General features: G+C 40.8%; 4 protein-coding genes and 1 non-coding gene across 5 annotated transcripts; all 5 read right to left on the reverse strand.

Annotated features, from left to right (window-relative positions):
• Positions 1 to 7,438: 7,438 nt before the first annotated feature.
• Positions 7,439 to 12,360, reverse strand: LOC142451328 (olfactory receptor 7G2-like). The gene is made up of 3 exons (XM_075553387.1): positions 12,350 to 12,360; positions 10,723 to 10,812; positions 7,439 to 8,261 (listed from the first exon to the last, which is right to left on the reverse strand). The coding sequence occupies exons 1-3, from the start codon at positions 12,358 to 12,360 to the stop codon at positions 7,439 to 7,441; spliced, it is 924 nt and encodes a 307-aa protein (XP_075409502.1).
• Positions 12,361 to 18,450: 6,090 nt separating this feature from the next.
• LOC142452453 (olfactory receptor 7G2-like) lies at positions 18,451 to 29,164 on the reverse strand. The gene is made up of 2 exons (XM_075554003.1): positions 29,084 to 29,164; positions 18,451 to 19,482 (listed from the first exon to the last, which is right to left on the reverse strand). The coding sequence occupies exons 1-2, from the start codon at positions 29,162 to 29,164 to the stop codon at positions 18,451 to 18,453; spliced, it is 1,113 nt and encodes a 370-aa protein (XP_075410118.1).
• Positions 25,707 to 25,868, reverse strand: LOC142437996 (U1 spliceosomal RNA). Its single transcript, XR_012782488.1, has one exon. It is a non-coding gene; the product is annotated as a U1 spliceosomal RNA (small nuclear RNA).
• A 6,729-nt stretch (positions 29,165 to 35,893) lies between the features above and the next one.
• On the reverse strand, positions 35,894 to 37,737 carry LOC142453353 (olfactory receptor 7G2-like). The gene is made up of 2 exons (XM_075555024.1): positions 37,727 to 37,737; positions 35,894 to 36,842 (listed from the first exon to the last, which is right to left on the reverse strand). Exons 1-2 carry the CDS (start codon positions 37,735 to 37,737, stop codon positions 35,894 to 35,896), a joined length of 960 nt encoding a protein of 319 aa, XP_075411139.1.
• A 16,527-nt stretch (positions 37,738 to 54,264) lies between these two features.
• LOC142454226 (olfactory receptor 7G2-like) lies at positions 54,265 to 57,743 on the reverse strand. The gene is made up of 2 exons (XM_075555829.1): positions 57,651 to 57,743; positions 54,265 to 55,254 (listed from the first exon to the last, which is right to left on the reverse strand). The coding sequence occupies exons 1-2, from the start codon at positions 57,741 to 57,743 to the stop codon at positions 54,265 to 54,267; spliced, it is 1,083 nt and encodes a 360-aa protein (XP_075411944.1).
• Positions 57,744 to 72,089: the final 14,346 nt, after the last annotated feature.

Consider the following 72,089-nt stretch of genomic DNA (forward strand, 5'->3'; position numbering starts at 1 on the left):
GGCTCTATTTTGGGATCCTGGGTCTAGCCTGGTAAAACGGACCAGGGCTTCCTGCAACCTGTTCAGGAAGAGAGCAGGGTTTTCATCTGCCTGTTGGGTAACTTCCCTGAGTTTATCATAGTTAACCACCTTATTAGAAACTGCTTGCAATCCTCGGAGCAGATACCTGAGCATGAGGTTCCTGCGGGGAATATTGGGGCCCTGCCCTATTTGATAGTTCCAGTTGGGGTCCTCCCTGGGGATAGCATGCTCTCCCAAGAGGACGGTATTGTCTATAACATGGTCCCGGTTGGCCTGTTGCCTGCCTGCGTCCGTTACTCTGGCACGTCCATCCAGGGTTAGTGTGGAAGCTAAAATGTTCTGTATGTCATGCCAGGTTAAATAAGGGTTAAGTATTAAAATTCTTTTATAAAGTGGGAGGATATAGGCGAGGGCTCTGGAAGAGGAGTCGGGGGAGCCTGCACGGGAGCTGGGGAATGCGGGGGTGGCTCTACAGCAGGAGATGTAGCTGGAGGAGAATGAGAGGGGGGTGGAGGAAGCACACTGAGTAGTTTGGGTGGCTTTTCGAGAGCGGGGGTGGGGGAGTGGTACTGGTTTTGGGGGTCTGTGCTAAGAGGATTTGACGGGTGGAACAGTGGCTACAGAGCTGGGGTGCCAGGGGGGAACGCAAGTCCCTAAAAGCCTGCACATAGGGGACTTCAGAAGCCTTACCAGTCCTCCTACAGAAATTGTCCAGGTCCTGTAGAACTGTGAAATCAAAAGTGCCAGTCGGAGGCCAATGTGACTAGTTGTTAAGCTGGTATTTGGGGCCAGGTGACTTGAGAGAGGAAAACAAGTTTTTTTCTTTCGCAAGGTCTGAGTATACCCCAGGCTAGAGAAGCTTTTTAAAGAGTCCAGTGGAGTCAATGGGTCAATTTTGGACTGCCCAGCGCCCATGGTGAGAGTAAGAGGGAGGAGAAGACAAAGAGATTCAGCTTACAGACACCGCAGAGGTGTGAATAGGAAACACACAGCCAAGTTAAATATTCCCAGGCTAACTCTCTGAGAGTTCGTCCAGTGTGAGGGGGCAGCTGCCGCGAGGCCTATTGCCAACAGTCCCGTCAGCGGTGGGACCATCAGAAAGTGAATGCCAGCTCATTAGGCAAAAGGCCACATGGAAAGAGGGAGAGGGAGTGAACAGAGACAAGGTTTCGGCTTTCTTGATGAGCTGGACCAGGCAGGAGGCACCCAGGCATCCCCAAGTGAATCCTGGCTGGGATGGCAGTGAAGGACGGAGGGAGGGATTGGCAAGATGTCTCAAGAACAATCACTCCCCAAGGCCCCTGGAGAAGGAGAATTCCCAGCACAGCTGCGTCTCAGGGGGGGGAAGACTCCAGCGGAGCTCAAAAGCCAAAACCAGGCCTGGAGGGAGTACGAGGGAGATAGAGAGAGGGAGTGAAGGAGTGCAAGAGAAAGAGAGAGAGATTGCCTCACCAGGGCAACCGTAGACTGGTTTTGAACACGTCCAATCGCGGAAGGCAAGGAGATAGGGGAGCTCTCAGGGGACCCCAAAAAGAGGGGGGAGCCACATACCTATTGTGGGTTTCAGCACCATGAATGTAAGGTTTATCGGGGCGTGAGACAGAACCAAAGATCCAATTGGCAAAGTTTTAGAAGCAGGCTTTATTGAGAAGCTTGTGGGCGGGTTCAGTAACTCAGGGTATTTAGCTATTGAAACTGTGCTGGGAAAAATCCTGGCAGCGTTTTTTATGCCCACTGCTGGCAGGCACAGCTGGGAAGGATCAAAGCTGGGGAGGATCTGCACACACAGGGGCTTCAGAAGGGAGAAGGTCTTTAATCTTATCTATATGTCAAGGATGGGTGGAGTGACCATATCTTCAAAGACAGTCCTGGCTCTGTGGATGTTTGGTTCTCAGAACTTGCGGTTTTCAGCGAGGGGAGGGGAGGCCAGCGAGGGGTGAGCTCTGAGAGCTAAGGTGGAGGCGCCGAACTCAAAATGGAGTCCCTTGTGCCAAGACCAGACATTTACTTGATCAGAGGATTTGTTTTTTGTTTTTTACTTCCCTGGCCTGCTAGAGTATAATAAAATGAAATTGTCTCTCTCAGTCACTGGGCTGCATGCAGTTCCTAGCTGTTTGAAGTTGATGCTTGCTACAGAGGGTCTTTATTATGCTAAAAGTTGCCAGGCCCTGTAGCTGAGTTCTGGCATTCCTTAACTAGGTTGCTTCTTATGCTGATTTATGTTAATGGACTCCTCCTTTGTGCTCCTTGGAGCTGAGGGACTTGGGTTTGAGTTTTAAACAAATATATATTTCACCCTTCTTCTTCTTCTTTTGCTTGTGATGTGCTCTGATTTGGGGGCTACCAGGCTGACCCCCAGAGGAGGATATCCAGTTTCTTATGGGGGTTATTTCCTTCTCTGCCAATTGGAACTAGATTTGCTCCCTGGACTCCCAACTTTCTGCCTATTTTCTTCCACACCACGATCTTCCAAAGGTAGTACTATATTTTTTTCTTTTACTCTAAATTATGGCTACTGGCCACCACTCCTCTGGCTGTGGGCTTCAAGGCAGCCTACCACGCGGAGAGCTCCTAAGTGAGGTTCCCCTCTTGTCTAGAATTCTGTCCCCTCTCCGCCATCTGCCTGCAGGAATCGCTGCTCCTGTCAAGGTGCAGCCGGCACCTGCAGGCTGGTCAAAATTTGAGTGCTTTAAAGCGTTCTTGGTTTGCTTTGTGAGTGGAAATGCCACACAAAAAGGGGTTCAGGAGAAACCCTGGTACCCTATTTTTACTTTCAGGACTCTACCTCCTGGTTTCCTTCGCCATACCTCCCAATTTTCTGGTCTGGCAGCAGGAGCTCCAGACATCTGGTAGCCATTTTCTCGCAAATCAGCCATCATAATTTTCTAAGTATTCTCTTTCCACTTGAGCCTCTGATATCAGATCCCCATTTACTATCCCTCCCTCTCCTGCCTTCCCTCGGTCATGAACCCTTGATAAGTTGTAGATTATTGCTTTCATATTTTACATCATCTTCCATTGACCCTCACCCACTTTTCCATTGTCCTCAACTTGGGAGGGGGGTTTAGGTTGATCTTTGTGATGGATTCCCCCTTTCTCCACCCACCCTTCCCTAATGCTTCTGGCATATCTACTCTCATTGTTGGCCCTGAGGAGTTTATCTATCCTGGATTCCCTGTGTTGTGGGCTCTTATCTGTAGCAGTGCACATGTTCTTGTCTAATCTAATTTGTAAGGTAGAATTGAAGTCATGAAAGTGGGGGAAAGGAAGCACAAAACTGGAATGCTTTAAATAAACAGAGCAGCACAGGGAACAGTAAATTAAACAGCCACATAAACACTTTCCAGAATTAATGCTGACACTTGACCATGTTAACATAAACCACCCTTACAAAATAATATCATATTACACATACACATGGAATATTCTTCATTATCCTTCCCCCATGCCCCTTGCCCTGAGTATCCTACCCAATGGCCACTAGAGTTCAGAATTTGGTAGCTATTCACCATCGCTAATGTAACATGTATTTCAAGTGAATATGTCTATAAAATACTTCTCATAGATATTCAAGTGTGTGTTTATGTAACAAATCCAAATGTGACAACTGATGTAAGGATTAAAGGATTGAGCTGAGTTTCTTCAGAAATAAAAGTCAGGACTGAGATTGCTCAAGAGTACCTGAGGACTTCAAAGAGAGATGCACCTTTTTCTTTATTTATCTGAAACCAGTAAAGAAACTCCAAAAGGGAGAGAGTATGAGGCATGCTTGAATTTGATCAGACTGACTAGTGGGTTCGAGTCCTTCATTGTCATTTCTTATACTTCTCAGGATGCTTGAAATAGAGGAATAAAATAAAAAATACTTAATCATTTTGGTGTATGTTTATGTTCCCATCAATTTAACTATGCAATTGGCATATTACTTTTCTCTTAATATTAAAAAAATAACAGTAGTTAATTTGTTAAGACTATAGAAAACTAATGTAAACATTCATGCACATCATAACAAAGTTTCAAAATGCATGAAATAAAATAGGTATAACTGTAAGGAGAAACTGAAAAAGCACAACACAAATTCCAGTAAGCTATTTTGTCTGAAATTTTATGCATGGCTTAATTTTATACATCCAGAATTAATTGAAGTGTTTTGATTTTGAATACTTTTCACAAATTAATTAAAATAGGATGGATGGAGTAATATTGAAGCAACATTTTAATACTATTCCATCAGTTGAATATGCCTTATTTGGAGTATCTATCTCCACTCTGGCGTTTTTTGTTGTTGTTGTTGTTGTTTTTTGAGTTGTTCATCCCTGTGCTTCAATACCATCAGAGGACTTCTTGTGGGTTGTTGAACATATGTCCCCTTTGCTGACTAAGGGCATTATTCGTGGGGTAACTTCCTCTTCTTTCATCTCTCTTACCTTCCTTATTGGCCATCAGGACTTGTCCACAGAAAAAAACAAGAACGATTGTAAAATTTATGGCAAGATAGTGCCGAGCAAATGAGGTGCTTTCCTCTTATTTTTTCCTTGTTTTTCATCATCCTTGTAAAGCTGTTATCCTATGCAGTTGCCTTTTTTTTTTTAAGACATTGCTGAGTAGACTTGACCTTGAACTTTTTAGTTAGCATGAGTGTATGTTAACCTTTTGCACCATCCAGAGACTGCACTGTCTATCACCCCCACTCATTCACTGCTGTCTATATTGATAAGGACTCACAGTGGCCCTTACAGGAGAGGGTAGAACTGCCCCTGTGAGTTGGTGAGACTGTAACTCTTTATTGGAGTAACAAGCCCTGTCATTCCTCCACAGAGCAGATGATGGTTTCAAACTGCTGAATGTATGGGTAGCACTCTAATGAGAGCAATTTATGGGTAACAATCTAATGTAACCACAGCACCAGCATGGCTACTTTCACTAGTTAAAGAGGGCTTAATTATTTTCACATGATACAAAAGGAAAAATGATTGAGGAATAGACACTGATAGGAGCACATGAAGGAAGTGAAGGAAAGGGAAAATCAATTCTCCTAGACTACAGAGAAAAATTGTACTGACTGCCATGACATATGAATATTTTCTCATATTTTTACCTCCATTGAATTGGTGAATGCTAGTTCAAAAAAAATCAAGTGCTACTATCTCAGAAATTGTAAAAGTAAGCAGTAAAGAATTTAAATACGTCTCTTATTCTCTCCTAAACATGAAGATAATACCAGTAACACGATTCAGTTTTACTATGAGCATATACTACACAAAATACTTTGCACTTACCATTTTAAATGTCAGCATTTAGAATGAATATGAATCAGAATCAATTAAAGAGCAGATTGTTTATTTTCCTTTCTGGAGTTTAAAAAAAATAAGTTATTTCAGTGCTTGTGCGATATTTCAGTATAATATGTGGAGAAGGTATAGGAATTTACTAATACTTCATAAAGTCTCAGGCACTAATATGATGTGGTAGTTGCATACATTTATGTCAACTTGACAAGTAAAGTGTAGGTGGGGAATTTAGCCTTTACAGATTTCAAAATCCTATATAAGGTCATTTGAGGAGCCATGCTGGTTCAGGGGTTTCTCATTGAGCTGCAATCCACATAGTTGACAGTTCCAAACTACCATCTGCTCTGCAGGAGAAAGATGTACCTTTCTACTCCCATTAACAGTTAAATTCTCAGAAACCAACAGGGAAGATGTTATGAGACAGCCTTGACTAGATGACAGTGAAAATGCTCTTATCTTTTTGGTTATGTAAATTCATTAAGATTTGGAATAAAACCCATGGCAGGGGGATATGCATATTCTAAGACAGGGATACTCACACATTTTCAGCATGTCAGCTACTTATTAAAATTATTTATAAATGCATTGAGAATTCTTTATATGTACAATATATATTTATGTACCTTGCATACCCACATGAATCCATACCACACAACACAACACAATTAATTATGTACATTTTTTTTGTCATGACCTGAGTTTACTCTGATGACTTGCACTGAATGGAATGAGCCAGGGAGGCATAATCCAAACAGTACCTGCTGACAGCCAGCCTCATGCACACTTCCAAATGAACATCAGTCATGGTGGAACAGTACTTGGACTTAATGATCTTTATGTGGGAAAAGGCTGACTCACAGAAATAAGTAGCCTTCCAGAACTTTCATTCGCTCTGGACTTCAGCTGAATATCGGCTTGTAGGGTCAAAAATCTCCCATTCTCTATGAAAGTGATACGTTTTTGTTTTCTTACATAGTCCAGCTCCCCCACTCATTTTAATACCCTTTCTTATGTTTAAGAGAAAAAAAGAAATATCTGAAAATTGACTATAAGTTAACTCATCAGTTTTCCTACACCTAGACCAGTTTGGCCATGCATTTGAAACCTAAGTTTGTATTTGATTGTCTGCACTGTATATCAATTAAGTGACAAGATTGATGATAGGCTTATTTCTATTTTTATAATGCCATGAAATGTACCCACACTAATTTTGCGATCGACTGACCACCCCTGTTCTAAGAGATCCTAATGCATTTGTTCTTGGGGAAAGTAAAAGAAATTGAAATATATAAGCCCTATTTCTTGAATATATCTAAGATACCTGTCCTCTAGATAGATGCTCAATTTAACTCCTCTATTAAACCTCAAATGATCCCTGATTTAAAACAAGTTTTGATAGTAAATTAACTATTAGCGGAAAGTTCAAAAAAATTATCCATTTTTCTAGCAACAATTCATAGATATCCTGTTTTATATCATGACTACAAACTCCAGATTATAATATCACTAATCCCACGTCTTCCCCATCAACTGAGCAACTCAGCAAAGATGCTTTACTCAATCAACATAATAGCTGCATTTTAGCGTGTTAATGATATTCAATGGTTCCAAAACAAAGGAGGTAGAAAGAGTATATTAGGATCAAACACTTATCCTACAAGACACATGTCTTCTGATACCTCTTTTGAAGACTTTATCTAAAAAACAGACTGAGAAAGACAGTATGTTTTCTTTCTTTATTAGATTCTCTCAGTCGTATCATAGCTGCATGTGAGATGATTATCTGGAATCATGAGGAAAATTATTTCTCGAAGGAAGTCACCATGTTTAGGATTTCCATTCTATTTTGGGATATTCTCTAAATTTCCTCTAAGGAAAGATAGCTCTTTTATTTTTTGAACAAAGAACTCTCTGAACATCTCTTAAATACTAATCTCCAAATCTTCGTCATTAAGGATGTTCAAATAACCTACTATTTCCTAGCACAACTGTAAACATATTATTATGCCATTTGATGAAATGAAATTTAGTGTGAAGGGTGCTGATGGTCAAATGGTATTATCACAGGCATTTCTGAGTAATCAACAAATTATCAGAGATGATACAATCATTACAAGGAAGATTTTCTAACAAAAAAGGTTTCTCAAGCTTGCCTTTATGTCTTTGTTCCTCAGACTGTAAATGAAAGGCTTCATCATTTGGGGCACCACAATGTACATCACCGAGGCTACTGCCATTTTTCTGGAAGACTGTGTGAATAAAGAACTTATATACACACCAACACTGGTCCCATAGAACAGTGAAACAACTGACAGATGAGACCCACAGGTGGAAAACACTTTATACATCCCACTAGATGATGGTATCCTCAAAACAGAGGAGACAATTTGGGTGTAAGAGAATATGATTCCAGACACAGGAGCACCTCCCAAAATAGAAGCAACAATGTATATGAGGATATTATTAATGAGGGTGCTGGAGCAGGCAATCTCAAGGAGCTGAGCAAGTTCACAGAAAAACTGAGGGATTTCCAGGTCTGTGCAGAAAGACAGATGCAAAATCATCAGACTGTGCAGCAGGGCAACCAATAAACTAGCTAGCAAGGAAAGCAGCATGAGCAGGCAACAGAAGCAGGGATTCATGATGACTGTGTACCTCAGTGGGGAACAAATGGCCACATAGCGGTCATAGGCCATTGCTGCTAGGAGAAAATTTTCAAAAGCACAAAAAAACAGGACAAAGAAAATCTGGCTGAGGCAGCCTGTAAAAGTGATGGTCTGGTTCTGTGTGAGGATGCTCACCAACATCTTTGGGATGGTAGTTGTGCTTACACAGATGTCAGTAAAGGAGAGATGGGAGAGAAAGAAGTACATGGGTGTGTGCAGGTGGGAGTCAGAGATGACAGCCCAGACCATGAGCAGGTTTCCAAGGACAGTGACCAGGTACAGGCTAAAATGATCAGGAACAGGCTAAAATCAGGAACAGGCTAAAAATGATGGGCTGGAGTTCTGGATCATCAGTGAGTCCCAGGAGAATGAACTCTGCAATGACTGTTTGGTTTCTGGGTGCTGTGCTGTTGATGCCTCTGATGGAATGATCAAGGAAAAACACAATTAGATGTGTGTTCCTGGAAACATCAACAGCAGCAGAAACAATGGACCTAGTCTCTCTCTTATGCAAAGGAATAGAATAAAGGGGATCTCAAAAGATGAATTTCTGTGTTCATTTTTGATTCTTCTAATAAAGCAAAAAATACCTTTACTTATAAAGGATAAGAATGTATAGTTTTATTATTTTTCCAATAACTATATTTACATGTTCATTTAAATATTTATCTATTAAAAATCAAAATGATAAATGTTGGTGGGATCATGATTAGTAAACCAGGGACACTGTCATTCCCTAGATATCAGAAACATACATTACACTGTGATAATATTAAGATACCTTAAGAATGAAGACGATAAGATGTTGTTAGGAGCCATCAAATCAGTTTCAACTTATAATGACCCCTGCACTACTGAAGGCAACACTGTACCGTCCTCAGCCATCTTCCTAAATGCTTGAATCTTGAGCCTGTTGTTTCTGCCTCTGTTTCAATCTATATTTGTAACTCTAGAATTATTGCAAATGTCATAAAATTAAGTTCACAAAAAACGGGTATTTCTAGGTCTGTACAGAATGACAGATTCACCATGGTTTGAAAAGTTTGGGCTGTTAATCAACTGTAAAATCATCCTGAATTTAGGGGCAGAGCAAGAGATGAAGAAAACTTGTGACTTCTTTGACACTCATGTAAAGATACAAAGAAAGGACCAGAACATGGTAAGCAAAAAGTTTCCCATGAGAGTCCTAACTCAAATTTTTCCCTGCACTTACTTTATTCACATGCATGTGTGCTTGGATTTTCCTCTAGTTAAAAACGTGCCTTCCTTTCAAAACATAAACTAATGGACTTCAGGTTACCTGGCTGGCATCCTGGAGGATGAGTGGCTGACATCTACTCTGGCCGTAGACAAGACGAGGTCTGTCCTCAGGAAAGACAGAGAGTCTGTGTGAAGCACTATGATGTTCCTGGGCACAAAAGATCATCTCTGGCTGATGGTCATGTATGACCCCTCCTTACAGGGAAAAACGTCTTTAAGAGTAACATCATACACATGCTATTTGCAGGTTTTGTGTCCCTCGAGGATCAATATCCAAAGGTCCTCATTAAGCCAACACCTGTATTCTCTCTTTTATCCCTGGACAGTAAATATTGTTAATTCTCTAACATTGTGAGGTCAATTCGATGGTATTTGACACCCTCTCTTTATTCCTGCACTGCACTGCATCACATCTGTTATAAACATGGACCCACACTTATTTTCCTGGTAGAAGTCAATTTTTATTTTTAGATAACCAAAGAATTCTCCCTCTATCAATGAATTCAGAAAATGCAAATTAAATATTAGGTGTGGAAGTACATTTGAAATGTTTGAGTTTTTAGAAAATAGGGTTGTAAATATTCCTATCTCTCTCTCACTGCCACTGAGTATTGATGCTGACTCATGGTAACCCTATAGGTCAGCGTGTGACTTCCTCTGTGAGTTTCTGATACTAAAACAGGACATTTAATAACCATAGGATTCAGCAACACCACTATTAGGCATCTACCCTAAAGAAATAAAAAACATAACATCAGTGGAGGTGTGTGCTCCCATGTTTATACAGCACAGTTCACAATAGCTGGATATGAGAATTAAACCAAATATGCAACTGTGGAAGGATGGATAGAGAAATGATGGCACTTACACACAATGGAACAGTATGCATCCCTACAAAACAACGATGAAAACACGAAACACCATGTAACATCAAAGAACCTGAAACCATTATTCTGAGTGAAGTAAGTCAACCACAAAAGTACAAGTATTATATGAGTCCACTACTGAAGAAGAAACACCAATAAACAAATCTTAGGAATCAGTTTCTGAACAAAAGGAGAGAAGGCTGCCTACAGGGCCTGAGGGAAACCTCATTGCCCTTCTGTGCAGTTCACAGGAGTCAATGTAGAGGAGGCCCCACCCTGACAGGGGTCCCTCCATTAAGTGGGGGAATTAGTGGACGCCCATCCACTTGAGGCCATACAATGTAGAAACAATCCTGGAGCAAAAGAATGTGCCCCCACAGTAAAGGAAGGAGATGCTTTTCAGAAATTCAAGCCAACACCAAGTAAGGGAACAATCTACATCATGGAGGAGACGCTAATAATTGTTTTGGAGTATGCTGCGTGATTGGCGGGAAATTCACAAGAGCTCGAAGGGATGCTAATCAATAAGTGTAGGGAACCTAGAGGGACAATTATCCAGATTTTAATTTCCGGGGCGCACACTGTGCATATGTATTTCCTAATGCAGTTAGCAGATACATGGTCACGAACATGGTAAAGAGGAGAGGCAGCAGTTCTGGATCTTCTGTTAGTCCAAGAAGCAAGAACTTTGAAACATGTGTTTGGTTTCTGCAGTCTGTATTAATGGATCTGATTGAAAACATTGAATGACAAGACAATCAAATGTATGGTCGACCAACTTCTAGCTGTAGCATCATCATGGGAGGCAGATGTTACCTTGAGGATGGATGAAGAGGAATCAAGGAAAATCCTCAAAAGATAAAGATCTGTTGTCATTTCATGAAAGATGATCACATATTACACACCTTGATAGGGGATGAAGGAGCCCAGTTTCCAGTGTGATACGTGTTGGGCAGCCAACTGGAAAGTCAGCAGTTCAAATCCACTCTCCACTCAGTGGGGGAAAGAAAAAGATTTCTAGTCTTGCAAAGGTTTACGGTCTTCTTAGACATCCACTGTTGTAGTTCTCCCCTGGGCAGTGGGGTATACAGGAGCTAATGTAGGCTCAATGACAGTGATTGGGTTTGACAAAGGATGAAAGTCTAAGTGAGATGTCACAGAATGTCTGCTGGCTTTGTATCCATGTAGTCAAAATTGTCAAATTTTTTCTTCTTTGTTGGTGTCACCAAATAGTGTCCTCCCCAGAGTAACCATATGAACAAAAGAATAAAAAACTTCAAGGTCCGGCACAACCCTCACAATTGTTCCCGTGACTGAGCCGGTCGATGCCACCACTGCATGAATTCATCTGCTCCAGGGCCTTCCCCTTCTGTGCCTCCTCTGCTCTTCACAAGACATAACGTCCTACTCCAGAGACTGCTCGTTCCTGAAAATATCACTGACGGTGGTCAGAGGAAGTTTTGCCATCCTTGCCTCTAAGGAACTTTCTTGGCCTAGCTATTTCCAAGACAGATCTCTTTGTCTGGTTAGCTGTCCATGGTACTTTCTATATCCTCCTCCAGGGCCACAATTCCAATGCATACATTCTTCTTGGGTCTTCCTTATTCAACCTCCAAGCGATTTCCTTCTGTCATTGTGCCCTTACCACTAACTGATGGCACTCAGCTTCCCAACTCTAGTGTGCACTAAATTTTCCTGATTCCAGAGCTGACTAGGGACGCCAACTGACTGAGCTCCAAGGGCATATCTCTACATAACTAGCCAGGGGCAGATATAAGCACAAATATACTTGGTTTTGAACCCAAACCAGGAAACCCCCAGTCCAACTCTTGCAGTAATATCACACAGATAGAAGTTATTCCACGGTGTACCAAACTGCCTCAGGGTGACTGCACAGGGAAACCTGGAGGTGGTGTCAGTACTGAATGAGCCAACTCTCCATGAAAGCTGGGGGCGCTCAAGCCCCACTGGGCATATCTAACCCCTCTTCCCTGAAGTCAGAGCTGCATGGCCCTATCTTAAGACACCTGAAAGCATGGCCATTCCCAGGCATTTTTGCCCCTCTCTATGTTGGCAGAAATCACACAACTGACCCACTAGCAAGGTATTAACATAACCATACAAGCAGGAACTTCCCCACAGGTTTCACACAGGGAATGTATGCATATCTCAAAGCCCCAAATGAGACCCAGAGTTCAGAGGCAGCTACTGGCTCAGACATTGGACAGGCTGAGCACACAATCACTCAGCTGTCATGTGACATGCACCCCTGGTGAGCACCCCAAGCCACTCACATCATAAACCTTCCCTCTGAGTAGGGCTATTCCCTAATCCACCCTCCTAAACCACCTATGTAGGTGATATACATGTATTCCAAGCCCCCACACCCAAGTAACCACTTACAGTATCCAAAGAAATCAAACACTTCTCCTCTGACGTAAGTCCCCAGAAGTATTTTCCTTAAAGATAAATAACCTAAATCTTACGGATACAGGAATTAAGTTCGACCAGACCAAATCATTCCCTTGGCCTTAATCTCAACCCTAGACTGCCTTCAAAAAAGAACATAGGAAAGTAGAACAACACAGTCCCAGACACTGTCCCCAAATGCTCAAAAACCCAGTGTCTCATAGTCCTGATTTTTCCCCAAGACAAGGATTAGGCCCCAGATGTTCCTGTGTTGGAATTGGAGTTGCTGTGTATTGTCTCATTCCTATTCCCTACCCCTCTTTAACAAAACAGCACCAGGAGGGCTCTTTTATAATTCACAGCTAGACAGTCTCCTCCAACTCAAAGCAGTCTTAGAGGACAGAGTAAAACTGTCCCTTTGAGTTTCCAAGGCTTTAAATCTTCCTGTAGCATACACCATCTTTCTTTTCTGATGGAGCAATTAGTGGGCTCACACCACTGAAGTTATGTTAGCAGCTCATTTTGTAGCCCCCTTTACCAACAGAGCTCCTTAAAATTCATAGAGCAATCATTTTACCCATATCAGGAATTTTATTTCAGGAGGGACATGAATATTTTCATTAGTAATGAGAAAGCATATTAATGTTTTCTATCTCAACAACGTTCAAATACTTTGACATCTAGACTTTATAATTCACTGCAATCATCCTCAGAGACAAAATTCACAACTAAAGTGTATGTTAAGGAAGTGAACAGTTTGCCATGCAAGTCAAAAATGAAACAGTTGTTTGGTAAGCATGAGTTACAAAGACCTTTCTTGGTTGATAATTAATGTCCCTCACCAATTGTCTGTCAGTTTGTCGACTGGTGGTGGCTTCTGCATAGCTGTCATGGTGGAAGCTAGGACACTGTCATTTCAAAGGCCAGCCAGCCTCCCAAAGTGAACAGGTGTCAGGCAGAGCATCCAGGCTAAGAACAGACAGCAAAGAAGGACTGCGCTCCCAGCTTTGAATGAACAAGCCACTGAAACACTTATACATCGCTTCGAAGCATTGCCAGGTACTGAGAGCTTAAACAAAGGAAAGTACAGCCACAATGCTCCTTGGAATTGAGGATGGCAAGACTACCTTTGAGGTTAGGACACGTTCTAGGAGGGATCAGTCCCTGGTGAAGGACATCAAGATTGACAACATTCGGGGTTAGTAAGGAGAGGACAACTCTCAACAAGATGAATTGACACAGTGGCTTCAACCATGAGCCTAATTAGCTTATAGCATCATGGTGTGTTTAGTGCAGGACCTAATCTTGTTCGGTCTAGTGCAACAGTGTAGTCATGATCAAAGCTGACTCAAGGGCACCTAACAATGAAAAACACAGCACTGTTATATGGAACCGAATTGACAGGCCTTTTTTATATTGCATCACAGGGTGAAGTGAACCAAGTGATTTTGGCAAGCAGTAGTGCAAAAATTGTGTACATGACCTATGGGCTTTGGAAAGTAATAATAATACGTCCAAACAGTATGGTTTGTTAGATTGAAAGGAATTTTGGAAACTTATCCGATGCTTGTGAGGATATTAAAAAGATGCAGCCACATTAGAAAATAATTTAGCTGCTTATCAAATGGATAAACAAAGGGTTACTTGTGGACGTAGTGATTTCATGCCTAGATGAACTTACTGCTTGTAGTTATGAGAATATATGTCTAGACAGGGTATTATAGAGAAATACTTGTTAAAACATTAAAAACTCTTAATGCCAATCAACAGACGTTGGCTTAACTATGTGTGGTAGTGCCATGTGATGATATATGATTCCACTAGAGAAAGGAGTGCAGCGCTGATACATATTTCTATCAGTGTTGTTTGTTCTGGGGCACACAAGATAGTTCACTCTCCTTCACTAGCTCTGTGTCTATCTAACATCTATGACAGAGCTAGGCCTTGAAAACATTGTGCTAAATTAAAGAAGCCAAACACAAAAGATCACGTATTATAAAATTTTATTAACACAGAAACTCATATTGGGCAAATCTATACAGAGAGTGGGGCAGTGGTGACTGGGTGTGTGTCCAGAGGAGACAGGGGAGTGGCTGCAGGAATGAGGTTCCTTTCCAGGTCATGAAATGTCCCTGGAGCAGGATCGTGATTAAGGGTTGTGCAATATTGAGCATGCTATTAATGCTTTATAAATGGAATCTCACTTTTTGTGATGCTAATTTACAGTATGTGTATTTTCCCACAAAAATAATAAATGAAAAGATTTCAAATCAGTTATAAAAGCAACCAATTTTGATTCTAGCAAAATAAAAAGAATACAAAGAAGTGGGATAAAACTTATTTTGGTAGTGTCATTTCATAGTGACCCTACAGAATAGGGTCGAAGTACCCCTGTGAGCTTCCAAGAATATAACTCTTTGTAGGAATAGAAAGTCTCATCTTTGTCCAACAGAGTAACTGGGATTTTGAACTGTTGACCTTTCATTTAGCAGCCTAATGCTTAACCATAATTCCACCAAGATTAGGGTTTCTACAGGGTGATAGAAAGATGCAGTTACATTTTAAGAAAATAATAGTATGTTTACAATTGCTATTAGTTGTACAAGACACAATCACTGTAGACAAAGAGAGTGAATGAGCAAAGGTGGTGAATGAGCAATGCTGATGGTGCCCAGCTCTCGAAAGATATAGCAATTGGAGTCTTAAAGGCTAGAAGGTACACAAGCAGCCATCTAGCTCAAAAGTAACAAGGCGCACATGGTGGATGCATGCCAGCCTGTGAAACCATAAGTTGATGAAGGGATGAGGTATCAGGCATCATGAGATAAAAAACCATATCGATTTGAATGAAGGGGAAGTACGGGGTGGAGACCCAAAGTCCATTTGTAGGTCACGGGAAATCCCCTTACAGAGGGTCTCTGGGAGGAGATGAGCCAGTCAGGGTGTTATATAGCAACAATGAAACATACAGCATTCCTCTAGTTCCTATATGCCTTCTCCCCACCCCACTTTCATGAGCCCAATTCGACCTTACAAATATGGCTAGACCAGCAGATGTACACTGCTACAGAGAGGAACTGGAAAAGAGGGAATCCAGGGTGGATGATCCCTTCAGGACCAGTGGTGACTGGCTATACTCTGAGAGTGGAGGGAGGATGGGTTCGGAAGGGGGAACTAATTAGAAGGATCTACATATAACCTCCTCCCTGGGGGACAGACAACAAAAAGTGGGTGAAGGGAGACATCAGACAGGGCAAGAGATGGCAAAGTAATAATTTATAAATTATCAAAGGTTCTTGAGAGAGGGGGGATCAGGGAGGAAAGGGAAAAATTGAGGAGCTGATGTCAGGGGCTTAGGTGGAGAGCATATATTTTGAGACTGATGAGGGTAATGAATGTACAAATGTGCTTTAAAAAATTGATGTATGTAAGGTGCTGTGCTAAGAGTTGCATGATGACCTAATAAAATGATTAAAATAGATTTGATGGATAAAAGAGCATCAAAGTAACAATCCAAATGAATCTCAGGCAGGACCTCAGTACTAGAGGCAAGAATTCTGACGACACTGAGAGGCAGTTCAATTGGATCCCGTGTTGATGGTGATGCTTTATTTTTAAAACTTGTAATGAATTTATATTTTGTTATTATATAGATAATCTTTAATAAATAAAGACCACTTTTGCACATCAAATTTTATATAATGCTTTAATGTGTAAATCCGAGGAAAAGCCTTTCATATTCTGGAGTCTATCTAAGTTTCCTACAGTCTTCCCATAGAAAAGTCATGTTTCTCAGACTTGAGTACATCAAGGTCTCAGATGGAACTCATTAGTGATGAACTTAAAAATGATGGTCTCTTGGATGCTCACCTGGTGGCACAGTAAGGTAAGCACTGGACTGCTAACTGCAAGCATTTTCTGTGGTTCAAACCCATCATACATTCCATGGGGGCAAGGTGAAGCAATCAGTTCTTATAAATATTTAGAGATTTAAAAATCCTGTATGAGGTCATTGGAGGAGCCGTGCTGGTTTAGGGGTTGCTCACTGAGCTGCAATCCACATGGTTGACAGTTCCAAACTACCATCTGCTCTGCAGGAGAAAGATGCACCTTTCTACTCCCATAAACAGTTAAATCCTCAGAAACCAACAGGGAGGATGTTATGAGACAGCCTTGACTAGATGACAGTGAAATTGCTCTTATCTTTTTGGTTATGTAAATTCATTAAGATTTGGAATAAAACCCATGGCAGGAGGATATGTATATTCTAAGACAGGGATACTCACACATTTTCAGCATGCCAGCTACTTAAGAAATGATCAAGTCAAAATGATCTACCAATTACAAGAATGCAAAACATATTTTTTATTTTTTACATTTATTAAAAATGCATTCAGAAATATTTAAATGTACGAGGTATGTTTACATACCCTGCATAACCGTATGAGTCCATATCACAAAACACAACCCAATCAATTGTGTACATCTTTTGTCATTACGTGAGTTTACTCTGATGACTTGTACTGAATGGGATGAACCAGGGAGGCATAATCTGGGCAGTAGCTGCTGACAGCCAGTCTCAATGACACTTCCAAATGATCATCAGTCATGGTGGACTGGTGATTGGAACTAATGATCTTTAAGTGGGAAAAGGCTGATTCAGAAATAAGTAGCGCTTCCAGAACTGTTCATTCGCTCTGGACTTCAGCTGCATGTCAGCTTGTAGGGTCAAAAATCTCTCATCCCATATGAAAGTGATATGTTTTTGTCTTCTCACATAGTCCAGCTCCCCCACTCATTTTAATTCTCTTTCTTATGTTTAAGAGAAAAAAAAGTAATGTCTGAAAATTGGCTGTAACTTAGGTCATCAGTTTTCCTGCACCTAGAGAAGTTTGGCCATGCATTTGAAACCTAAATTTTTATAAGATTGTGCTGTATATCGATTAAGTGACAAGATTGATGATAGGCTTATGTCTATTTTTATAATGCCATGCAATATACCCACACTACATTTGCGATCGGCTATTAGATACTGATCAATGTATCGAACACCCCTGTTCTAAGAGATCCTAATGCATTTGTTCTTGGGGAAAGTATAATAAATTGAAATATATAAGTTTAGTACTTGAAGATATCTAGGATAGCTGTCCTCTAGAGAGAGGCTCAATTTAACTGCTCTATGAAACCCCAAATGGTCCCTGTTTTAAAATAAGCTTTGATAGTGAATTAACTATTAGCTGAACGTTCCAAAAAATTATCCATTTTTCTTGCAACAACTCATAGATATCCTGTTTTATATCATGACTACAAACTCCAGACTATAATATCACTAATCCCATGTCATCCCCATCAACTAAGCAACTCTGAAAAGATGCTTTACTCAATCAATGTAATACCTACATTTTAACTTGTGAATGATATCCAATGGTTCCAAAACAAAGAAGATAGAATATATTAGGACCAAACACTTATCCCACAGGACACATGTCTTCTGATATCCCATTGAAGACTTTATTAAAAAGCAGCCTGAGAAAAACAGTGTGTTTTCTTTCTCTATTAGATTTTCTCGGTGGTACCATATCTGCATGCATGATGATTACCTGGAATCCTGAGGAAAATTACTTCTAGGATGAAACCACCATGTTCAAGACTTCTGTTCTATTTTGGGAAATTTTCTAAATTTCCTCAAAGGAAAGAAAGCCCTTTTCCTTTTTTTTAAATTTTTGCCCAAAGAATTGTCTGAACATCTCTTAAATATTAATCCAAAGGCTACATCACTGAGGATGCTGAAATAGCCGACAGTTTCCTAGCACAACCATTAACATATTATTATGCCATTTGATGAAATGAAATGGAGTGAGAATGATGTTGATACTGAAAAGGTGTTATCACAGGCAGTTCTGAGTAAGCAATGAATAATCAGAGATGATACAGTCATTACAAGGAAGATGTCCTATCAAAGAGTTTTCTCAAGCTCACCTTTATGTCTTTGTTCCTCAGACTGTAGATGAAAGGATTCATCAATTGGGGCACTACAATGTACATCACTGAGGCTACTGCCGTTTTTCTGGAAGACTCTGTAAATAACGCACTTATATGCACACCAATATCTGTCCCATAGAAGAGTGAAACAACTGACAAGTGAGACCCACAGGTGGAAAAAGCTTTATACTTCCCACTAGATGATGGTATCCTCAAAACAGAGGAGACAATTTGGGTGTAAGAGAATATGATCCCAGACAGAGGAATACCTCCAAAAATGGAAGCAAAAACATATATAAGAATGTTATTAATGAGGGTGCTGGAGCAGGCGATCTTGAGGAGCTGAGCAAGTTCACAGAAAAACTGAGGCATTTCCAGGTCTGTGCAGAAAGACAGATGGAAAATCATCAGACAGTGTAATAGAGCTAGCATTAGACTAGTTAGCAAGGAAAGCAGCATGAGCAGGCCACAGAAGCAGGGATTCATGATGACTGTGTACCTCAGTGGGAAACAAATGGCCACATAGCGGTCATAGGCCATTGCTGCCAGGAGAAAATTTTCAAAAGCACAAAACATCATGACAAAGAACATCTGGCTGAGGCAGCCTGTGAAAGTGATGGTCTGGCTCTGTGTGAGGATGTTCACCAACATCTTTGGGATGGTAGTTGTGCTTAAACAGATGTCAGTAAAGGAGAGATGGGAGAGAAAGAAGTACATGGGTGTGTGCAGGTGGGGGTCAGAGATGACAGCCCAGACCATGAACAGGTTTCCAAGGACAGTGAGCAGGTACACCATCAGGAACAGGCTAAAAATGATGGGCTGGAGTTCTGGATCATCTGTGAGTCCCAGGAGAATGAACTCTGTAACGACTGTTTGGTTTCTGGGTGCTGGACTGTTGATGCCTCTGAGGGGAAGATCAAGGAAAAGGACAATTAGATGTGTGTTCTGGAAACATCTACAGCAGCAGAACCACTGGACACACTCTCTCTTGTGCAAAGGAACAGAAGAATAAAGGGGGTGTCAAAAGCCTACCTTCTGGGTTGATTTTTGATTCTTTTAAAAATGGAAAACTTACGTTTGTTTATAAAAGGACTAGAATGTATAGTTTTATGATTATTTCCCATATCTATGTTTACATGCTCATTTAAATAATTATCTATTAAAAATCAAAATGATAAACTTTGGTGGACCATGAATAGTAAATTGAGGACACCCTGTCTTTCCCTAGAGATCAGAGAGTTACATTAGTGATACTATAAAGAGACAATAAGAGTGAAGGCGATAAGATGTTGTTAGGTGCCATCAAATCAGTTTCAACTCATAATGGCCCCTGCACTACTGAAGGCAACACTGTACAGTCCTCGGACATCTTCCTAATTGCTCGAAAGTCAAACCTGTTGTTGCTGCCTCTTTTTCGATCTATCTTTGTAGACCCTAGAATTCTAGTAAATGTCATGAAATTCTGTTCACAGAAAGCGGGTACTTCTAGGTCTGTACAGAAAGATTCATCATTAAGGTTGAAAAGTTTTGGCTGTTGATCAACTGTAAAATCATCTTGAATTTAGGGGTAGAGCAAGAGACGGAGACAACTTGAGACATTTTTTACACCATGTAAAGATACAAAGAAACTTGACCAGAGTATTGCAAACAAAAAAGTTTCCCATCATAGTCCTAGTCCCGAATTTTATTTGCATTTAATTTATTCAAATGCATGTGTTCTTTGATTTTTTTGTCTAGCCAAAATCTTGCCATCCTTGCAAAACATCAACTAACAGACTTCAGGTTACCTGGCTGGCATCCTGGAGGATGAGTGGCTGACATCTACTCTGGACGTAGACAAGACGAGGTCTGTCCTCAGGAAAGACAGAGAGTCTGTGTGAAGCACTATGATGTTCCTGGGCACAAAAAATCATCTCTGGCTGATGGTCATGTATGACCCCTCCTTACAGGGAAAGAAGTCTTTCAGAGTAACGTCATACACAGGCTGTTTGCAGGTTTTGTGTCCCTGGAGGATCAATATCCAAAGGTCCTCATTAAGCCAACGCCTGTATTCTCTCTTTTATCCCTGGACAGTGTATATTGTTAATCCTCTAACACTGTGAGAGATCAGTTCAACAGTACTTGACACCCTCTCCTTATTTCTGCACTGCGCTGCATCACATGTTATAAATATGGACCCACGATTATTTTATTGGTGGAAGTCATTTTTTCTTTTTAGATAACCAAAGATTCTCTATTGATCAGTGATCCCCCAAAATGCAAATTGAATATTAAGTGTGGAATACATTTCAAATTTTTGAGTATTTAGAAATTAGGTTTGTATATATTCCTATCTCTCTCTCACTGCCACTGAGTTGATGTTGGCTCATAGAAACCCTAAAAGTCAGTGTGTCATTTCCCCTGTGAGTTTCAGATACTGAAACTGGACATTTAATGACCATAGGCTCCAGCAACATCACTATTAGGCATATACCCTAAAGAAATAAGTGACATGACATGAGTGGAAGTATATACTCCCATGTTCATAACAGCACAGTTCACAATAGCTGGATATGAGAATCAAACCAAATATGCAATTATGGAAAGATGGATACAGTAACAATGGTACCTACACACAATGAAATAGTATGCATCCCTAAAAAGCAATGATGAAAACACGAAACATCCCATAACATCAGAGAACCTGGAAACCATTATATTGAGTAAAGTAAGTCAATCACAAAAGTACAAAAATTGTATGAGTCCACTACTGTAGAAGATACACCAATTTAAAAAAATCTTAGGAATCAATTTTTGAACCAAAGGAGAGAAGGCTGCCTACAGAGCCTGGAGGAAATCTCATTGCCCTTTTGTGCAGTTCACAAGAGCCAACATGAAGGAGGAGACCCCACACTGGCAGGGGTCCCTCCATTAAGAGGGGGGAATTGGTGGATGACCATCCACTTGAGGCCATACAGCATGGAAACAAGCCTGGAGCAAATCGATGAGCCTCCACAGGAACGGAATGAGAAGCTTTTCAGAAATTCAAGCCAATACCTTGTGAGGGATCTATCTACATCGAGGAGGAGACACTGATATTTGTTGGTCAGTATGATGTGTAATTGGGAGAAAATTCACCTCAGAGCAAGAAGGGATGCTAATCAATAAGTGTAGGGAACCTAGAGGGACAATAGTGCAGATTTTATTTTCCTGGGCACACACTGCATATGTTTCTAACCAAACTCCAGTGAATCTCTATGTGGGCTAATCACCATGATGATCACGGAAGCTGGACCTTGCAGGCAGCCCGGCAAATGCAGGGGCTACCCCTAAAGGACCTAACATAGAGGCGCTGCTGAGTGAGCTGAACCCTGCCTCTAGTCTGCCTGCACCCTTGGAATGAGGATTATGTACTTTGATAGGAGAGGAAGCAGAGAGTGGCTGCCGCAGCACGGTGGAAGTGGCCATTACTGGACCCTGGAGGAACCCCCAGCTCAGTGGGTGTTTAAGGAAAGGGACCCAGGATCACCATACATGTTGTACCTATATGCCCACCTTGCAGTGGTAAAACAGGCTCTGATCCATTGAGCAAGGATTTGCATCAGAAAGAATTATTCCAGGAACTTTCCACCTGACACCAATCCCCATACTTGGAGTCAACAGAAACAGATCTAATGGGAGATCAAACTCTTCAAGGCAAAAACTCGTGTGCTGAAGCTCAATGTGGATCTACACTCACATAGACTCCTCACACTGACAGTGTCTGCAGTGCTGGGTCCTTGGGACAATTGATGCGATGGTAATGCAATAGACTGATACCACAGGGCGTGATGGGCAATGCTGTGCCTTTTTGATTATATGTGTTTTGCTTTACTGCTTGTAGCTTTCGCTCTTTCCTTTCCTTCTCTCTCTCTCTCTCTCTCTCTCTCTCTCTCTCTCTCTCTCTCTCTCTCTCTCTCTCTCTCTCTCTCTCTCTCTCTGGTGCTCTGTTCGTTTGGTTGCTGGTTGTCTTTTAGTTGCTATGTAGACAGTTGTTCTTACATGCTTCTGATGTAGTCGTATTAATACCGCTAAAGTGAACTTGAGATGTTCAGTCTCCAGGGTGAAACAAATGGTTTCTCATTCCTACTTAACTCTAGCCCCAATTCAAGAACAGTTAGCTCTGATAACATTGCCCTGCTTGGTACTAACCTTCATAAAATGATCACTGAAGATAAGGGTGCTACAGCAAATTCTGGTGAAGAAAGTAGATGGTGCCTGGCTATCAATCAATCTGAATCGTGTCTGGGGTCCTAAAGGCATGTATTTTAAAAAGCAGCCATCTAAGTAAAGAATCAATCACACCCATAAGGAAGAACAAACCAGTTTGTGTAATCCAAAGATAACAATCACAAAATTTGAACATAGCAAAGAGGAAGCAACAGAGCTAAAATTTGGAAGACCCAATTTGTGGAAGGCTGTGGAGCATGGTGGGAGCACAATGCACATCTGCAGTTTCTAGTCAGACTGAGCCCATGGCAGATCCCCTCCAGCCCCAGATTAGAGTTCCAAACAGCCTTACTATCAGGCCATTGTAAAAATGGTTATGCTGCATTGAACTCGATAGTTGACCAGTTGACCCCCTGGTAGTCCCAACCTCTATTTTTTCTGGGTGCAAGTATCTCTTAGATGTTCCATGACAGAAATGTCTTCCCCGGCTCATGGACTGTTGCTAGGGATCTTTTCCATCTCATACATTGTTTGCATTTTTGCTTTTATACTATAATGATCTTATCGTTCCACCTTAGTATGATTTGTTTCTCATTGTCTTCTGTTGTGTTTGCCAGATGTGAAGCAGAGGAGGAGTGGAGGTATAATGATAATAACTGAAACCAGGTGTTATAGGGAATGCAGGGGTGGGGGATTGGAGATCGGGAGGGAAAGGGGATTTCAAGAGTAAATAATGAACGTGGGAGGGGGAAGCGAGCACTAGAAAGCATTGTGATTTCCCAACTTATTTTAAAGGAGATGCTTTAAGATACATGTGCTGATTGTACAATTACCCTTGATATGATTGAAATGTTCAAATGTATGATAGATAAATTTTGTCCCAGTAAAAATGTTGGGGAAAAGACTTTTTCTTGATAATTTCATTGTAAGTCTCAGTATCAGCATTGACTATAATCAAGTTTCAATATCAATAGCACAATTATATTTTCTTATTGGTTTATATTGCATTGTTAGCTTGAATTCAGCATCTGCTCAAAGCAATAATGATAGGGGTTTTTACTAGCCTAAAAGTTAACAGCTACATAAACTGATAGGACCAATTCTACTAAGTCCTTTAGAATAAATATGAATATGAATATGAATCAATTAAATAGCAGTTATTTTCCCTTTTGGGGCTTTTAAAAAAAGTTGTTTCAGTGATTGTGAGATATTTCAGCATCATGCGTGGAGAATCTATTCGAATTTACTAATACTCCATATAATCTCAGGCACTGATATGATGTGGTAGTTACATATTTTCATGTCAACTTGATAAGGAAGGTGTAGGAGTGGAGTTTAGCCTGTCAACCAGGTCGCATCCTGGTGACCCCTTCAGGAGGTGTAAGTGAGATAAATGACTCACTGGAGGCCACTTCTCTCTTTGCTTCACCTTCCTGTTGGCGAGCTACTTGGCAGAGACCTGCCAGAGTCCTGTGAGGCTTCCACCTCCATTGTATCCACAAGAATCTTCATCCAATGACCTGGGATCTTCCTGCATTCTGCATCATTGCATGTAGCTACGTGCGTCTGAAGAGGGATTGATGGAATAGTATCGGACTTTTGGCCTTGATTTGGACTGGGCTAGAATGTTTTCTGAACATTCAATTATTCATTTATATAAAGCTTTTTTCTTACACATATAGAAGTCTCAATAGATTTGTTTCTCTGGGCAATCTGGCCTAACACATATACTCAAAAAATTAATAGACATGCATTCAAAAGGATTTCGGAGTAGGAAGTACAACAAAGTGGGATAGTAGTCCTGAAATTGGTGCCTTTCTTCTTGGTCTCTAGATTGCTCTTGCAGATGAAAATGTACTATCACACATAGTATCCACATGGGGAAATCTTGTTTTCCTTCTTGGACATATTATTAATCTATTAAAATGAAACATGAGAAAGCATGCTTCTTGTAGTATATTAGATGGCTGGTCCCATAATTCTATTTTTATGTTCAATATTCTGGAACCTGTTTATATTCCTGATATGTTAAAGGGTGACTGCTAGCTTAATTGAATAAGTTATAGTTTCAGAGGAGATTAAGCTTATGATCCTGGTAAGTTTACTTGCAACCATGAATATTCTTGTAATGTGGACTGTGTGGAAACAGGAAAAATGATGAAGCAACGAAACCACAGAGGGAAATATTGAAATCATGGGGCCACAGTTCATGGACTTGCTGGAGCCAATAGCTCTCCCTGCGGCTGGAAGAGACAATAGTAGTATTCTTCTAGAGTCATCTACGGAAGCTCACTCCATTGATACCTTTGCTTCTCATTTACAGAATTCAGATTTTACAAAACTAATTTTCCCATTTTAAGTAGTTAACTTTGTAGTGTTTTATCTGGCTGCCAAAAGAAAGAAGTATAGGTTATAATCAACAATGTCCTTCTTAATCTAATTATTTCTATGGGGAAATGCATACCTCAGATGTAATTCCATTGGGAAGTTAACCATAACCACTAGAAACATTCAATACAATGCCTGCCAAGTACCACATATTCAATAAAACACATATCACTTAGTTGGGTTCCTTTTAGAAGAGTTATTTCCTTTAGCAAAATAGTTGTTTCCTGGAGTAACAAAGCTTAGATTGCTGAAAATTACACCCAATATGATAGCGTAGAAGTGGCTTAGTTACAATGTCAAATGGAATATCAATTGAAAAAGATTTCTGTGGTGAAAATGAGGCCACTGATTGGGAAAAAATGGGATCTTGAAAGTTGGGAGGGGACACATAGGTGGAAAACCAGGGACCTAGGCCCACTAAGTCCTTAAATTCCACTGCAGCACTCCTGCCAGCAGATCCAGCCCTCTTGCCTCCAATGGATGAGATGAATATAGGTGTGTCTGAGGATTCTGGGATATCCCCTCTGATGGTGCCTGGGTCAGTTCTTGGGCATCATGTGAGATAGGTGCTTTCCGTGACAGTATTGAGTGTGTCCAAGATCTACCCTTAGTTCTCATTTTTATTCTTTTTCCCAGTAGAGAGTGAGAACGCAGTCCCCCACTACCACAAATTAGACGGTTGAGTTTCCCATATTTGGGGAAATCGAGGGGGTCAGCACATCCGGAGTGCAATGGATGAGCCTCGCCCTGGGAAAACCACCTTCATGATCATGGTCTCTCCCCTGCCAGTGAAGTAGAGCTCTCATTTTTATATCTAGACCTACAAACAGACACATGTATGGCCATCGAGTCTATGTTTACTCATAGTGACCCTCTCAGACATTTCAGCAGAACTAACGATGTGAGTTTCTGAGACTGGGACTCTTTGTGGGAGTGGAAATCACAGTCTTTCACTGATCAAGTGGTTGTGGGTTTCAAACTGCTGACCTTGCAGTGGGCAGCTCAACAAATAACTACTATGGTACCGAGCACTAAGTCCCAGGAAGGCCCAAAGGTGACATAGGAATTGAGATATTACACTTCAAATGAACAATTTGATATTCCTGATAGATAAACCAATACTGGAGAATATACACAAAAATGGCTAATAAGGATGTAAGAGAATGCTGGAAAGAACATAAAGTTGAATAATTCTAAGTTCATTATTGTGGGCCCACAGCCTTTTTTCAATCAAGGTTTCCAGTGTCAGATGGAAAGTTAGCCCTATGCTTTATTTGTGAAGCATAAAATATGCAGTGGGTCATACAATACCAAGTTAAAGAACCAGATTTGCCTTGTTATACTCTAAAATCAAGCTTAGGGAGGTTGGCATGTGAGAGTGAATTTATGAGGTTAGATTCCAAAGCCCACAAATGGAATGGAGAGTAGATACATTGTATACGACAACCATAAGAAATCGATTCATGAAGGAAGTCCTATGATGCTTGAACACGATTGGGGGTGTGTATGCAAAAATTGGTGTTGGAAGCTGCCTTACTTTAAGACACGTAGATGCAATGTAAGCGATTGGAAGCCATGGGGGTGAGTGGCAAGTGGCAGTTATTAGAGAATAAAGACAAGGGAGGTGCGGCTACTGGAGGGTGCAACAGAGTCAAAGCTCCACAAACAAATCCTTGCCACGGAGTCCATGCTGACTCAGCAAGCCTCAGTCGACTGGTGGGTTCATATTGCTGACCTTGGCAATAGCTGCTCAGCGCATCAGGACACGGGTTATTGCAAATGCAGTGAGATAGAATTGAACACCGTCACATTTGGTCTCCATTTTGATCCACTTATATTTTAAAAATAGTTTCTGTTTTCTTTTGATTGATAGGAACTGAATTAATTGGGGCTCTTGCAGGGGAACTTAGGGGGAAATGTGGAGCTAATAACAATGAGTATAAGAAAGAAGGAATTTTTGGAAATTCATTGTGATTTGATGATTCTATCTCTTTTAAATATGATTCATCTACGTATTGATATGATATGTGAATTACATGACAATAAAAGCTCTTTTAGGAAAAGAAGTGCACATGAACCTTTTCTCTTTGTTGATCAAATAGTATACTTTCTTTTGAATGAAAAAATACTTAGCTGCTTTAAAGTGAAATTTATTATCTCCCAGTTTGAAGCTTATAAATCAGACATCAAGTAGCAGCAGCAGCAGCAGTGTGAAAGGCCCTTGGGGCGAATGCATTGAAGTCTCTGGCAGCTGCAGGATGAGCTTGGGACTCCAGGAACTCCTAGACTTGTGACCATGTGACGCCGATGTTTCTCCATGTGATCTTGTTGCATCCTACTTTTCTCTGTATTATCTGCAGTGTCTGTGTTACAAGCATGTCCTTAATTGCAAGCAGGGCTGTCAGGATAACCCTCCTTCAATTTCCTCCGCAAAGACATTTTCACCAGTGAGGTAACCATGACCTATCAAAAGATGTGTCATAGAATAAAAAAAGCAACTGAAAGGTGAGACCAAGATATATAGAAAGCTTTATGCTTTTTACGAGTTGATGATGTCCTCCATAGAGAGGGTATAATCTTAGTGTTAAGAGAATATGATCCCAGAGAGTGGATCACCACCCATAATGCAAACTGAGAAGCAGAACAATGTCTTGTTAATATGGGCACTGAAACAGGCTAGGATTAGTACCTGAGCACATTCCCAGTGGAAGTAAACGATGACCAAGTTTGTGCTGATGGATACATCAAAAACCATCAAACTATAGATAAGGGCATCTGTCATAGTAATGACCAAGGGGTGTCGAATAAGTGGAGCACACATGCAGGACTCCAGGATGCTGTGCACCTAAGTGGGTGACATGTGGCCATGATGCAGACACGATAACCATTTCTGCAAGAAGAAAAGGTTCAAGCAAAGTCAAAATCAGGACCAAAAAAACCTGATTGAGGTACCTTATGTAGGTTTTACTCAGATCTATCAGAATATATGTTCATTAGAAATTCGGGGATGGTTGTGATCCTTACAGATGTCATTAAAGGGCAATTTTGAGAAAGACGCACATGGGGTGTGCATATGGTAGTCATACATGACAGTCAGGACAACCAACAGATTTCCAAATACAGTTATCAGATGCACGGTCACGAACATGGTAAAGTGAAGAGGCAGCAGTTCTGGATCTTCTGTTAGTCCAAGGAGAAAGAACTTTGAAACCTATGTTTGATTTCTGCATTCTCTATTAATGAATCTGATTGAAAAAATTGAATGACAAGACAATCAAATGTATGTTCAACTGAATTCGAGCTATAGCAACACCATGGGAGGCAGGTATTATCTTGAGGAAGGATGAAGAGGAAGCGAGGTAAATCCTCAACAAAGAAAAGTCTGCTGTCATCTCAGGAAAGATGATCACATTTTCCACACTCTTAAAGGGATGATGGAACCCAGTTTGCAGTGAGTTACATGTTGGGCTGCCAACAAGATGTCAGCAGTTCAAAATCACCATCCACTCAGTGGGGTGAAGACGAAGATTTCTAATCTTCTAAATATTTATGGTCTTCTTAGAAATCCACAGTGGTAGTTAGCCCCTGTGATATAGGATATCCATGAGCCAGAATAGACTCAACGACAGTGATTTTGGTTTGACAAAGGAAGAACGTCTAAGTGAGATGTCACAGCGTGTCTGCTGGCTTTGTAGCCATGTAGCCAAATGTGCCAGAGTTCTTCTTCTTTGTTGGTGTCACCGATTAATTGCCTACACAGAGTATCAATATGAACAAAAGATTAAAAACTTCACAGTCCGGCACAACCCTCACAATTGTTCCTGTGACCGAGCCCGTGGATGCCACCACGGCATGAATTCATCTTCTCCAGGGCCTTCCCCTTCTGTGCCTCCTCTCCTCTTTACAAGACATAATGTCCTACTCCAGAGACTGCTCGTTCCTGACAATTGAATCAAAGGCGGTCAGAGGAACTGTTGCTCTCCTTGCCTCAGAGGAACATTCTTGGCCTTACATTTTTCCAAGACAGATCTCTGTCCATGGTACTGTCCATATTCTCCTCCAGGGCCACAAAAAAGAGATTTCCCTCTGTCATTGTGCCCTCACCACTAACTGATGGCACTCAGTTTCCCAACTCTAGTCTGGACTAAATTTTCCTGATCCCAGAGCTAACTAGGGAAGCTGACTGGTCAAGCTCCAGGGACATATCTCTCTCTGCAAAGCTAGCCAGGGGCAGTTATAAGCACAAATGCACTTGGTTTTCAGCCCAACCAGGAAACCTCAAGTCCAACTCATTCCACTAATATCGCCCAGGTAGTAGTTACTGCACAGTCTAGCAAACTGCCTGAGGATCACTGTACAGAGAAACCTGGAGGTGGTGTCCATAGTGAATGAGCTAACTCTCCAGACAACCTGGGGGTGCTCCAGCCTTACTGGGCATATCTAACCCCTCCTCCCTGAGGTCAGACCTGCATGACCATATCTTAAGACACCTGAAAGCATGGCCATTCCCAGGCATTTTTGCCCCTCTCTATGTTGGCAGATATCACACAACTGACCCACTAGCAAGGTATTAACATAACCATACAAGCAGGAACTTCCCCACAGGTTACACACTGGGAATGTGTGCATAACTCAAAGCCCCAAATGAGACCCAGAGTTTAGAGGCAGCTACTGGCTGAGACATTGGACAGGTTGAGCTAACAATCACTCACATGTCAAATGACATGCACCCCTGGTGAACACCCCAAGCCAATCACATCAACAACCTGCCCTTTGAGTAGGCTGTTCCTTAAACCCTCCCTCCTAGACCACCTAGGTAGGTGGCATAAATACTCCACGCCCCCACACCCATGCAACCACTTACAGAATTCAAAAAATCATACCCTTCTCCTCTGACCTGACCCCCCAGAAGTATTTTCCTTAAAGATAATTAACCTAAATCATACGGATACAGGAATTAAGTTCGACCAGACCAAATCATTCCCTTAGCCTTAATCTCTACCCTATACTGCCTTCAGAAAAGACCACAGGAAAGTAAAACAACATACTTCCAGACACTGCCCCCAAATGCTCAAAAAACCTGTGTCTCATAGTAGTGATTTTGCCCCAAGACAAGGTTTAGGCCCCAGGTGTTCTGTTCCTGTGCTGGAATTGAAGTTGCTGTGTATTGTCTCATTCCTATTCCCTACCCCTCTTTAACAAAACAGCACAACGAGGGTTCTTTTAAGAATTTTATGATTCACAGCTAGACATCTCCTCCAACTCAAAGCAGCCTTAGGGGAGAGAGTAAAACTGTCCCTTTGAGTTTCCATGGCTTTCAATCTTCACTGTAGCACATACCATCTCTCTTCTCTGATGGAGCCACTAGTGGGCTCAAAACACTGAAATCATGGTCAGCAGCTCATTCTGTAGGCCCCTTTACCAACAGAGCTCCTTAAAGATCACAGAGCAATCATTTTACATATCAGGAAATTTAAGAAGGACATATGAAGATTTCCACTGTTAATGAGAAAATATATAAGTGTGTTCTATGTCAGACAACACACTGACTTTCACATCCAGAGTTTATAATTCATTACAATGACCACACAGACAAAACTCAGGATTTAAAGTGTGTACTAAGGGGGTTAACAGGTTGCCGTACAAATGAAATATGAGACAGTTTTTGGTAAGCACAAGTTGCAAAGATCTTTCTTGATTGTTAATACAGGTCCACCCCCGTCCCCCTTCACCCACTCCACCCCCCGACCCCTACCCCCACCCCCATTGATTGTCTGTCACTTTGTCATCCGGTGGTGGATTCTGCATAGCTATGATGCTGGAAGCTAGGACACTGTCATTTCAAAGGCCAGCCAGGCTCCCCAAGTGAACAAGTGTCAGCAGAGCGTCCAGGCTAAGAACAGACAGCAAAGAAGGCCTGTGCTCCCAGCTCTGAATGAAGAAGCCGCTGAGAACATATGCATCACTTCAAAGCATTGTCAGATACTGAGAGCTTAACCGAAGGAAAGTCCAGCCACAATGCTCCTTGGAACTGAGGATGGAGAGACAACATTTGAGGACTTAGAACAAATTCTAGGAGGGAGCAGTCCCTGGTGAAGGGCATCAAGATTGGCAACATTCAGGGTTAGTGAAGAAGGGGACAACCCTCAACTAGATGTATTGACACCATGGCTTCAAGAGTGGGCTCAATTAGTTTATAGCATCAATGGTGCATTTAGTGCAGGACCAGATATTGTTTGGGCCCATGTAATGGGGTTGTCATGATCAAAGCTGACTCAGTGACAACTAACAATGTTTAATCAAAACATTTGTATAGGAAATCAGATAGACAGGTTGGTTTTATATTACATCATAGGGTGAAGCGAACCAAGAACTGTTACCTCGCAGTAGAGCAAAAATTGTGTACATGACCTTGGGCTTTGCAAATATAATAATGTTGAGTTGAAAAAAATTTGGGAAACGTATGCAATGCTTGTGGGGACATAAAAGGATGCAGCACCCTTAGAAAATAATTTGCCTGTTTATATAATTTATAAATACAGGGCTAACTTTGGACATAGAGATTTCATGCCTAGATAAACTTACTGCTAATAGTTATGACAATATGTGTCCACACAGGATATTATATAAAATACTTATTAAATGATTGAAAATTCTTAAATGCAAATCAGCTGATATTTGCATAAAGTATGGTACAGTCATGTGATGGTATATTATTCCACTAAAAAGGTAATGGAATACTGATATATATCTCCTTCAGTGTTGTTTGTTCAGGTGTACACAGGGTAGTTCAGTCTCCTTCAGTAACTCTGTGTCTATCTAACATCTATGACATAGCTAGGCCTTGAAAACATTGTGCTAAGTTAAAGAAGCCAAACACAAAAGTCCACATATTATAACATTTTATTAACACAGAGACACAGATTGGGCAAATCTATACGGACAGTGGGGGAGTGGTGACTGGCTTTGTGTCCAGAGGAGACAGGGGAGTAAAAGCAGGAATAAGATTCCTTTTCAGATGATGAAATTTTCCTGGATCAGGATCATGGTTAAGGGTTTGTGCAACAATGAACATGTTATTAATGTTGTTTAAATGGAAACTCATTTTTGTGATGCTAATTTATAGTATGTGTATTTTCCCACAAAAAATAAATGATAAAACTTTGAAATCAGTTAGAAAAGCAAACAATTTTGAGGGCTGATTGAAGCAATATACGAAGAAGTGTGATGGAACTTATTTCCATTGTCATTTCCATTGTGTCATTTCATAGTGACCCTATAGAATAGGAGTGAACTACCTCTGTGAGCTTCCAAGACTGTAACTCTTTATAGGAATAGAAAGTCTCATCTTTCTCCCACAGAGCAACTTGGATTTTTAACTTTTGACCTTTCATTTAGGAGCCTAATGCTTAACCACAATTCCACCAAATTAAGGCTTTTCCAGGGTGATAGAAAGATGCAGTGACATTTTAAGAAAACAACAGTATGTTCACAATTCCTATTAGCTGTACAAGACACTATCACTGAAGACAAAGCAGGGGAATAAGTAAAGGTGGTGAAGAAAGCTGATGGTGCCTGGCTATCAAAAGATATAGAGTCTGGGGTATTAAAGGCTTGAAGGGAAACAAGCGGCCATCTAGCTCAGAAGCAACAAATCCAACGTGGAAGAAGCACACCAGCCTGGGCAACCACAAGTTGTCGAAGGGATGAGGTATCAGGCATCATCAGAACAGAAGATCATATCACTGTGAATGAGGGGACGGAGTGGGGAGTAGAGACCCAAAGCCTATTTGTAGCCAACTGGACATAACCTTACAGAAGGCCCTCAGGGAGGAGACGAGCCAGTCAGGGTGCGATGTAGCAACGATGAAGCACACAACTTTCCTCTAATTCCTAGATGATTGCTCCCATCCCATTATCATGATCCCAATTCTGGATTACAAATATGTCTAGACAAGAGGATGTACACTGCTACAGAGAGGGACTGGAAACACAGGGAATTGAGGGTGGATGCTCTCTTCAGGACCAGTGGTGGGAGTGGTGATACTGGGAGGGTAGAAGGAGCGTGGGTTAGAAAGGGGGAACTGATTACAAGGATCTACATATAACTTCCTTCTAGGGACAGACAACAGAACAGTGGGTGAAGGGAGACATCAGACAGGGAAAGATATGACAAAATAAGAACTTATAAATTATCAAGTGTTCATGAGGGAGGGGGAAGTGGTGAGGGAGGGGGAAAATGAGGAGCTGATGCAAGGGGCTTAGTTGGAGAGCATATATTTTGAGAAAAATGAGGGCAATGAATGTACAAATGTGCTTTACGCAGTTGATGTACATAAGGATTGTGATAAGAGTTGTATGAGGCCCTAATAAAACAATAAAAAATTGCATGAATAAAAGAGCATCAAAGGAACAATCAAAAAATTCAGGCTGATGATCAGTACTAGAGGCAAAGATTGTAATGAAACTGAGAGGTAGTTCAATTGGATACTGTGTTGATGATGATGCTTTATTTCTTAAATTGGGAATAAATTTATATTTTGTTATTATATTGATATTCTTAGAGAAATAAAGACCAGTTTGCACATCAAATTTTATATAATTCTCTAAAGTGTAAATCCAAGGAAAGGCCTTTTATATTCTGGAGTCTGTATAAGTTTCCCACAGTCTTCCCATAGAAAAATAATGTTTCTCAGACTTGAGTTCATCAAGGTCTCAGATGGAAAGCATTAGTGATGAACTTGAAAATGATTGTTTCATGGATGCTCACCTGGTGACACGGTAAGATAAGCATTGGACTGCTGATTGCAAGCATTTTCTGTGGCTCAAACACATCGTACTTTCAGTGGGGGCAAGATGAGGTAATCTGCTCCCATAAAGATTTACAGATTTCAAAATCCTGTATAAGGCCATTAGAGGAGCCATGCTGGTTGAGTGACTGTTCACTTAACTGCAATCCACAAATTTGAGAGTTCTAAACAACCTGCAGCTTTTCAGGAGAAAGACTTAGCTTTCTACTCCCAAAACATTCTCAGAAACCCACAGGGGGGATGTTATCAGACAGCCTAGAATAGATGACAGCAAAATTGGTCTTTTCTCTTTGGTTATGTAAACTCTAAGATTGGGAATAAATCTCATGGCAGGAGGATACGTATATTCTAAGACGGAGTTACTCACATTTTTTCAGCATATCAGCTACTTGTAAAATGATCAAGTCAAAATGATCTACCAATTACAAAAATGCAAAACCTATTTATATTTACTTTCCTATTTATTACACTTGTTCATGAATGCATTGAGAACTCTTTATATGTATGCCTTATGTTTATGTACCTTGCATGAGTCCATATCACACAACACAACCCAATCAATTGTGTACATCTTTTGTCATTACCTGAGTTTACTCTGATGACTTTCACTGAATGGAATGAGACAGGGAGGCATAATCTGGACCATAGCTGCTGATAGCCAGCCTCACCCACACTTCCAAATGATCATCGGTCATGGTGGAACGGTGCTTGGACTTAATGATCTTTACGTGGCAAAAGGCTGAATCACATAAGTAAGTAGAGTTTGCAGAACTGTTTATGTGTTCTGTACATCAACGGAATGTCGGTTATAAAGGTCAAAATTTCCCATTCCATAAGAAAGTGATATGTTTTTCTCTTCTTATATGATCCAGCTCCCCACGCATTGTAATGCCCTTTCTTATGTTTAAGAGGAAAAAAAACAATGTCTAAAAATTGGTTATAATTTAGCTCATCACTTTTAGTCCACTTAGAGCAGATATTTGCCCATGCATTTGAAACCTAAGTTTGTGTATGATGGTCTGCACTGAATATCAATTAAGTGACAAGAATGATGATAGGCTTATGTCTATTTCTGTAATGCCATGCAATGTAACCACACTACATTTATGATCAACTAGTAGATAGAAATCGATGTATTGAGGACCCCTGTTCTAAGAGATCCTAATGCATTTGTTTTGGGGGGAAAGTAAAAGAAATTGAATTATGTAAGCTTAGTGCTTGACGATATCTAGGATAGTTGTCCTCTAGAGAGAGGCTTAATTTAACTCCCCTATGAAACCTCAAATGTTCCCTGCTTTAAAATATGTTTCCTTAGTGAATTAACTATTAGCTGAAAGTTCCAAAAAATGTATCTGTTTTTCTTGCAACAACTCATAGATATCCTGTTTTATATCATAACTGCAAACTCCAGACTAGAATATCACTAATCAAAGGTCATCCCCTTCATCTAAGCACCTCTGCAGAGATGTAAGAGCCACCCTTTTATCTTGTTAATGATATTCAATGGTTTCCAAACAAAGGACATAGAAAGAGTATAATAGGATTAAACACTTATCCTACGGGACACATGTCATCTGATGTCTCCTATGAAGACTTTATTACAAATGAACCTGAGAAAGAGAGTGTGTTTTCTTTCTGTATTAGATTCTCTCGGTGGTACCATATCTGCATGTGAGATGATTATCTGGAATCATGAGGAAAATTACATCTGGGATGAAGCCACCATGTTCAAGATTTCTGTTCTATTTTGGTAAATTCTCTAAATTTCATCTAAGGAAAGATAGCTCTTTTATTTTTTGAGCAATGAACACTCTGAACATCTCTTAAATATTAATCCCAAAGGCTTCATCATTGAGGATGTTGAAATAGCCTACTATTCCCTAGCACAAACTTGAACATATTATTATGATATTTGATGAAATTAAATTTAGAGTGAATGATGTTGATGGTCAAAAAGGTATTATCCCAGGCAGTTCTGAGCAATCAATAAATTATCAGAGATGATACAATCATTACAAAGGAGACTCCCTAACAAAGAGTTTTCTCAAGCTCACCTTTATGTCTTTGTTCCTCAGACTGTAAATGAAAGGATTCATCATCTGGGGCACCACAATGTACATCACTGAGGCGACTGCCGTTTTTGTCGAGGACTCTGTAAATAAAGAACTTACATACACACCAACACCTGTCCCATAGAATAGTGAGACCACTGACAGGTGAGATCCACAGGTGGAAAACACTTTATACTTCCCACTAGATGATGGAATCTTCAAAACAGAGGAGACAATTTGCGTGTAAGAGAATATGATCCCAGACAGAGGAACCCCCACGAAAATGGAAGCAACAGAATAGACGAGGATGTTATTAAAGAGGGTGCTGGAGCAGGCAATCTCAAGGAGCTGAGCAAGATCACAGAAAAACTGAGGGATTTCCAGGTCTGTGCAGAAAGACAGATGCAAAATCATCAGACTGTGCAGCAGGGCAACCATTATACTAGCTAGCAAGGAAAGCAGCATGAGCAGGCCACAGAAGCAGGGATTCATGATGACTGTGTACCTCAATGGGGAGCAAATGGCCACATAGCGGTCATAGGCCATTGCTGCTAGGAGAAAATTTTCAAAAGCACAAAAAAACAGGACAAAGAAAATCTGGTTTAGGCAGCCTGTAAAAGTGATGGTCTGGTTCTGTGTGAGGATGCTCACCAACATCTTTGGGATGGTAGTTGTGCTTACACAGATGTCAGTAAAGGAGAGATGGGAGAGAAAGAAGTACATGGGTGTGTGCAGGTGGGAGTCAGAGATGACAGCCCAGACCATGAGCAGGTTTCCAAGGACAGTGACCAGGTACATCATCAGGAACAGGCTAAAAATGATGGGCTGGAGTTCTGCATCATCTGTGAGTCCCAGAAGAATGAACTCTACAATGACTGTGTGGTTTCGGGGTGCTGTACCATTGATACCTCTGATGGAAAGATCAAGAAAAACACAGTTAGATGTGTGTTCCCGAAAACTTCAACGACAGCAGAAACAATGGACGCGGACTCTCTCTTGTGCAAAGGAACAAAAGAATAAAGGGGATGTCAAAAGTCTACTCTCTGGTTTAACTTTTGATTCTTCTAAAAAAGGAAAGAAATACCTTTACTTATAAAGGATTAGAATGCATAATTTTACTACTATTTCCCATATTTGTGTTTACATGTTCACTTAAATATTTATCTATTAAAAACAAAATGATAAACTTTAGTGGACCATGATTAGTAAACCTGGAGCACTCTGTCATTCCCAAGAGATAAGAGACATACATTAGTGATAACATTAAGATACTTTAAGAATGAAGATGATAAGATGTTGTTAGGAGCCATCAAATCAGTTTCAACTCATAATGACCCCTGCACTACTGCAGACAACACAGTACAGTCCTGGACCATCTTATTAATTGCTCAGATCTTGAGCCTGTGTTTTCTGCCTCTGTTTCAATCTATCTTTGTAACCCTAAAATTCTAGCAAATGTCATGAAATTTTGTTCACAGAAAACGGGTACTACTAGGTCTGTACAGAAAGACAGATTCACCATGGTTTGAAAAGCTTTGGCTGTTGATCAACTGTAAAATCATCTTGAATTTAGGGGCACGGTAAGAGACAGAAACAACTTGTGACCTCTTTGACACCCATGTAACGTTACAAAGAAACTTGACCAGAACTTGTGAACAAAAAAAAATTTCCATGAGAGTCCTAGCTCCAATTTTTACCCATATTTACCTTAATTACAGGCATGTATTCTTGGGTTTCCCTGTAGTTAAAAACTTGCCTTCTTTGCAAAATATAAACTAGCGGACTTCAGGTTACCTGGCTGGCATCCTCGAGGATGAGTGGCTGACATCTACTCTGGCCGTAGACAAGACGAGGTCTGTCCTCAGGAAAGACACCGAGTCTGTGTGAAGCACTATGATGTTCCTGGGCACAAAAAATCATCTCTGGCTGATGGTCATGTATGACCCCTCCTTCCTGGGAAAGAAGTCTTTAAGTGTCATGTCATCCATGTGCTATTTACAGCTTTTCTATCCCTGGAGGATCAATATCCAAAGGTCCTTATTAAGCCAACACATGTATTCTCTCTTTCATCCTGGGACAGTGTATATTGTTAATTCTCTCACATTGTGAGGTCAGTTCAACCTTAATTGACCTTGTCCTTTTTTCTACACTGCCCTGCATCATATATGTTATAAATATGGACCCACATATTTTCTTGGTGGAAGTCAAATTTTCTTTTTAGATAAACAAAGAATTCTCTCTTGATCAATGATATCAAAAAATTCAAATTAATATTAGGTGTGGAAGTGCATTTCAAATTTTTGAGTATTTAGAAAATAGGTTTATAAATATTCTTATCTCTCTCACTGCCACTGAGTTGATGCTGACTCATGGTAAGTGTGTGACTTCCCCTGTGCGTTTCTAATACTGCAACTGGACATTTAATAAAAATAGGCTCCAGCAACACCACTATTAGGCATATAACCTAAAGAATAAAGACATAACATGAGTGCAGGTGTGTGTTCCCATGTTCATAGCAGCACACTTCACAATAGCTGGATATGAGAATCAACCCCAATATGCAACTGTGGAAGGATGGATGCACAAAGGTTGGTACCTACACACAATGAAATAGTATGCACCCCTACAAAACAACAATGAAAACAAGAAACACCACATAACCGCAAAGGACCTGAAACCATTATTCTGAGTGAAGTAAATCAATCACAAAAGTACAAGGATTTTATGAGTCCACTACTGTAGAATAAACACCAATTAACAAATCTGAGGGATCAATTGCTGAACAAACAGAGAGAAGGCTGCCTACAGGGCCTGGAGGAAACCTTATTTCCCTTCTGTTCAGTTCACAAGAGTCAGTGTGAAGGAGAAGGCTCCACCCTGACAGGGGTCCATCCTTTAAGAGGGGGAATTGGTGGGTGACCATCCATTTGAGGCCATACAACATGGAAACAAGCCAGGAGCAAATCGATGAGCTGCCACAGCAATGGAAGGAGAAGATTTCCAGAAATTCAAGCCAACATCAAGTGAGGGAATCTATCTACATCGCGGAGGAGACACTGATATTGTTGGTGAGTATGATGGGTATTTGGGGGAAAATTCACCTCAGACCCTCGAAGGGCTGCTTATCAGTAAGTGTAGGGAACCTAGAGGGACAATAGTCCAGATTTTATTTTCCTGGGCGCACACTGTGCATATGTTTCTATCCAACCTCCAGTGAATCACTCCATGGGCTAATATCCATGATGATCATGGAAGCTGGACCTTGCAGCCAGCACGGCAAATGCAGGGGCTACCCCTAAAGCACTTAACATAGAGGCCCTGTTGAATGAGCTGAACCCTGCCTCTAATCTGTCTGCACCATTGGAATGAGGACTGGGTACTTTGATAGGAGAGGAAGCAGAGAGTGGCTGCCGCAGCATGGTGGAAGTGGCCATTACTGGACCCTGAAGGAACCCCCAGCTCAGTGGGTGTTTAAGGAACGGGACCCAGCATCACCATACATGTTGTACCTATATGTCCACCTTGCAGTGACACAACAGGCTCTGATACATTCAGCAAGGACCTGCATTATGAATAATTGTTCCAGGAAGTTTCTGCCTGACACCAATCCCCATACTGAGGTCAACAGACCTGGATCTAATAGTCGATCGATCTCTAAAAGGCAAAAACTCGCGTGTTGCAGCTCAATGTGGAACTATACTCATTTAAACTCCTCACACAGACAGTGTCTGGAGTGCTGGGGCATTGGGTCAATTGATGATGTTAATAATGCAAAAGACTGCAGCCACAGGGGTTGATGGGCAATGCTGTATCTGTTTCTATTGTTGTTTATATGGGTTTTTGCTTTACTGCTTGTAGCTTTAAGCCTATACATTTCTCTTTCTTTCTTTCTTTCTTTCTTGTTCTGTTTACTTGGTTTCTGATTGTCTTAGACTTGTTATGCATACATTTGGTCTAAAATGATTCTCATGTTGTCATATTACTACCACAAAAGTAAATTTAAGACATCCAGTCTCCAGGGAAAAATTAATGGAATCTGGGTTCCTACTTAATTGTAGCCCTAATTCAAGAATAGTTAGTTCTGATCAAATGGTCCTGCTTGATACTAACCTTCATGAAATGATCACTGACTATAATGACGCTACAACAAAGTGTGGTGAAGTAAGTAAATGGTGCCCAGCTATCAACCTGAATAGTGCCTGGGGTCTTATTGGTACGTATTCTAAAAAGTAGCCATCTAAGCAAGGAGTCAACCATGCCAAAAAGGAAGAAGCACACTAGCTTGTGTGATCCAAAGATAACATTTGGAAAATGTGAATATGGCGCAGAGGAAGCATCAGAGCTAAAATTTGGAAACTCAATTTGTAGAAGGCTGTGGAGCATAGTGGGAGCACAAAGCACATCTGCCTTTTCTAGTCTGACTGAGCCCATGGCAGATCCCCTCCAGACCCAGACTAGAGTTCCAAACAGCCTTACTGTCAGGTCTTTGCAATCTTGATTATGCTGGATTGAACTCGATACTTGACCAGTTGACCACCTTGTAGCACCCAACCACTATTTATTTGGGTGCAGGTATCTCTTAGATGTTCCACGACAGAAATTTCTTCTCAGGCTCCTGGAGTGTTGATAGGGATCTTCCACCTCCCACACATTGTTTGCATTTTTGCTATTATAGTAATATAATCTTATCAATACCACCTGAGTATGATTTGTTTCTCACTGTCTTCTGTTGGGTTTACCAGATGTGAAGCACAGAGGAGTGGAGGTATAATGATAATAACTGATACAAGGTCATGGGGAATGCAGGGGTGGGGGATTGGCAATAGGGAAGAACAGAGGATTTCAGGAGTAAACAATGAAAGTGGGAGGGGTTTAGGGAGCACTGGAATTCATCTTGATTGCACCACTCATTTTAATGGTGATTTAACCATGGATGCTGGTGGGGCAGATGCTGTAAGATAGACGTGGTGCTGATTGTACAGCTCCCCTTGATGTGATTGAAATGTTCAATTGTATGATACACACATTATTTCCCACTTACAATGTTGGGGGGGAAAGAGACGAGTTCTTGGAAAATTCATTCTAGGTCTCAGCATCAGCTCTCATCAAGTTTCAATATCACTATTACAATTTTATTTTCTCACTGGAGTATATTGATACCTGATAGCATTGCTAGTTATCCATTGAGCTACTAATTACATGGTTGGCAATTTGAAGTCAGCATCTGCTCAGGGCAACAAAGGTGAGGGTTTTTACTAACATAAAAATTTACAGCTACATAAACTGACCGGACCAATTCTAACAATTTCTTTAGGATGAATATGAATCAGAATCCATTAAAAGCAGCTTTTTTATATCCCTCTCTGGAGTTTAAAAATGTTATTTCAGTAATTGAGAGATATTTCAGCATTATGTGTGGGAAAGCTATTGGAATTTAGTAATACTTCATATAATCTCAGGCATTAATATGATGTGGAAATTACATATGTTCAGGTCAACTTGACAAGTAAAGTGTAGATGGGGATTTTAGCCTGTTAACAAGGTCTCAGCCTAATGATCCCTTCAGGAGGTGTAAGTGAGATAAATGGCTCACTGGAGGCCATCTCTCTCTGTGTGCTTCACCTTCTGTTGGTGAGCTATTTGCAGAGACCTGCCAGAGCCTTGTGATGCTTCTCCTCCATTGGATTCACAAGACCCTTCATTCACTGACCTGTGATCTTCCTTGCTCTGCATCATTGCATGTAGCTGCATGAGTATGAAGAGTGATTGATGGACTAGTATCAAGCTTATGGACTTGATTTGGGCTAGGATGCTTTCTGGACATTCATTTACCTGTGATGTCAAGATCTTTCTTACACAAATATAGGTGTCATTGAATTAGTTTCTCTAGGTAATCCGGCCCAACATATAAGCTCAAAAAATTAATAGACATGCATTGGAAGGATTTAGAAGAAGGGGGCACAACGTGGAGAAATAGTCCTGAAAGTGGTTACTTTCTCCCTGGTCTCTAGATTTTCTTGCAGGTGCAGATGTACTATCATACATAGTATCCACATGGAGAAAACTTGTTGTCTTTCTTGGACATATTGTTACCACATTTTCAACATAGACCTGGGAAAACGCCTCTGGTAGTGTATTAGATGGTTGCTCCCCAAAGCTATTTTTACATTCAGTATTTTGGAACATGTTTATATCACTGATATGTTAAAGGGTGACTGCTATCTTAATTCAATAAATTATATTTTTAGAAGAGATTATGCTTATGATCCTGGTAGGCCTAATTACTATTGTGTATATTCTTGTAAAGTGGACATTGCGGAAAACACAGGAAATAGGAAGAAGCAACAAAACCACAGAGGGAAATATTTGGATCATAGGGACACAGTCCATGGACCATCTGGAGCCCATAGCTCTCCCTGCAGCTGGAAGAGACAATAGTAGACAAAAGCTGCTACCTTTGTTTCTGATTTACAGAATGCTGATCTCTGTGGCAATAAATTTTTTTTAAGTAGTCAACTTTCTAATAGTTTTATTTGGCTGCCAAGGAAACTAGTAGACATTTTAATTGGCAGTATCCTTCTTATTTTGATTTTTTATATGGGTAAATGAAAAACCTAGAATATACTTCCACTGGAACATTAACCAAAACCAGTAGAAATAGTTAATAGAATGTCTGCCGAGTAGCACACATTCCATAAAGTACATCTCATTTATTTGGGTTCCATTTACAAGAGTTATTTGTTTTAGCCACTGGTTGTTTCCTGAATCAATAAAGATTAGATTGCCAAAAATGAAACCCAATATGATAGAATAAAACTGGCCTAGTTACAATGTAAAATGTAATCCCAAATTCATTAGATTTCTGTAATGAAAGTGAGGCCACTGACTGAGAACAAATGGGATCTTGAAATGTGGGAGGGGACATATAGGCAGATATCCAGGGATGTGGCCACACTGAGTCCTGAAATTCCACTGCAACACTTGTGCCAACAGAACCAGAACTCTTACCTCTGATGGATGCGATGAACCCAGGAGTGTCAGATGATTCTGTGATATCACCTCTGATTTTGCGTGGGTCTATTCTTGGGCATCATGTGGGATAGATGCTTTCCTTGACATTATTGAGTGTGTTCAAGCACTACCCCTTGGTCTTATTTTTACATATAGACCTGTAAAGATAGAAACTAACTGACATTGAGTCTATCTTGATTGACAATATCCCTATAAGGCACTTTAGTAGAACTAACCCTGTGAGTTTCTGAGACTGAGATTGTGTGGGAGTAGAAAGCACAGTCTTTCACTGCTGACCTTGTAATTGGCAGCTCAACAAGTAACTACTATGACACAGAGCATTAATTCCCCAAAAGGTCCAAAGGTGACATAGGAATTGGGAGACTACACTCCAAATGAACAACTTGATATTGCTGATAGATAAACTCAACCTTGAGAATATACACAAAACTGGCTAGTAAGGATATAGGAGAATGCGCCACGGAACATAAAGTGGAATAAGTCTATGTTCATCTTTGTTGGTCCACTAACCACAAATATTTCACTCAAGGTTCCCATTAAGAGATTGAAAGTTAACCCTATAACTTATTTTTTTCCATTCTTTTTAAAATTTTTTTTATTTTAACAATTTATTGGGGCTGATACAATTCTTTTCACAGTTCATACATATACATACATCAATTGTATAAAGCACATCTGTACAGTCTTTTCCCTAATCATTTTTGTCTCTTTTCTTCTTTTACATTTTATTAGAGACTCAAACAACTCTTACCACAATCCATACATATACATACATCAATTGTATAAAGCACATCCATACATTCCCTGCCCCAATCATTCTCAAGGCATTTGCTCTCCACTTAAGCCCCTTGCATCAGGTCCTCTTTTTTCCCCCCCTCCCTCCCCATTCCCCCCTCCCTCATATGCCCTTGGTAATTTATACATCGTTATTTTGTCATATCTTGCCCTATCCGGGGTCTCCCTTCCCCCCTTCTCTGCTGTCCCTCTCCCAGGGAAGAGGTCACATGTGGATCCTTGTAATCAGTTCCCCCTTTCCAACCCACTCACCCTCCACTCTCCCAGCATCATCCCTCACACCCTTGGTCCTGAAGGTATCATCCACCCTGGATTCCCTGTACCTCCATCCCTCATATGTACCAGTGTACAGCCTCTGTCCTATCCAGCCCTGCAAGGTAGAATTCGGATCATGGTAGTTGGGGGGAGGAAGCATCCAGGATCTGGGGGAAAGCTGTGTTCTTCATCGATACTACCTCACACCCTAATTAACCCATCTCCTCTCCTAAACCCCTCTATGAGGGGATCTCCATTGGCCGACACTTGGGCCTTGGGTCTCCACTCTGCACTTCCCCCTTCATTTAATATGATATATATATATACATATATACACATACATACACACACTTATATCTTTTTTTTTTTTGCATGATGCCTTATACCTGGTCCCTTGGGCACCTCGTGATCACACTGACCGGTGTGCTTCTTCCATGTGGGCTTATTTGCTTCTGAGCTAGATGGCCGCTTGTTCACCTTCAAGCCTTTAAGACCCCCCCTATAACTTATTTATGAAGCTTAGAATATGTGGTAGATAACACACTACCAAGTTAAAGAACAAGACTTGCCTCTACATACTCTAAATCAAGCTTAGGTACATTGGCATGTTATGTTGAATTTATGAGGTGAGATTCCCCAACCCACACATGGAATGGACAGTAGACACGTTGTATACTACAACCCTAGGAAACAAGTTCATGAAGAGAGTCCTACCATTCTTGAAGACTATGTGGTTATGTAAGCCAAAATTGATGTTGGAAGCTGCCTGACTTTAAGACCCCTAAATGCAATGTGCTGATTGGAAACCATGGGGGTGAGTGCCAAATGCATTAGAGAATAAAGACAAGGGAAGTGCGGTTACTGGAGGGTGCAGCAGAGTCAAAGCTTACAAGCTAATCACTGCCATTGAGTCCATTCTGACTCATAGTAATCCTCACTAGACTGGTGGGTTCACACTGCTGACCTGGGCAATAGCTGCTCAATTGGTTGTGGCATGGGTTTTTTTCAGAGTTAGTTGATTTAAAATAGAACACCCTAACATTTGTTCTCCATTTTGATCTTTTTAAAAAATATTTTCGGTTCTGTCAATTGCCAATTCTCTCCACTTTATTTTGATATTCTTGTGAATTTTTTGTATTAGTTTTTCTATGTTTTCTATTTATGAAATCTGAGCTAGGTAAATCTATAGAGACAGTAACTGAATTTATGATTTCTTAGAGGTATTTCAGGGGCAGTTCGGGGGAAATGTGGAGCTAATAGCAATTAGTATAAGTAGGAAACAATTTTTCTAAAATTAATTTTGATGAGGATTCTATACCACTTTTAAATATGGTTGAGCTACTTAATTGTATGGACTATTAAAAATAAAAATATCTATCTAAAAAAACTACTTTTAAGAAAAGAAACACACATGATCCACCTCTCATTATTGATTTAATTGTAGTTTCCTTTGAATAAAAACGTTATTTGGCTGCTTTAAAGCGAACTTTATTATCTCCCAGTCTTCAAGGTTCTAAATCAGAGACTAGGTAGCAGCAGCAGGCGTGTGAAAGCTGAAAGGCCCTGGAGGAGAATGCGTGCATTGCCTCTGCCAGCTGCAGGATGAGCTTGGGCTCCAGGAACTCCCAGGTCTCTGACCATATGACCCGGATGTTCCACTGTGGGCTCTGGTTGCCTCCTACTTTTCGCCATATTTTCTGTAGTGCCTATGTTATTTCTTCTGAAAAGACTTTTTCACCAATAAGGTAACAATCACATAACAAAAGATGTGTCATAGCGTGAAGAAATAACTGAAAGGTGAGAGCGACCTGCAGAGGAAGCTGTGGACTTTCCCCCAGGTAATGGCATCCTCAGTGTGGAGGATGCAGTTGTAGCGTGAAGAAATAACTGAAAGGTGAGAGCGACCTGCAGAGGGCGCTGTGGACTTTCCCCCAGGTAATGGCATCCTCAGTGTGGAGGATGCAGTTGTAGCGTGAAGAAATAACTGAAAGGTGAGAGCGACCTGCAGAGGAAGCTGTGGACTTTCCCCCAGGTAATGGCATCCTCAGTGTGGAGGATGCAGTTGTAGCGTGAAGAAATAACTGAAAGGTGAGAGCGACCTGCAGAGGGCGCTGTGGACTTTCCCCCAGGTAATGGCATCCTCCGTGTGGAGGATGCAGTTGTAGCGTGAAGAGAATAAGATCCCAGACAAAGGACCCCGCCCCAAATGCCACCCGGAACACAGGACAACGTGTTATCAACATGGGCGCTGACACAGGCCAGGATTCCCGTCTGAGCAAACTCACTGTGGAACTCTGGGAAGAGCAAGTTTGTGCAGAGGATACTTCAAAAGCAAGCCATCACACTAGAAATAAGGGTATCTGTCATAGTAATGACCAAGGGCAGTAGAGTAAGTGGAGCACACACGCAGGACTCCATGATGCTGTGTACCTCAGTGGGTGACATGTGGCCATGTGGCAGACATGATAACCATTTCTGCAAGAAGAAAAGTGTCAAGCAAAGTCAAAATCAGGACAAATCTATTCTGGTTGAGGCATCTTATGTAAGTGTTAATCAGATCTATCTGGATATTTGTTCATTATCAATTTGCGGATGATAGTGGTTATTATACAGATGTCATTAAGGGCAATATGGAGAGAAAGTAGCACAGAGGGAGAACATACTGTAGTCATAGGTGACAGACAAAACAATGAAGAGATTTCCAAACACGGTTAGCAGATACATGGTGATGAATATGGTGAAGAGGAGAGGCAGCAGTCCTGGATCTTCTGTTTATCCAAGGAGAAAGAACATTGAAACATATGTTTGGTTTCTGCATTCTCTATTAATGGATCTGGTTGAAAACATTGAAAGACAGGACAATCAAATTTATGGTCGACCAACTTCTAGCTGTAGCATCACCATGGGAGGCAGATGTTATCTTGAGGAAGGATGAGGAGTAACAGGAAAATCCTCAACAGAGAAAGATCTGTTGTCACCTCAGGAAAGATGATCACATATTACACACCTTGATAGGAGATGAAGGGGCCCAGTTTTCAGTGAGTTGGGCGGCCAACTGGAAAGTCAGCAGTTCAAATCCAATCTCCACTCAGTGGGGGGGAAGAAAAAAGATTTCTAGTCTTGCAAAGGTTTACAGTCTTCTTACACATCTGCTGTGGTAGTTCTCCCCTGGGCGATGGGGTATAAAGGAGTCAATATAGGCTCAATGACAGTGATTGGGTTTGACAAAGGAAGAACGTCTAAGTGAGATGTCACAGGGTGTCTTCTGGCTTTGTAGCCATGTAGTCAAATGTGCCAAATTTCTTCTTCTTTGTTTGTGTCATTGAGTGGTTTCCTCTCCAGAGTAACCATGTGAACAAAAGAATAAGAAACGTCACGGTCCAGCACAACCTTCACAATTGTTCCTATGACTGAGCCCGTGGATGCCCCCGTGGCATGAATTCATCTTCTCCAGGGCCTTCCCCTCTGTGCCTCCTCGCCTCTTTACAAGACATAACGTCCTACTCCAGAGACTGCTCGTTCCTGACAATAGAACCAAAGCCAGTAAGAGGACGTTTTGCCATCCTTGCCTCTGAGGAACATTCTTGGCCTTACTTTTTTTCTGAGACAGAGCTCTGTCCATGTTACTTTCCATATTCTCCTCCAGGGCCACAATTCCAATATATAAATTCTTCTTTGATTTTCCTTATTCAACCTCCAAGACATTTCCTCTGTCATAGTGCCCTCGCCACTAACTGATGGCACTCACTGACTAAATTTTCCTGATCTCAGAGCTAACTAGGGAAGCTGACTGGTCAAGCTCCCGGGGCATATTTCTGCATACCTAGCCAGGGGCAGATATAAGCACAAATACACTTGGTTTTCAACCCAAACCAGGAAACCCCCAGTCCAACTCATTCGCAGTAGTATCATACAGAGAGCAGTTACTGCACGGTCTACCAAACTGCCTCAGGGTTACTGTACAGGGAAACCTGAGGGTGGTGTCCATTGTGAATGAGCTAACTCTTCTCAAATGCTAGGGGCTCTCCAGCCCCAATGGGCATATCTAACTCCTACTTCCTCAGCTCTGACCTGCATGGCCCTGTCTTAAGACACCTGAAAGCAAAGAAGGCCTGTGCTCCAAGCTCTGAATGAAGAAGCTGCTGAACACGTACGCATCGCTTCAAAGCATTGCCAGGTAGTGAGAGCTTAACTGAAGGAAAGTACAGCCACAATGCTCCTTGGAACTGAGGATGGAGAGACTACATTTCCGAACTCTGAACACGCTCTAGGAGGGAATAGTCCCTGGTGAAGGACATCAAGATTGATAACAATCAGGGTTAGTGAAGGAGAGGACACCACTCAACAAGATGAGTTGACACCGTGGCTACAACAATGGGCTCAATCAGCCGATAGCATTAATTGTGCATTAAATGCAGGAACAAATACTCTTTGGTCTAAAGTAAAGGGGTTGTCATGATCAAAGCTGATTCAGTGACACCTAACAATGCTTCACCACAACATTTGTATATGAAATCACATTGACAGGCCTGTTTTATTTTGCATCACAGGGTGAAGTGAACCAAGAAATGGTGGCTAGCAGTGGAGCAAAAATTGTGTATATGACTTTTCACCTTTGCAAAAATAATATTAAGTGCTGGTAAGGTCGAAAATAATTTAGGAAACATATGCAATGCTTGTGGGGACATAAAAGGATGCAGCACCATTAGAAAATAATTTGCCTTTTTATATAATGGATAAATACAGGGCTAACTTTGGACATAGTGATTTCATGCCTTGATAAACTTACTGCTAATAATTATGATAATATGTGTCCACACAGGATATTATATAAAAATACTTGCTAAACAATTGAAAAATTTTAAATGCAAATCAACTGATGTTTGCATAAACCAGGTGTGGTATAGACATGTGATGGTATACTATTCCACTAGAAATAGGAATGAAATACTGATATATATATACATCTCCATCAATGTTGTTTGCTCTGATGTACACAAGGTAGCTCACTCTCCTTCACAAACTCTATGTATATCTAAGATCTATGAAATAGATAGGCCTTGAAAACATAGTGCTAAGTTTAAGAAGCCAAACACAAAAGTCCACACATCATAACATTTTATTAACACAGAGAGGCAGATTGGGCAAATCTATACAGATTGTGGGGCAGTGGTGACTGGGTCTGTGTCTAGAGGAGACAGGGCAGTGGCTGCAGGAATGGGATTCCTTTTCAGGTGATGAAATGTTCCTGGAGCAGGATCGTGGTTAAGGCTTGTGCAACAATGACCACGTTATTAATGCTGTTTAAATGGAATCTCATTTTTACGATGCTAATTTACATTATGTGTATCTTTCCACAAAGCTAATAAATGACAAAACTTTCTTTTTTATGCTATATTGCCATATTTAAAAAAATCATTTTATTGGCGGCTCATACAATTCTTATCACAATCCATACATATATCCGTTGTGTCAAGAACATAGGCACATTTGTTGTCATCATCATTCTCAAAACATTTGCCTTCTACTTGAACCCTTCATATCTGAGCTCATTTCCCTCCCCACTCCCCCTTACCTCATGAACACTTCATAATTCATAAATTATTATTATTTTGTCATATGTTACACTTTACAACAACTCCCCCTGCCTTCTTCCCTGCTCTCCATCCCCCAGTAACGAGGCTATACGTAGATCCTTATAATCAGTTCCCCCTTTCTATTCCACATTCTCCCCACCCTCTAGGCATCGCCACTTTCACCACCGGTCCTGAAGGACTCATCTGGATTCCCTGTTTTTCCAGTTGCTATCTGTACCAATGTACATCTCTGGTCTAGCCAGATTTGTAAGGTAGAATTGGGATCATGATAGTAGGGGGTAGGAAGCATTTATGAACTAGAGAAAAGTTGTATGTTTCATGGTTGCTACATTGCACCCTGACTGGCTCATCTCCTCCCCACAACCCTTCAGTAAGGGGTGTCCGGTTAGCTATCAATGGGGTTTGATTCTCCACTCTGCACTCACCCACATATTCAATGATATGATTTTTTGTTCCTTGATGCTTGATACCTGATCTCTTTGACAGCTCCTGGTCACACAAGCTTCTGTGTTTCTTCCATGTGGGCTTTGTTGCTTCTGAACTAGATGGCCACTTGTTTATCCTTGAGCCTTTACGACCCCAGACGCTATATCTTTTGATAGCTGGGCACCATCAGCTTTCTTCACCACGTTTGCTATGCACACGTTTGTCTTCAAAGATCATATCAGGGAGGTGGACACCCATTGATATGGTTTTTCGTTCTTTGATGTCTGATAACTGGGCCCTTTTGCACCTTGTGGCCAGACAAGCTGGTATGCTTCTTCCATGTGGACTTTGATGCTTCTCAGCAAGATGACCGCTTGCTTCTCTTCAAGATTTTGAGATCCCAGATGGTATATCTTTTGATAGCCAGGCATCATTAGCTTTCTTCATCACATTTGCTTATGCACACATTTTTCTTCAGCAATCATAATGGGAAGGTGTGCATCCTGGAATGCCAATTTAATAGAACAACGTGTTCTTGCATTGAGTAAGTGCTTGAGTGGAGGCCCAATATCCAACATGATAAAACTTTCAAATCACTTATAAAAGCAACCAATTTGGGGGTTGATTGTAGCAAAATACAAAGAAGTGTAATGAAACTTATTTCAGTGGTTTCATTTCATAGTGACCCAATAGAATAGGAATGAACGACCCCTGTGAGCTTCCAGGACTGAAACTCTTTATAGGAATAGAAAGTCTCATCTTTGTCCCACAGAGTTACTGGGATTTTGAACTTTTGACCTTTCATTTAGCAGCCTAATGCTGAACCACTATTCCCCCGAGATTAGGGCTTCTACAGGGTAATAGAAAGATGCACTTAAATTTCAAGAAAATACCAGTATGTTCACTATTCCTATTAGTTGTACAAGACAAAATCACTGAAGACAAAGCGGGTAAATAAGAAAATTTGTGACGAAAGTTGATGGTGCCTGGCTATCAAAAGATATACCATCTGGGGTCTTAAAATATTGAAGGTAAACAAGCAGCCATCTAGCTCAGAAGCAACAAAGCCCACATGGAAGAAGCACACCAGCCTATGTGACCATCAGTGGTCAAAAGGATGAGGTATCAGGCATCATCAGAACAGAAAATCATATCATTGTGAAGGAGGGGGAAGGGTGGAGACCAAAAGCCCATATGTAGGCCACTGGACATCCCCTTACAGAAGCGTTTCATGGAGGAGTTGAGCCAGTGAGGGTGCTGTGTAGCAACGAAGAAACATACAACTTTCCTCTGGTTCCTAAATGCTTCCTCCCCACCCCACTATCATGATCCCAATTCTACCTTACAAATCTGGCTAGACCAGAGGATGTACAGTGCTACAGAGAGGAACTGGAAACACAGGGAATCCAGGGTGGATGATCCCTTCAGGACTAGTGGTGTGAGTGGCCATACTGGGAGGGTAGAGGGCGGGTGGGTTGGAAATGGGGAACTGATTATAAGGATCTACATATAACCTCCTCCCTGGGAGAGAAAACAGAAAAGTGGGTGAAGGGAGACGTCAGACAGGACAAGATATGACAAAATAATAATTTATAAATTATCAAGGTTTCATGAGGGAGGGGGAAGTGTGGTGGGAAGGGAAAAATGAGGAGCTGATGCCAGGGGCTTAGTTGGAGAGCATATATTTTGAGAAAGATGAGGGCAATGAATGTACAAATGTGCTTTACACAATTGATGCATATAATTGATGTGCATAAGGATTGTGATAAGAGTTGGATAAGGCCCTAATAAAATGATAAAAAAAGATTGCATGAATAAAAGAGCATCAAAGGAACAATCAAAATTAAATTTAGGTTGGCCATCAGTAATAGAGTCTGGAATTGTGATGAAATTGAGAGGTAGTTCAATTGTATACTATGTTGAGGATGATGCTTTATTTCTTAAAGTAGTAATGAATTTATATTTTATTATATTGATATTCTTAAAGAAATAAAGACTAGTTTTTCACAATACATTTTATATATTTCTCTAACGGGTAAATCTGAGGAAAGGCCTTTCATATTCTGGAGTCTATATGTTTCCTACAGTCTTCCCATAGAAAAGTCATGTTTCTCAGATTGAGTACAACAATGTCTCAGGTTGAACTTACTTGTGATGAACTTAAAAATGATTGTTTCTTGGATGCTCACCTGGTGGCAAGGTAAGGTAAACACTGGACTGCTAACTGCAAGCATTTTCTGTGGTTCAAACCATTGTAATTTCAGAGGGGGCAAGATGAGGTTATCTGCTCCCATGAAGATTTGCAGACTTCAAAATCCAATATGAGGTCATTGGAGGAGCTGTGGTGGTATAGTGGTTGCTCATTGTGCTGCAATCCACATGGTTGACTGTTCCAAACCACCTGAAGCTCTGCAGGAGAAAGACTTAGCTTTCTACTCCCCTAAACAGTTACATTCTCAGGAACCCACAGGGGGCATATTATCAGACAGCCTTGACTAGATGACAGCGAAATTGGTCTTTTCTCTTTGGTTATGTAAATTTATTAAGATTTGGAATAAATCTCATGGCAGGAGAATGCGTATATTCTAAGACGGGGTACTCACATTTTTTCAGCATGTCAGCTACTTCTAAAATGATCTAGTAAAAATGATCTACCAATTACAAAAATGCAAAACATATTTACTTTTACTTATTCATGTATGCATTGAGAACTTTTTACATGTATTATATATGTTAATGTACATTGCATAACCACATGAGTTCATATCACAGAATACGACACAATCAATTGTGCATATTTTTTGCCATTCCTGAATTTACTCTGATGCACTGAATGGAATGAGGCAGGGAGGCATAATCGGGACCGTAGCTGCTGACAGCCAGCCTCATGCACACTTCCAACTGATCATCAGTCATGGTGGAACGCTGCTTGGACTTAGTGATCTTTATGTGGAAAAAGCTGAATCACGTAAATAAGCAGAGCTTGCAGAACGGTCGATGTGCTCAGGACTGCAGCTGAATGCCGGTTAGCAGCGTCAAAATCTCCCATTCCAAAAGAAAGTGATACGTTTTGTTCTTCTTACATGATCCAGCTCCCCCACTCATTTTAATGCCCTTTCTTATGCTTAAGAGGGAAAAAAATGTCTAGATATTGGCCATAATTTAGCTTATCAGTTTTAGTCCATTTAGAGAAGTTGTTTGCCCATTGATTTGAAAACTAACATTGTACATGATTGTCTGCACTATATATCAATTAAGTGACAAGAATGATGATAGGCTTATGTCTATTTTTCTAATGCCATACAATGTAACCGCACTACATTTATGATCAACTGGTAGATAGAAATCGATGTATTGAGCACCACTTCTAGGAGATCCTAATGCATTTGTTTTGGGGGAAAGTAAAAGAAATTGAATTATGTAAGCTTAGTGCTTGATGATATCTAGGATCGCTGTCCTCTAGAGAGAGGCTCAATTTAACTCCCCTATGAAACCTCAAATGTTCCCTGCTTTAAAATATGTTTTCTTCGGAAATTAACTATTAGCTAAAAGTTCCAAAAAAATGTATCTGTTTTTCTTGCAACAACTCATAGATATCCTGTTTTATATCATGACTACAAACTCCAGACTATACTATCACTAATCCCAGGTCATCCCCTTCATCTAAGCACCTCTGCAGAGATGTAATAGCCACCCTCTCATCTTGTTAATGCTATTCAATGGTTCCAGAACAAAGGAAGTAGAAAGAGTATACTAGGATTAAACACTTATCCTACCGGACGCATGTCCTCTGATGTCTCTTATGAAGAATTTATTACAAATGAGCCTGAGAAAGACAGTGTGTTTTCTTTCTGTATTAGATTCTCTCGGTGGTACCATATCTGCAGGTGCGATGATTATCTGGAATCATGAGGAAAATTACATCTGGGATGAAGCCTCCATGTTCAAGATTTCTGTTCTATTTTGGTAAATTCTCTACATTTTCTCTAAGGAAATATAGCTCTTTTATTTTTTGAGCAACAAACTCTCTGAACATCTCTTAAATATTAATCCAAAGGCTTCATCATTGAGGATGTTGAAATAGCCTACTATTCCCTAGCACAAACTTGAACATATAATTATGATATTTGATGAAATTAAATTTAATGTGAATGATGTTGATGGTCAAAAAGGTATTATCACAGGCAGTTCTGAGTAATCAATAAATTATCAGAGATGATAAAATCATTACAAAGAAGATGTCCTGACAAAGAGTTTTCTCAAGCTCACCTTTATGTCCTTGTTCCTCAGACTGTAGATGAAAGGATTCATCATCTGGGGCACTACAATGTACATCACTGAGGCTACTGCTGTTTTTGTAGAAGACTCGGTAAATAAAGAACTAACATACACACCAACACTTGTCCCATAGAACAGTGAGACAACTGACAGGTGAGACCCACAGGTGGAAAACACTTTATATTTCCCACTCGATGATGATATCCTCAAAACAGAGGAGACAATTTGGGTGTAAGAGAATATGATCCCAGACAGAGGAACACCCACCAAAATGGAAGTAACAGAGTAGATAAGGATGTTATTAATGAGGGCGCTGGAGCAGGCAATCTTGAGGAGCTGAGCAAGATCACAGAAAAACTGAGGGATTTTCAGGTCTGTGCAGAAAGACAGATGCAAAATCATCAGACAGTGCAATAGGGCAACCAATAGACTAGTTAGCAAGGAAAGCAGCATGAGCAGGCCACAGAAGCAGGGATTCATGATGACTGTGTACCTCAGTGGGAAACAAATGGCCACATAGCGGTCATAGGCCATTGCTGCTAGAAGGAAATTTTCAAAAGCACAAAACATCATGACAAAGAACATCTGGCTGAGGCAGCCTGTGAAAGTGATGGTCTGATTCTGTGTGTGGATGTTCACCAACATCTTTGGGATGGTAGTTGTGCTTAAACAGATGTCAGTAAATGAGAGATGGGAGAGAAAGAAGTACATGGGTGTGTGCAGGTGGGAGTCAGAGATAACAGCCCAGACAATGAGCAGGTTTCCAAGGACAGTGACCAGGTACACCATCAGGAACAGGCTAAAAATGATGGGCTGAAGTTCTGGATCATCAGTGAGTCCCAGGAGAATGAACTGTACAATAACTGTGTGGTTTCTGGGTGCTCGACTGTTGATGCCTCTGATGGAAAGATCAAGAAAAGCACAGTTAGGTGTGTGTTCCTGGAAACATCAACAGCAGCAGAAACTGGACACGGACTCTCTCATGTTCAAAGGAGTAGAAGAATACAGGGGACGTCAAGAGACTACTTTCTGGGTTAATTTATTGTTCTTCTAAAAAAGGAAAAAATACCTTTACTTATAAAGGCTAGAATGTATAGTTTCATTATTATTTCCCATATCTATGTTTACATGTTCATTTAAATATTTATCTCTTAAAAAAATGATGAACTTTGGTGGACCATGAATAGTAAACTGAGGACTCTCTGTCATTCCCTAGAGATCAGAGACATACATTAGTGATATTATTAAGATACTTTAAGAATGAAGATGATAAGATGTTGTTAGGGCCATCAAATCAGTTTCAACTCATAATACCCCTGCACTACTGAAGACAACACTGTACAGTCCTGGGACATCTTCCTAATTGCTTGAATCTTGAGCCTTTGCTTTCTGCCTCTGTTTCCATCTATCTTTGTAACCCTTGAATTCTAGTAAATATCATGAAATTTTGTTCAAAGAAAAAGGGTACGTCTAGGTCGGTACAGAAAGACAGATTAATCGTGGGTTGAAAAGCTTTGGCTGTTGATCCACTGTAAAGTCATCTTGAATTTAAGGGCAGAGCAAGAGAGGAAGACAACTGTGACTTCTTTGACACTATGTAACGTTACAAAGAAACTTGACCAGAACATTGCGAACAAAAACATCTCCCATGAGAGTCCTAGCTCCAATTTTTACCCATATTTACTTTAATCACAGGCATGTATTCTTGGGTTTTCCTTTAGTTAAATACTTGCATTGCTTGCAAAACATAAACTAACGGACTTCAGGTTACCTGGCTGGCATCCTGGAGGATGAGTGGCTGACATCTACTCTGGCCGTAGACAAGAGGAGGTCTGTCTTCAGGAAAGACAGAGAGTCTGTGTGAAGCACTATGACGTTCCTGGGCAAAAGAGATCATCTCTGGCTGATGGTCATGTATGACCCCTCCTTACAGGGAAAGAAGTCTTTAAGTGTAATGTCATACTTGTGCTATTTACAGCTTTTCTATCCCTGGAGGATCAATATCCAAAGGTCCTCATTAAGCCAGCACCTGTATTCTCTCTTTTATCCTGGGACAGTGTATATTGTTAATCCTCTCACATTGTGAGGTCAGTTCAACCTTAATTGACCTTGTCCTTATTTCTGCACTGCCCTGCATCATATATGTTATAAATATGGACACACAATTATTTTCTTGGTGGAAGTCAAATTTTCTTTTTAGATAAACAAAGAAATCTCTCTTTGTCAATAATATCAGAAAATGCAAATTAGATATTAGGTGTGGAAGTACAGTTGAAATGTTTGAGTATTTTGAAAATAGGCTTATAAATATTCTTATCTCTCTCTCTCACTGCCACTGAGTTGATATTGACTCATGATAACTCTAAAGGTCAGGGGTGATTTCCCCTGTGTGTTTCTGATACTGCAACTGGACATTTAATAAAAATAGGCTCCAGCAACACCACTATTAGGCATATAACCTAAAGAAATAAAGACATAACATGAGTGCAGGTGTGTGTTCCCATGTTCATAGCAGCACACTTCACAATAGCTGGATATGAGAATCAACCCCAATATGCAACTGTGGAAGGATGGATGCACAAAGGTTGGTACCTACACACAATGTAATAGTATGCACCCCTACAAAACAACGATGAAAACAAGAAACACCACATAATAGCAAAGGACCTGAAACCATTATTCTGAGTGAAGTAAATCAATCACAAATGTACAAGGATTGTATGAGTCCACTTCTGTAGAATAAACACCAAGTAACAAATCTGAGGACCAATTTCTGAACAAACAGAGAGAAGGCTGCCTACAGGGCCTGGAGGAAACCTCATTGCCCTTCTGTGTAGGTCACAAGAGTCAGCGTGAAGGAAGAGTACTCACCCTGACAGGGGTCCAGCCTTTAAGAGGGGGAATTGGTGGACGACCATCCATTTGAGGCCATACAACATGGAAACAAGCCAGGAGCAAATCGATGAGCCGCCACAGCAATGGAAGGAGAAGATTTCCAGAAATTCAAGCCAACATCAAGTGAGGGAATCTATCTACATCGTTGATGAGACACTGATATTGTTGGTGAGTATGGTGGGTAGTGGGGGGAAATTCACCTCAGACCCTCGAAGGGATGCTAATCAGTAAGTGTAGGGAACCTAGAGGAACAATAGTGCAGATTTTATTTTCCTGGGCGCACACTGTGCATATGTTTCTAACCAACCTCCAGTGAATCACTCCATGGGCTAATCACCATGATGATCATGGAAGCTGGACCTTGCAGGCACCACAGCAAATGCAGGGACTACACCTAAAGGAGTTAACACAGAGGCCCTGCTGAGTGAGCTGAACCCTACCTGTAAGCAGCCTGCACCCTTGGAATGAGGACTGGGTACTTTGATAGGAGAGGAAGCAGAGAGTGCCTGCCGCAGCACGGTGGAAGTGGCCATTATTGGACCCTGAAGGAACCCCCAGCTCAGTGAGTGTTTAAGGAACGGGACCCAGCATCATCATACATGTTGTACCTATATGCCCACCTTGCAGTGGCACAACAGGCTCTGATCCATTGAGCAAGGATCTGCATTAGGAAGAATTATTCATGGAAGATTCCCCCTGACATCAGTCCCCATACTGAAAGTCAGCAGCCCCCGATCTAAGAGGAGATCAGCTCTACACAGCAAAAACTCGTGTGTTGCAACTCAAGGTGGATCTACCCCACATAGACTCCTCACACTCACAGTGTCTGGAGTGCTGGGTCATTCGGACAATTGATGATGACAATAATGCAATAGAATGATACCACAGGGGATGATGGACAACACTGTATCTGTTACTGTTGTTTATATGGGATTTAGCTTTCCTACTTGTAGCTTTAAGCCTATGCATTCCTTTCTTTCTTTTGTTCTTTCTTTCTTGTTCTGTTTACTTGGTTGCTGATTGTTTTAGAGTGGTTACAGATACATTTGGTCTTAAATGATTCTCATGTTGTCATATTGCTACCACAAAAGGAAATCGAAGACATTCAGTCTCCAGGGAAAAATTAATGGAATCTGGGTTCCTACTTAACTCTGCTCCTAATTCAAGAACTGTTAGTTCTGATAAAATGATCCTGCTTGATACTAACCTTCATGAAATGATCACTGACTATAATAATGCTACAACAAAGTGTGGTGAAGTAAGTAAATGGTGCCCAGCTATCAACCTGAATAGTGCCTGGGGTCTTATTGGTATGTATTCTAAAAAGTAGCCATCTAAGCAAGGAGTCAACCATGCCAAAAAGGAAGAAGCACACTAGCTTGTGTGATCCAAAGATAACATTTGGAAAATGTGAATATGGCGCAGAGGAAGCATCAGAGCTAAAATTTGGAAACTCAATTTGTAGAAGGCTGTGGAGCACAGTGGGAGCACAAAGCACATCTGCCTTTTCTAGTCTGACTGAGCCCATGGCAGATCCCCTCCAGACCCAGACTAGAGTTCCAAACAGCCTTACTGTCAGGTCTTTGCAATCTTGATTATGCTGAATTGAACTCGATACTTGACCAGTTGACTCCCTTGAAGCGCCCAACCTCTATTTATTTGGGTGCAGGTATCTCTTAGATGTTCCATGACAGAAATTTATTCTCAGGCTCCTGGAGAGTTGATAGGGATCTCCCACTTCCCACACATTGTTTGCATTTTTGTCATGATAGTAATATAATCTTATCCCTACCACCTGAGTATGATTTGTTTCTCATTGTCTTCTGTTTCTCATCGTCTTCTGTTGGGTTTACCAGATGTGAAGCACAGAGGAGTGGAGGTATAATGATAATAACTGATGCAAGGTCATGGGGAATGTAGGGGTGGGGGATTGGCAATAGGGAAGGACAGAGTATTTTAGGAGTAAACAATGAAAGTGGGAGGGGGAAGGGAGCACTGGAACTCATCGTGATTGCACCACTCATTTTAATGGTGATTTAACCATGGATGCTGGTGGGGCAGGTGCTGTAAGATAGACGTGGTGCAGATTGTACAGTTCCCCTTGATATGATTGAAATGTTCAATTGTCTGATACATACGTTTTGTTCCATTTAAAATGTTGTGTGGGAAAGAGACATGCTCTTGGTAAATTCATTCTAGGTCTCAGCATCAGCTGTCATCAAGTTTCAATATCAATATTACAAATTTATTTTCTCATTGGAGTATATTGATACCTGATAGCATTGCTAATTATCCATTGAGCTACTAATTACATGGTTGGCAATTTGAAGTCAGCATCTGCTCTGGCTAATAATGTTGAGGGTTTTTACTAACATAAAAATTTACAGCTACATAAACTGACAGGACCAGTTCTAACAATTTCTTTAGAATGAATATGAATCAGAATCCATTAAAAGAAGCTTTTTTATATCCCTCTCTGGAGTTTAAAAATGATATTTCAGTAATTGAGAGATATTTCAGCATTATGTGTGGAAAAGCTATTGGAATTTAGTAATACTTCATATAATCTCAGGTACTAATATGATGTGGTAGTTACATACATTAGGTCAAGTCAACTTGACAATTAAAGTGTAGATGGGGATTTTAGCCTGTTAACCAGGTCTCAGCCTAATGATCCCTTCAGGAGGTGTAAGTGAGATAAATGGCTCAGCAGAGAACACCTCTCTCTGTGTGCCTCACCTTCTGTTGGTGAGCTAGTTTGCAGAGACCTGCCAGAGCCTTGTGATGCTTCACCTCCATTGGATCTAAAAGACCCTTCATCCACTGACCTGTGATTTTCCTGCATTCTGCATCATTGCATGTAGCTGCATGAGTATGAAGAGGGATTGATGGACTAGTATCGAGCTTATGGACTTGATTTGGACTGAGCTGGGATGTTTTCTGGACATTCAGTTATGTATTTATGTAAAGATATTTCTTACACATACATAGGTGTCATTGAATTAGTTTCTCTAGGTAATCCGTCCCAACACATAAGCTCAAAAAATTAATAGACATGCATCGGAAGGATTTAGATGTAGGGAGTACAACAATGTGGGGAAATAGTCCTGAAAGTGGTTACTTTCTCCCTGGTCTCTAGTTTTTCTTGCAGGTACAGATGTACTATCACACATAGTATCCACATGGAGAAACTTGCTGTCTTTCTTGGACATACTGTTACTACATTTTCAATGAAGACCTGGGAAAATGCCTCTGGTAGTGTAGTAGATGGTTGCTCCCCAAAGCTATTTTTACATTCAATATTTTGGAACATGTTTATATCACTGATATGTTAAAGGGTGACTGCTATCTTAATTCAATAAATTATATTTTTAGAAGAGATTATGCTTATGACCCTGGTAGGCCTACTTTCTATCGTGTATATCCTTGTAAAGTGGACATTGCGGAAAACACAGGAAATGGGAAGAAGCAACAAAACCACAGAGGGAAATTTTGGGGACACAGTCCATGGACCATCTGGAGCCCATAGCTCTCCCTGCAGCTGGAAGAGACAATAGTAGACAAAAGTTGCTACCTTTGTTTCTGATTTACAGAATGCTGATCTCTGTGGCAATAAATTTCTTTTATTTAGTAGTCGACTTTGTAGTAGTTTTATTTGGCTGCCAAAGAAACTAGTAGACATTTTAATTGGCAGTATCCTTCTTCTTTTGATTTTTACAAGGGTAAATGAAAAACCTAGAATGTATTTCCACTGGAATGTTAACCAAAATCAGTAGAAATATTTAATAGTTTGTCTGCCAAGTAGCACACATTCGATAAAGTACATCTCATTTATTTGGGTTCCATGTACAAGAATTATTTGTTTTAGCAACTGGTTGTTTCCTGAATCAATAAAGATTAGATTACCAAAAATGAAACCCAATATAATAGAATAAAACTGTCCTAGTTACAATGTAAAATGTAATCTCAAATTCATTAGATTTCTGTAATGAAAGTGAGGCCACTGATTGAGAAGAAATGGGATCTTGAAATGTGGGAGGGAAATATAGGCAGATATCCATGGATCTGGCCACACTAAATCTTTAAATTCCACTGCAACCCTTGTGCCAACAGATCCAGCCCTCTTACGTCCAATGAATGAGATGAACCCAGGTGTGTCGGATGATTCTGAGATATCACCTCTGATGGTGCATGGCTCTATCCTTGGGCACCATGTGGGATAGATGTTTTCCTTGACATTATTGAGTGTGTTCAAGTACTCTACCTACCTCTCATTTTTACACCTAGACCTGTAAAGACAGAAACTAACTGACATTGAGTCTATCTTGATTGATAATATCCCTATAAGGCACTTTAGTAGAACTAACCCTGTGAGTTTCTGAGACTGAGACTCTTTGTGAGAGTAGAAAGCACAGTCTTTCACTGATGAAGTGCTTGTAGGTTTCAAACTGCTGACCTTGCAGTGGGCATCTGAACAAGTAACTACTATGACACCGAGCATTAAGTCCCCAAAAGGTCCAAAGGTGACATGGGAATTGGGAGACTACACTCCAAATGAATAACTTGATATTCCTGATAGATAAACTCAACCGTGAGAATATACACAAAACTGGCTAGTAAGGATATAGGAGAATGCGCCACGGAACATAAAGCGGAGTAAGTGTATGTTCATCTTTGTTGGTCCACTAACCACAAATGTTTCACTCAAGGTTCCCATTAAGAAATTGAAAGGTAACCCTATAACTTATTTATGAAGCTTAGAATATGTGGTAGATAACACACTACCAAGTTAAAGAACAAGACTTGCCTCTACATACTCTAAATCAAGCTTAGGTACATTGGCATGTTATGTTGAATTTATGAGATGAGATTCCCCAACCCACACATGGAATGGACAGTAGACATGTTGTATACTACAGCCCTAGGAAACATGTTCATGAAGAGAGTCCTACCATTCTTGAAGACTATGTGGTTATGTAAGCCAAAATTGATGTTGAAAGCTGCCTGACTTTAAAACCCCTAAATGCAATGTGCTGATTGGAAACCATGGGGGTGAGTGCCAAATGCATTAGAGAATAAAGACAAGGGAGGTGCGGTTACTGGAGGGTGCAGCAGAGTCCAAGCTTACAAGCTAATCACTGCCATTGAGTCCATTCTGACTCATTGTAATCCTCACGCAGTAGACTGGTGGGTTCACACTGCTGACCTTGGCAATAGCTCCTCAGTGGTTCTGACATGGGTTTTTGCAGAGGTAGTTATATTAAAATTGAACACCTTAACATTTGTTCTCCATTTTGATCTTTTTAAAAAATATTTTCTGTTTTCTTTCCATTGCCGATTTTCTCCATTTTATTTTGATATTCTTGTTAAATTTTTAAAATTTGGTTTTGTACATTCTCTCTTTATGAGCTAGGTAAATCTAAAGAGATAGCAACTGAATTCATGATTTCTTAGAGGTATTTCAGGGGAAGTTAGGGGGAAACGTGGAGCTAATAGCGAGTATAAGTAGGAAACAATTTTTTAAAATTAGTTTTGATGAGGATTCTATACCACTTTTAAATATGATTGAGCTACTTAATTTTATGAACTATTGAAAACAAAAATATCTATCTGAAAAACTGTTTAAGGAAAGAACCACACATGATACAACTCTGAATGTTGATTAAATGTAGTTTCTTTTGAATAAAAACGTTATTTGGCTGCTTTAAAGCGAAATTTATTATCTCCCAGTCTTCAAGGTTCTAAATCAGAGACTAGGTAGCAGCAGCAGGCGTGTGAAAGCTGAAAGGCCTTGAGGAGAATGCGTGCATTGCCTCTGCCAGCTGCAGGATGAGCTTGGGGCTCCAGGAACTCCCAGGTCTCTGACCATATGACCCAGATGTCTCTGTGGGCTCTGGTTGCCTCCAACTTTTCTCTGTATTTTCTGTAGTGCCTATGTTATTTCTTCTGAAAAGACTTTTTCACCAATAAGGTAACAATCACATAACAAAAGGTGTGTCATAGCGTGAAGAAATAACTGAAAGGTGAGAGCGACCTGCAGAGGAAGCTGTGGACTTTCCCCCAGGTAATGGCATCCTCCGTGTGGAGGATGCAGTTGTAGCGTGAAGAAATAACTGAAAGGTGAGAGCGACCTGCAGAGGAAGCTGTGGACTTTCCCCCAGGTAATGGCATCCTCAGTGTGGAGGATGCAGTTGTAGCGTGAAGAAATAACTGAAAGGTGAGAGCGACCTGCAGAGGAAGCTGTGGACTTTCCCCCAGGTAATGGCATCCTCAGTGTGGAGGATGCAGTTGTAGCGTGAAGAAATAACTGAAAGGTGAGAGCGACCTGCAGAGGAAGCTGTGGACTTTCCCCCAGGTAATGGCATCCTCAGTGTGGAGGATGCAGTTGTAGCGTGAAGAGAATAACTGAAAGGTGAGAGCGACCTGCAGAGGAAGCTGTGGACTTTCCCCCAGGTAATGGCATCCTCAGTGTGGAGGATGCAGTTGTAGCGTGAAGAAATAACTGAAAGGTGAGAGCGACCTGCAGAGGGCGCTGTGGACTTTCCCCCAGGTAATGGCATCCTCCGTGTGGAGGATGCAGTTGTAGCGTGAAGAAATAACTGAAAGGTGAGAGCAACCTGCAGAGGGCGCTGTGGACTTTCCCCCAGGTAATGGCATCCTCAGTGTGGAGGATGCAGTTGTAGCGTGAAGAGAATAAGATCCCAGACAAAGGACCCCCGCCCCAAATGCCACCCGGAACACAGGACAACGTGTTATCAACATGGGCGCTGACACAGGCCAGGATTCCTGTCTGAGCAAACTCACTGTGGAACTCTGGGAAGAGCAAGTTTGTGCAGAGGATACTTCAAAAGCAAGCCATCACACTAGAGATAAGGGCATCTGTCATAGTAATGGCCAAGGGCAGTAGAGTAAGTGGAGCACACACGCAGGACTCCATGATGCCGTGTACCTCAGTGGGTGACATGTGGCCATGTGGCAGACATGATAACCATTTCTGCAAGAAGAAAAGTGTCAAGCAAAGTCAAAATCAGGATAAATCTAATCTGGTTGAGGCGACTTCTGCAAGTGTTGCTTACATGTAGCAGGATATTTGCTCATTATCAATTTGGGGATGGTAGTGGTTCTTATACAGATGTCATTAAAGGGAAATATGGAGAGAAAGTAGCACACGGGATGTGCATATGGTAGTCATAGGTGACAGCCAGATCAATGAACATATTTCCAAATACAGTTAGCAGATACATGGCCATGAACATGGTAAAGAGGAGAGGCAGCAGTTCTGGATCTGCTGTTTGTCCAAGGAGAAAGAACTTTGAAATGTTTGGTTTCTGCTTTCTCTGTTAATGGATCTGATTGAAAACATTGAATGACAAGGTAGCTAAATATATGGCCGACCAACTTCTAGCTGTAGCAAAATCAAGGGAGGCAGATGTTATCTTGAGGAAGGATGAAGAGTAACTGAGGAAAATCCTCAACAAAAAAAGATCTGTTTTAATCTCATGAAAGATGATGACATATTAGACACCTTGATAGGAGATGAAGGAGTTAAGTGTTATAAGGCCAACTGGAAAGTCAGTAGTTCAAATACACTCTCCACTCAGTGGGGGGAAGATAAAGATATCTAGTCTTCCAAAGGTTTACGGTCTTCTTAGAAATTCACTGTGAACGTTCTCTCCTGTGCGATAGGGTATACAGGAGCCAATATAGTTTCAATGACAGTGATTTGGTTTGGCAAAGAAGAAAGTCTAAGTGAGATGTCATGTAGTGTCTGCTGGCTTTGTATCCATGTAGTCAAATAAGCCAAATTTCTTCTTCTTTTTTGGTGTCACCGAGTAGTTTCCTACCAGAGTAACCATATGAACCAAAGAATAAAAACTTCACAGTCTGGCACAACCCTCACAATTGTTCCTATGACTAAGTCCGTGGATGCCCCCGCAGCATGAATTCATCTTCTCCAGGGCCTTCCCCTTCTGTGCCTCCTCTGCTCTTTACAAGACATAATGTCCTACTCCCAAGAATGCTCATTCCTGACAATGTAACCAAAGATGGTAAGAGGAAGTTTTGCCGTCCTAGCCTCTAAGGAACACTCTTGGCCTGGTTTATTCCTAGACAGACGTCTTTGTCTGATTAGCAGTCCATGATACTTTCCATATTCTCCTCCAGGTCCACAATTCCAATGTATAAATTCTTCTTGTGTCTTCCTTATTCAATATCCAATAGATTTCCCTCTGTCATTGTGGCCTCGTCAAAAACCGATGGCACTCATTTTCCCAACTCTAGTCTGGACTAAATTTTCCTGATTCCAGAGTTAACTAGGGAAGCTAACTGGCTGAGGTCCAGGGGCATATCTGTGCATAGGTAGCCAGGGGAAGATATAAGCACAAATACACTTTGTTTTCAACCCAAACCAGGAAACCTAGTCGAACTCATTCGCAATAATATTGCACAGATGGTAGTTACTGCATGGTCTACTAAACTGCCTCGGGGTCACTGTACAGAGAAACCTGGAGGTGGTGTCCATAGTGAATGAGCTAACTCTCCACAGAAGCTGGGGGTGTTCCAGCCCCACTGGGCATATCTAACCCTCCTCTCTGAGCTCAGACCTGCATGTCCCTATCTTAAGACACCTGACAGCAAGGTCATTCCCAGGCACTTTTACCCCTCTCTATGTTGGCAGAAATCACACAACTGACCCACTAGCAAGGTATTAACATAACCATACAAGCAGGAAGTTCCCCACAGGTTTCAAACTGGGACTGTATGCATATCTCAAAGCCCCACATGAGACCCAGAGTTCAGAGGCTGTTACTGGCTGAGACACTGGACAGGCTGAGCTAACAATGACTCACCTGTCATGTGACATGCACCCCGGGTCTGCACCCCAAGTCACTCACATCAACAACCTGCCATCTGAGTAGGCTATTCCCTAAACCCTCCCTCCTAGACCACCTAGGTAGGTGGCATAAATGTACTCCACACCCCTACACCCATGTAACCACTTACAGAATCCAAAAAATCAAACCCATCTCCTCTGACCTGATCCCCCAGAGGTATTTTCCTTAAAGATAATTAACTTACATCTTACAGATGCAGGAATTAAGTTCTACCAGACCAAATCATTCCCTTAGCCTTAATCTCTATCCTACACTGCCATCGGAAAATACCATAGGAAAGTAAAACAACATACTCCCAGACACTGCCCTCAACTGCTCAAAAATTCTGTGTCTCATAGTCCTGATTATGCCCCAAGACAAGGATTAGGCCCCAGGTGTTCTGTTCCTGTGTTGGAATTGGAGTTGCTGTGTATTGTCTCATTCCTGTTCCCTACCCCTCTTTAACAAAACAGCACCAGGAGGGTTCTTTTAAGAATTTTATAATTCACAGCTAGACAGTCTCCTCCAACTCATCGCAGTCTTAGAGGAGAGAGTAAAACTATCCCTTTAAGTTTCCATGGCTTTCAATCTTCACTGTAGCACATACCATCTCTCTTCTCTGATGGAGCCACTAGTGGGCTCAAAACACTGAAATCATGGTCAGCAGCCCATTCTGTAGGCCCCTTTACCAACAGAGCTCCTTAAAGATCACAGAGCAATCATTTTACATATCAGGAAATTTAAGAAGGGGCATATGAAGATTTCCACTGTTAATGAGAAAATATATAAGTGTGTACTATGTCAGACAACACTCTGACTTTCACATCCAGAGTTTATAGCTCATTGCAAAGGCCACATAGACCCCACAGACAAAAACCGTGATTTAAAGTGTGTATTAAGGAGGTTAACAGGTTGCCGTGCAAGTGAAATATGAGACAGTTTATGGTAAGCGCAAGTGGCAAAGATCTTTCTTCGTTGTTAATAAATGCCACCCCACCCCCACCACCCCCGCGAATTGTCTGTCAGTTTGTCATCCTGTGATGGCTTGTGCTTTGTTGTGATTTTGGAAGCTAGGACACTGTCATTTCAAAGGCCAGCCAGGCTCCCACTGTGAACAAGTGTCTGCAGAACATCCAGGCTAAGAACAGACAGCAAAGAAGACCTGTGCTCCCAGCTTTGGAGGAAGAAGCCACTGAGAACGTATACATCGCTTCAAAGCATTGCCAGATACTGAGAGCTTAACCGAAGGAAAGTTCAGCCATAATGCTCCTTGTAACTGAGGATGGAGAGACTACATTTGAGGACGTAGAACAAGTTCTGGAGGGACCAGTCCTGGGGGAAGGACATCAAGATTGGCAACTTTCAGGGTTAGTGAACGAGGGGACAACCCTCAACAAGATGACTTGACACAGTGGCTTCATGGGTGGGCTCAATTAGCTTATAGCATCAGTGGTGCATTTAATGCAGGACCAAATATTGTTTGGTCCCATGTAATGGGGTCGTCATGATCAAAGCTGACGCAGTGACACCTAACAATGTTTATCCAAAACATTTATATATGCAATCAGATAGACAGGCAGATTTTATATTGCATCTCAGGGTGAAGTGAACCAGGAAATGTTGGCTAGCAGCCGTGCAAAACTTGTGTACATGACCTTTGCCCTTAGCAAAAATAATAATGTTCAGTGTTGGTTGGGTTGAAAATAATTTGGGAAACTTGTGAAGTGCTTGTGGAGATATAAAGGGACTCAGCATCATTAGAACATAATTTTGCTGTTTATAAAATAGATAAATATAGGGCTAGCTTTGGACCTAGTGATTTCCTATATAAATAAACGTCCTGCTAGCTGGAATGCAGTATGTGGCCACACAGGATATCATATAAAATGCTTATTAAACATTGAAAATTCTTAAATGAAAATCAACTGATATTTGCATAAGCAAGGCGTGGTACAGCCATGTGATGGTTGATATTCCACTAGGAAGAGGAATGAAGTACTGATATATAGCTCCAGCAGTATAGTTTGTCCAGGTTTACACGGGGTGGTTAACCCTCTTCCACCAACTCTGTGTACATATAACATGTATAACATAGCTAGGCCTTGAAAACATTGTGCTAAGTAAATAAGTCAAACACAAAAGTTCACATACTATAAAATTTTATTAACACTGAGACGCAGATTGGGCAAATCTATGCGGACAGTGGGGCAGTGGTGACTGGGTGTGTGTCCGGAGGAGACAGGGGAGTGGCTGCAGGAATGGGACTCCTTTTCAGGAGATGAAATGTCCCTGGAGCAGGATCGTGGTTAAGGGTTGTGGAACAATGAACATGTTATTAATGCTGTTTAAATGGAATCTCTTTTTTGTGATGCTAATTTATGTTATGTGTATATTCCCACAAAAAAATTAATTAAAAGATTTCAAATCAGTTATAAAAGCAACCAATTTTGAATCTAGCAAATTAAAAAGAATACAAAGAAGTGGGATAAAACTTATTTCGATGGTGTCATTTCCATTGTGTCATTTTGCAGTGTTCCTATATAATAGGGTCGAAGTACCCCCTGTGAGCTTCCAAGACTGTAACTCTTTGTAGGAACAGAAAGTCTCATCTTTGTCCAACAGAGTAACTGGGATTTTGAACTATTGACCTTTCATTTAGCAGCCTAATGCTTAACCACAATTCCACCAAGATGAGGCTTTCTACAGGGTGATGGAAGATGCAGTTACATTTTAAGAAAATACTAGTATGTTTACAATTCCTATTAGTTGTACAAGACAAAATCACTGTAGACAAAGAGGGTGAATGAGCAAAGGTGGTGGAAAAAGTTGATGGTGCCCGGCTATCAAAAGATACAGCATTTGGAGTCTTAAAGGCTTGAAGGTAAACAAGTGGCCATCTAGCTCAAAATCAACAAAGCCCACAAGGTAGAAGCACACCAGCCTGTGCAACTATGAGTTGATGAAGGGATGAGGTATCAGGCATTATCAGAACAAAAAAGCATATCAATCTGAATGAGAGGGGAGTGTGGAGTGGAGACCAAAGTCCTTTTGTAGGCCACTGGAAATCCCCTTACAGAAGGGTCTCTGGGAGGAGATGAGCCAGTCAGTGTGTGATATAGCAACAATGAAGCATACAACATTCCTCTTGTTCCTAAATGCTTCCTCCCCACCCCACTATCATGATCCCAATTAAACCTTACAAATATAGCTAGACCAGCGGATGTACATTGCTACAGAAAGAAACTGGAAACACAGGGAATCCAGGGTGGATGATGCGTTCAGGACCAGTGGTAGGAGTGGCTATACTGGGAGGGTGGAGGGAGGATGGGATTGAAAGGGGGAACTGATTACAAGGATCTACATATAACTTCCTCCCTGGGGGACAGACAACAGAACAGAGGGTGAAGGGAGACATTGGACAGGGCAAGATATGACAAAATAATAATTTATAAATTATCAAGGGTTCTTGAGGGAGGGGGGAGCTGGGAGGGAAGGGAAAAATTGAGGCGCTGATGCCAGGGGCTTAGGTGGAGAACATATATTTTGAGAATGATGAGGGAAACGAATGTACAATGTGCTTTACAAAATTTATGTATGTAAGGTACTGTGATAAGAGTTGTATGAGGACCTAATAAAATGATTAAAATAAATGTTATGGATAAAAGAGCATCAAAGTTACAATCAAAATGAAATCCAGGCTGGCCATCAGTACTAGAGGCAAGATTGTGATGAAATTGAGAGGCAGTTCAATTGGATACCATGTTGATGATGATGCTTTATTTCTTAAACTCGTAATGAATTTATATTTTGTTATTACATTGATAATCTTAAATAAATAAAGACCAGTTTTGCACATCAAATTTTATGTAATGCTCTAATGTGTAAATCCGAGGGAAAGGCTTTCATATTCTGGTGTCTGCATGTTTTCCCACAGTCTTCCCATGGAAAAGTCATGTTTCTCAAGCTTGAGTACATCAAGATCTCAGATTGAACTCATTAAAAATGATGGGCTCTTGGATGCTCACCTGGTGGCATGGTAAGGTAAGCACTGGACTGCTAACTGCATGCATTTTCTGTGGTTCAAACCCATCATACCTTCAGTGGGTCAAGATGAAGTAATCAGTTCTTTTAAAGATTTACAGATTTTAAAATCCTGTATGAGGTTATTGGAGGAGCCGTGCTGGTTCAGGGTTTGCTCACTGAGCTGTGATCCACATGGTTGACAGTTCCAAACCACCATCTGCTCTGCAGGAGAAAGATGCACCTTTCTACTCCCATTAACAGTTAACTCCTCAGAAACCAACAGGGAGGATGTTATGAGACAGCCTTGATTAGATGACAGTGAAATTGCTCTTTTTTTTGGTTATGTAAATTCATTAAGATTTGGAATAAAACCCCTGTTAGGAGGATATGCATATTCTAAGACAGGGATACTCACACATTTTCAGCATGTCAGCTACTAATGAAATGATCAAGTCAACATGATCTACCAATTACAAAAGTGCAAAACATATTTTAATTTATTATATTACATTTATTCATAAATGCATTGAGAATGCTTTATATGTATGATATATGTGCATGTACCTTGCATAACCACATGACTCCATATCACACAATACAATACAATTAATAATGTACATTTTTTGCCATTAACTGAGTTTACTCTGATGACTTGTACTGAATGGAATGAGCCAGGGACGCATAGTCCAGACAGTAGCTGCTGACAGCCAGTCTCAAGCACACTTCCAAATGATCCTCAGTGATGTGGAATGGTACTTGGACTTAATAATCTTTATGAGGGAAAAGGCTGACTCAGAAATAAGTCGAGCTTCCAAAACTTACATTCGCTCTGGACTTCAGCTGAATATCGGCTTGTAGGGTCAAAAATCTCTCATTCCATATGAAAGTGATACATTTTTGTCTTCTCACATAGTCCAGCTCCCCCACTTATTTTAATCCCCTTTCTTATATTTAAGAGGAAAAAAAGTAATGTCTGAAAATTGGCTATAACTTAGGTCATCAGCTTTCCTGCACCTAGAGAAGTTTGGCCATGTGTTTGAAACCTAGGCTTCTATAAGATTGTCTGCGCTGTATATCAATTAAGTGACAAGATTGATGATAGGCTTATGTCTATTTTTATAATGCCATGCAATATACCCACGCTATATTTGCGATCAACTATTAGATACTGATCAATGTATCAACCACCCCTGTTCTAAGAGATCCTAGTGCATTTGTTCTTGGGGAAAGTAAAAGAAATTAAATATATAAGCTTATTACTTGAAGATATCTAGTATACCTGTACTCTACAGAGATACTCAATTTAACTGCTCTATGAAACCTCAAATAGTCCCTGCTTTAAAATAAGTTTTGATAGTGAATTAACTATTAGCTAAAAGTTCCAAAAAATTATACGTTTTTCTTGCAACAACTCATAGATATCCTGTTTTATATCATGGCTACAAACTCCAGACTATAATATCACTAATCCCATGTCATCCCCATCAACTAAGCAACTCTGCAAAGATGCTTTACTCAATCAATGTAATAGCTGCATTTTAACGTGTTAATGATATTCAATGGTTACAAAACAAAGGAGGTAGAAAGAGTATACTAGGATCGAACACTTCTCCTACAAGCACATGTCCTCTCAGGTCTCTTTCGAACACTTTATTAAAAACAGCCTGAGAAAGACAGCATGTTTTCTTACTGTATTAGATTCTCTCGGTGGTACCATATCAGCATGTGCGATGATTATCTGGAATTATGAGGAAAATAACATCTGGGACGAAGCCAGCATGTTCAAGATTTCTGTTATATTTTGGTAAATTGTCTAAATTTCCTCAAAGGAAAGAAAGCTCTTTTTTTCTTGAGCATAGAATTGTCTGAACATCTCTTAAATATTAACCCCAAAGGCTTCATCATGGAGGATGTTGAAATAGGCTACAATTTCCTAGCACTACCTTGAATATATTTTATGCCATTTTATTAAATGAAATTGAG

This window comes from Tenrec ecaudatus, chromosome 1 (assembly GCF_050624435.1).
Source record: "Tenrec ecaudatus isolate mTenEca1 chromosome 1, mTenEca1.hap1, whole genome shotgun sequence".
Lineage (NCBI taxonomy): Eukaryota > Metazoa > Chordata > Mammalia > Afrosoricida > Tenrecidae > Tenrec > Tenrec ecaudatus.

Coding starts and splice junctions, on each gene's coding strand:
- LOC142451328 (XM_075553387.1), bottom strand. Junction 8,262..10,722: donor TTTACCATGTTCGTGACCAT/GTATCTGCTAAC, acceptor TGATCATTTTAG/CCTGTACCTGGTCACTGTCC.
- LOC142452453 (XM_075554003.1), bottom strand. CDS start 29,164: ATGACAGAGGGAAATCTCTTTTTTGTGGCCCTGGAGGAGAATATGGAC. Junction 19,483..29,083: donor GAGATCTGTCTTGGAAAAAT/GTAAGGCCAAGA, acceptor CCTTTGCACAAG/AGAGAGTGTGTCCAGTGGTT.
- LOC142454226 (XM_075555829.1), bottom strand. CDS start 57,743: ATGGCCACTTCCACCGTGCTGCGGCAGGCACTCTCTGCTTCCTCTCCT. Junction 55,255..57,650: donor AGGGTGCAGGCTGCTTACAG/GTAGGGTTCAGC, acceptor TGATGTTTCCAG/GAACACACACCTAACTGTGC.